This window comes from Schistosoma haematobium, chromosome 5 (genome assembly GCF_000699445.3).
Source record: "Schistosoma haematobium chromosome 5, whole genome shotgun sequence".
NCBI lineage: Eukaryota > Metazoa > Platyhelminthes > Trematoda > Strigeidida > Schistosomatidae > Schistosoma > Schistosoma haematobium.
The window spans coordinates 17,449,576-17,520,467 of record NC_067200.1 but is presented as its reverse complement, the minus strand read 5'-3'; the positions used below and the strand labels follow the sequence as shown (position 1 = coordinate 17,520,467).

The 70,892-nt window shown below is 38.2% G+C and overlaps 2 protein-coding genes across 3 annotated transcripts; both read right to left on the bottom strand.

Moving 5' to 3' along the window:
* Nucleotides 1–3,938: 3,938 nt before the first annotated feature.
* On the bottom strand, nucleotides 3,939–31,311 carry CEP85 (centrosomal protein 85kDa). Of its 2 annotated transcripts, XM_012944054.3 has the most exons (9): nucleotides 30,478–31,311; nucleotides 29,072–29,260; nucleotides 20,456–20,546; nucleotides 18,398–18,550; nucleotides 13,111–13,278; nucleotides 10,117–10,242; nucleotides 6,856–7,026; nucleotides 5,596–5,959; nucleotides 3,939–4,255 (listed from the first exon to the last, which is right to left on the bottom strand). In XM_012944054.3, the coding sequence occupies exons 2-9, from the start codon at nucleotides 29,245–29,247 to the stop codon at nucleotides 4,041–4,043; spliced, it is 1,464 nt and encodes a 487-aa protein (XP_012799508.1). In that variant the 5' UTR covers nucleotides 29,248–29,260; nucleotides 30,478–31,311; the 3' UTR covers nucleotides 3,939–4,040. The 2 variants fall into 2 exon arrangements, with proteins under 2 accessions (XP_012799508.1, XP_051065054.1); XM_051217637.1 differs by lacking the exons at nucleotides 3,939–4,255; nucleotides 5,596–5,959; nucleotides 6,856–7,026; ... (2 more) ...; nucleotides 18,398–18,550; nucleotides 20,456–20,546 and adding an exon at nucleotides 25,623–28,087.
* Nucleotides 31,312–44,358: 13,047 nt separating this feature from the next.
* On the bottom strand, nucleotides 44,359–66,819 carry MS3_00009281 (uncharacterized protein). Its single transcript, XM_051217636.1, has 14 exons — nucleotides 66,593–66,819; nucleotides 66,150–66,554; nucleotides 65,972–66,109; nucleotides 65,836–65,937; nucleotides 65,686–65,801; nucleotides 65,552–65,644; nucleotides 61,698–61,826; nucleotides 57,174–57,289; nucleotides 55,399–55,592; nucleotides 52,630–52,876; nucleotides 51,899–52,013; nucleotides 49,814–49,949; nucleotides 46,713–46,980; nucleotides 44,359–45,525 (listed from the first exon to the last, which is right to left on the bottom strand). Exons 2-12 carry the CDS (start codon nucleotides 66,282–66,284, stop codon nucleotides 49,841–49,843), a joined length of 1,494 nt encoding a protein of 497 aa, XP_051065053.1. The 5' UTR covers nucleotides 66,285–66,554; nucleotides 66,593–66,819; the 3' UTR covers nucleotides 44,359–45,525; nucleotides 46,713–46,980; nucleotides 49,814–49,840.
* Between the last annotated feature and the right edge of the window lie 4,073 nt (nucleotides 66,820–70,892).

The window sequence follows — 70,892 nt, the reverse complement described above, 5'->3', positions numbered from 1 at the left end:
TATTTTAGTACGAAGGATAAGTGCACTTAATACCGACCTAGATATCACTACCACATGTCATCATACATGTTCATAAAAAATGTCACATACTAGAAACAAAGTATCAAGCTTTAATCCAACAAAGTCGTCAGGCAAACATGTGCATATATTCACGAACTGATGTGCATAAACAATTAAAAGCTTGCAGTCATTTACTATAGTATTTACAAGACAACCAATAGGATTACATTTGTAAATTTGACAGCCAAACACTTGTCTCATGCCTTTATAACAATGCTAAAAAGAGGTTCATAGAATAACAGGAAAAGGATGAATGATTCGTATGTTCAGAAACTAGAAAAAAACGCGTTTTATCTTGGTCTCAAAGATGGCTGGTAGTCCACGAACTTCATCAATCAGTGTTCGATAAACTTCAGCTTTAGTAACTATGGCTGTTACTAAAATGTTTCCTTATCGTATCATTCGGTAACTAATTAATAATGACTGTTTATCAGCCTACGAAAAATCCAGTGTAAGCTAAAATTTATTCTGAAAGTCATATTTCAACAGTGTTGCCTCATACCACTGAAGTCTAAGGGCTATGAGTGCACGAAAGCATTTTACTGATCAAAACACCCCCAACAACGATTAATGTCTAGTTTTCGGTCCGAATTAACGACGAAACATCATCTGTACTGTAAAAGTAAAACAAGTTGTCTTTCCAAATCTCAGCGGCAGCCCATAGGCAAGTTCCATTTTTTTGTTTCTTCTCCCTGTCGTGTACTTTAACTTTTGTTCAGATCTCGTTTAATCACACCTTTTGTTCTTCAGTCTTCCCCGTCTGAGCCTTTATTATATGATTTTGATTAAAGACTTATCTTTTGGTACCTAATTTTTCATTGCATGTTGCCGGACTATTGACAGTAAGGTCGTGTTTGACTAAGCTCAAGATCACGGCGTGCTTCAGTGTGTGACTATTGACCTTCTGACTGCCTGTTTGGGAGGATTGCTGGAATCCCTGCAGATAGATACTTGATCCCATCTTGTTGGGAATATTTGTATGGATTCTCAGGTATCGAACCCTTTGGTAATAACTGTTTCTTTTATTGTTTAGCGCGCTACTTTGCGTTAGAGAAACTTCTGACTGCATAGCACAGGCTGTACCGTCTGAGGCATTTTGTATTTTTGATATAATTTGTTCTGTTTTTTAAATTAGAACCGTTTATTGTTATGGATGCGGAATAATGTGCCAATCATTATCATGTTAAGTCTAATGATGTCCTTGGATGTTAAATGGACATTCCCTATTGGCCATTATTTATTTCACTCGTCAAATATTGTACAGATGTTGTTTTCTATTTTTATGGTACGATGTGGTCTATTTGTTTGGTTTATAAATAGAGTATGTCTGAAATAAAATGATTAATAACTCAGAGGCTGTGACTTGCGTTCTAGACTCAACTGACTGGGCTAGACAGGGAAGCGGGACCAATCGGGACTCTAGGTCGTCCTTACGTGTTTTACGTGTCATTGTAATCGATCGATAAAAACGCTGCTTATCAAACCCTGCAGTCACCCGTTACAACATTTATATTGAGCACAGAGTTTGTGTTTTGATATAATATAATACGAGTGTCTCAAAAAACGCGTTGTGAGCTATACAGAGGAACGTGGTCTGGTCTAATCGAATAAATTTTGGGTTCGTCAGGCGGGTGTTCCAACCAAATATTGGTTGTTCGGCCGTTACATTCTTTGTCGATGATTCAGTAGATTTAATAAGTTTGGAGACATGAAAGGAAGGCTCCATAAAGACCAACCATCCTAAAGAAATACTGTAAGATATGGGCATTACTTGGTGTGCTTCAATTTGGCTTGATTGATCTGCTTATAATACTGGCCTCATCCGACAGGATACAGGTAATGCCATAGGTTGTTTGACTTGGATTGCTTTCGATCTCGCGTTATCCCAACGCAAACTAGTAATTGTCTTTGTTAATTACCGCTTCAGTGATGACTAATAGTTTAAAAAATTAAAGAACCTTCCATAAAAAGCACTGAATGCTAAGTGCTTGGTTTGACTGATATGAGGACAGCTAATATGTTCCTAAGTCTTCTATTCGGAAAGGTTAGTTTGAAAGGGCTGTTCCAAGTTGCTTATGGTGCTGAGGTCAGTTGACTACCAGAGAAATGTGTTTCTTGCCACCAAATCAATTAGGTCATCTTTAAGCTACTACGATGAATACCGAAGCATGTCGTTTAAGTTTTTATAAATAAACATGTGAATGATGAAGCGTGTTCATGATTTTGGAATAACCTTTTTTCTACCATTTACGGTAATGTATTAGGTCTGTGCCCCCAAAATTAGCGGAATTGTCTCAAGTGACACAGTGAGAGTCAAACAAACCGAAACCTAGATAAACTATTCTTCAGTCTGAGTATACCTGACTTAAGATTTTTGTGATTTGTAAACCACTCCGAATTGAAGCAGTTTCTTGTGATAGAAAGCTGGGGCAGACCTAAATTTTCGCTTTCTGATGGTGCGGTGACTTGACGTACTCATTATGTTGTTGGCCATTATCAGATCACCTCTTGTCCTCCTATAGTCCGGTGAAGTAATTCAAAGTTTTATACTCCATGTTTATAAAATTTGTCCCTTAGCTCCTTCACCCAATTAGTTGCCCGTCTAAGAAGTGGGTCGAGTATCGTTGGTCGGGTTCACTAACGTAGGATTCAGGCTCAGTACCGGTATTGACTAACTTGTTTGTGGTTACAGACTGGTAGTTTTAATATAAGGTGGCTGACTTACTATTATATGAATGTTCACTTTATATGACTTTACATCGGAGTCATATTATTGCTCATACTTTCCCATCCTGTCGTGACATTTAGAGATATCATCTACAAGAACACTTGCTAGTGATAGAACAGTAAATCCAATATTTAAACGTGATTTCAGTGAAGATGTTTGCATAGAAGAGCCATAAGGTTTTATATCCACTCAAGTACTGTCAAACCTTCAGGGTCAACAGTCGTAAAAATGAAGGATGAATTTCGGTACATGCAATCTCGATAATATTCTCGCACTGTCTACGACCTTCAAAATTGTTCGTCAAACATTGAATGCCTAGCTTGAATTCTCTTGCCGAGTTTATGTTCGGCTTCAAGGATGACTTGTAATGGTTCAGTGGCACTCCATTGTCACTAAAGATTTAACATCGAACGTGGAGCGGTTTACGAAATATAGTGCAGGTTAAAAAAATGCCACGACGGTAAGACCACCAAGACGGTATTATTTTGGCAGTAAGGCTATGTCAGTCCTTCAAACATCTTTAAAGATCAAGACACTCTGACCACGACAATAGAGCATTCAGGATAGTCAACCGTATGATATCAACGTAAGATTATGCGGATTAGACAGCTACATCATCACAAGCTAACTATATAAGATTAATTAATCTAGTAGCATAACTAGTAATAACGATCATAGCCCTAAACCAAACATTACCACCCACTACGTAGCCAAAATTGGGGCGAAGGCTTACATTTGCCACTCACAGTAATTGAAAAGTCTTGTTTTCTATTCACCAAAACCTAACAGTCCCTTGTCCTTCTTGACAGACTTCTTAAGGACAGTGTTCTAGTTTATTGCGGACTTTGATATACATGTCGTCACCTTCAGGTGAGTGTAGGCTGAAAACATGAGGCACTTAAACTGGTAACCCATAATGGACAACATTTTGAGACACAAATTTTCGAGCTACGAATTCAGTATGTTTCTCATAGTCATCTACTAGTTCTTGTGCTTTATCTTATTGTTGATAACGGGTGTTAAACACGAATAGCCGTGATCAAAAGATTATCAATAGAAGTTTATTCATGTCATCAAGACAGAATTCTAGTAGCTTATTAGGACAAGTAAAACCACTAGGGCTTTTGTTTTCTATAACATGAAGGCTTCGTAGATAGAAAAACCATTATATTAAATTTTATGAAGTAAATTCAAAACACAAAAAGTACAACTGAGAAATGTACAATAATGAAGTCAATTGCTGTTCCGCTTATCACTGAACAATGCAATCTATTTTCCCGCCTAAATGATCTGCATATTTATTAGCAAGTTCTTGACGTAATTTAAGCAACAATGTCCGTGTTTTAATTAACTGGTTTAATGAATTATGTAATTGTTCTTTGTTGAAATTATTTGATAATTGAGATGCAGTAGTTATGACATCATCAAATGAAGCTTCCCACGTATTTTTAGTAAAACAATTATTAGCTAAAAGAGGAGATAGAGAATTTATTTAGTTTACTTACATTTCAATAGTTAACATCAGTATTAACAGCATTATCACTTTAAACAAGTTAAGAAAGATGTTAGTAAACAGGTCTATGTATAAGATCAATGTGATAATAAGTACATTTCAAATAATCATTAACTTAATAATTGAATTCATGAGTCAATTAAAGCTAGCTCAGGTGGTTGATTTTAATGGAGTTTTGTTCTCTGAGCTAGATGGTCTAGTTTTTTAAATAGTTCATAGATGATGATACACAGTTCAAATGAATTAAACAGCTCCTCTTGTCTAAGCTTTTTCACCAGAACTCACTACGTCAAGGTTTATTCTGTCGAAGAAAAACCAAAAAAAAACAACACAAAACGACGCCACAGACCTCTGACACACAATTACTTGTTATCTTGAAATCCTTCATAACCGTAGACACCCCAAAACTTGAAGGAATCCATCACAAAAAATATCTCTCTGTAAACCACGAGAGGCAGATAATCATTTCTGACTTCTGACTTGACTAGATTAGCATACTTCAATTATAAAAGTGTTACTTGTAAAGTCAATGTCAAACTGTGAATAAGTGTGGTTTCTTTAAAATAATATATGATCAATAGTCTAAAATCTACATTATCATTACCTACAACTTGCCCTCGGATGTCCTGGTACGGCTGAGAGTAAGGAGAATCAGCTCTCCCTCTCGAAGTACTCTCACATGACCACACGCATACAGTCACTCCCAGGGAAGTCCTACACATTGCCTTCTCGCAGCATTACTGTTGTTTACGAAATTGAGAAAACGAATATCCGACGCTTTAACCGGGTTGATGGACACGGAGATTCCACCTAAAGAAGTTGGAAAACCCTGATCCCAAACCAATGGTGCATATATACTCTAGGATCTTCAGGGAACAAATGGCGTATTAACTAATTATTGGTCACCTGTCACCATGGGATTGCATCTGCTGACGTTGCTCCACTGCCTTGTGGATTAGACCTTTAGGTCAAAGTCTCGAGGAACGACCCCTTAAGAAAATCACCTGCTCCAGTTTGGGCACCCGGGCAATATCCCAACCCTCACAAAAATCAAATGACTTGTGTGGTGCATATATATATATATATATATATATATATATATATATATATATTCGGTGCCCGTTTGTACCAATATTGATGTGTTCAAATAAATAAATAATACCCTACAACTTGACAGCTTGAAAATGTACTATTCACAATGTTGATACATTTGAAAGTTAAAACATTGAACTGGAAATCATTCATAATGTCAAATAATTTGCCTAATAGATTATTGAATAATAAAATGGCTTACTTTTATTCTCAGAATTACAGATTGATTGTATTTGTAGTGATGATGAAATATCTTTTGGAGATGTACTAATTACATAATCATTATCTTTCATTTGTTTTTCACTATTCAATATAATATCATTTATGTTATTATTTGTTAAAGGTTTTGGTTGAATCAACAATTCAGTTAAATCTAATTTTTGTCCTTTAGCTAAATTATTTAATTGTTTAGTTAAACAAACAATTTCATTCACATTCTCTTGAATATATTCATATAAACATTGACATAATTGACCATTTGTTGATTTCCATAATGAAATTATATTTAATAATGTATTATAAGCTTTGAAAAGATTTTCAAGTAATGCTTGTTTTTCTGATGTTATCTAAATACGTTGTAAATAAGAAGACAGAAAAGAAGTGAAAGGAATACTATTCCAAAACAATGTCAATCATTGTACAAAACTGTCAGGTATTTATAGTTTTTTTTTATTAAAAATGAAATCATCACTAAAAAGTCATCCGATTCACATACAAGGGGTTAATAGCATTTGTTCAATCGGGAAGTTACACGTAAAAATTCTAGTATATTCTTCCGAAAAGGTGATTGGAAGGAATATCTTCGGCTGTTTCTGAGCTTTTTAGAGTTTCCTCGAGTTCACCCGTGGACTGCTCTCCCACCCCAACTCTTTAAAGTCTATTGTGTAAGACGTTTTCCTCGGATACACCTGAAACTTGGTTATCTCATTCCTTTTGTGGTTCATCACTCTTGATTGTTGTGCCGCTTTGCCCTTGCGTCTTTTATCTCTTCTACATTTGCTCTCCTTAAGGCTTTTTCGAGATGAATCCACGAGCAATTGAAACAGGAGTCGGTTTTGTGTGACCACTGTCCTGTCGTCCATTTGAATTTGATTTATGTGTCTTATACATGTTCGACATTTCTTCGGATCAGGTACAGCACATTGCCGATCTGAAGTTCTATAGCACCTACTTCCTATCATCTTGATACGATTTAACAAGTACCCTTGTACCCACCTGGAAGCTACAAGTGGATTTATTTGTCTTTCTGGGCGGCAACATACTGTTAAAGACTGTCCGGAATTTCCTTCTGAACATACACTTGGCTGGTGACTTTCCTTCTGGTACTACTGGATTGGGGGGGGGTAACTCTGTAAGACATATAGAATTTACTAATTACTTGTTTTGGAATACCTTTTCCTTCCCCTTTGACCAGAGCTCGAAAAGGAAAACAAAACAATTACACCAAAAGAAAATAACTCACGTCAGAAATATGCTTTTTTAATTGTCGAATTTCAGCACGTCTAGTTGATAAGGATGCTTTAATACCATTAATTTCTGCTTCTACACGTTCGTGAAATTCATTGAATTTACATTGTTCCATTTTTTGTTGAGTTTCTGCCGTATCTGCACGACATGTTTCTGCTTCAAGAAGCTAATACATACACAATAGAAAACATTACATTACATTAGTAAACTTTATTAATCAATAAACATGGTAATAATAATAATAATAATATCAACTTCTATGGTTTTGAATGTTTAGCTAATGACATAGTAACAGAAAATAGGTATTTGCAAAAAAACAAAAACAGTTATCAATTGTCAATGAACAGTTTGTTCAATATATAAAACAAAATGTAGCAATTTATTCAAAAGGTTGTCTGAATACAAACAGACCAGTTACAAGAAAAGAATGACAGATTATCATTAAACATTCAATTCATTGATATTTTTTCAAACAACTAGCCAATACGAATCACAATGAGATCTAATATTACTTAGTACTTTATATACTAATACATGTTAGGATCTACTTTTTGATAAATGGAAGTACAATATGTAATTTAATGTAATGTTAACGAAGAAGGAAAGGATTACAGTGAATTTTACTCAGTATTATGCATTCACCAATGATAACAGTGAAGATAATAAAGATGCTGTAATCCATCGTAAAGAAATGCACAGGTAAAGAGTTGACCTGTACATTAAGGTCGGCATGGACAACACCATGTATGAAGATTTTATGCGGCGGCATGATTTAAGAGAAAGGAGAGACTGGTAGATTCATTCGCTTTCAATATGATCATGGACGGAAGTGTTTTCCCCAACAAATAAACACATAAAGCTATGTGGATATCACTGAACCACACTACAGAAAAACAGATAGATCACGTCTGTATCAATAAACATTCAAGTCAATGAAAAACGGAAGAACAAACAGATGTAATGATGTGGACAAGCTAAAACTGAAGTTAAGGATGCATTGGACACTCGGACAATCAGGACCATAAAATTTAAATACACCCTTCCTTTGAGATGCCGATAAACTCAAAGAATTCAAGAGTTCCACGCCTTACCTACCTACTGAGAAAAGACGAAAGCACTATGGAGAACAACTGGATAAGGATTAAAGAACAAATATTTCAAACGTACCAGGAGTTACTGGGCCCCAACAAGCACTAGTATAAATGGTAGATCTCCGTAGATATTCTGAGCAAGATTCAGGAAATGAAAGACAAAAAGACGGTAGTCAACAACAATGTAATAACAGCTGAGAAATTCAAGATATAGGCCAAATATACAGAATCAAACAAACAAGTGAAGAAGAGAATTAGGATTGAGAATCAGAAATACGTAGGATACCTGGATACCTCAGCAAAAGAAGCTTTGAGAGGAGGAATTTGAGAATACCATATGATTAAACCGAGAAGCAAGTAAGGAAATGTAGTAAACCAGAGTTACCAGTCAAGAGCAAAAAGTGTAAACCAATTACGGAGGTTTAAGAACAATCGGCAGGTGGGTAGAGGGTTTTCAACGGCTGCTGAATAGATCAGTCTAACGGAACTCACCAGTCATCCAAGCAGTATACATAAACCTCCCTACAGACGGCACTTCAACAACAGTAGTAGCAATTAGTAAGGCTAACAAACAAAGTAGCACGAAAAGACAGGATAACACCTGAATTACTATAGTCAGACATAGAAGTGACTGCAAAGATATTCCATGATCCCTACAGAAAGATTTGAGAGAAAGCACAAGTATCAACGGAGCACAAAAAAATATCCGGTCAAAATGTTAAAAAAGATTTTAGCAAATGTAAGAACTGAAAAAGGATCATGCTATTATCAGTACCAGGTAAAGTTTTCAACAGAATGTTGCTAAACCGAATGAAAGATTAACCAGACACTCAACTTTGAGATAAAAAGCTGACGTTCGCAAGGATCGATGACGTACCAATTAAAGTCCAACAACATAGATCATTGTTGAAAAATCAATTGAATGGAACTCATCATTAAACATAAACTTCCTCGGTCATGAGAAAGCTTCGCAGAGTGAACGGGAGAACATTGTGGAGTCGCCTTCGACACTACAGAGCATCTAAAAAGATACCTACCAGATCAAGAACTCCTACGATAGACTGGATTACAAAGTTGCGTACTAAGAGCAGCTCACTGATGCATCTGAAGTCAAGACTGATGTCTGGTAAGGCCGCATACTGTCATCCTTTCTCTTCCTTCTAGTTGTTGACTTGATAATGATGACCTAAACATCTCAGGGGAAGCGTGAAACACATTTGACACTTTAGGCGCAACTAGGCGGTTTTCGATTTGCACATGATTCGACTCTCCTATCCTTTGCACAGTGACAAATGCAGCCGAAGACTGCCAGGGTAGCAGCAGCTGTTTCGGCACCAGGCCTTAATATTCACAGGGGAAAACAAAGATCCCGAAACACAACACAGCCAGCAACAACAAAATAATACTTGATGGACAAACTCTGAAAGGGGTGGACATTTTTACGTACGTGGGCAGCAACATCGATAAAAAGGGGGATGTGTAGCGAATGTAAAGGCACAAATTGGTAAAGCAAATACACCATTCTCAAAAATAAAGAACATCTGGAACTCAAAACAACTCTCACACAACAACAAAGTCAACATTTTCAAAATGAACATTAACACAGTTCCATTGTACCGAGCTGAAACCTCGACAACCACTACCACCATCAACAACAAGGTAACATCATTTATATACAGCTGTCTAGGCAAGATACCCCAGATCCGTTGTTCAGAGATAATCGATGATAATCTTCTCTAACAGAGAACATACCACCACCTCCCATGTTAAGGGGAAATTAGAAAAAGATGCAGAAGGTGGATAAGACACACTTTTTGGTCATCATAAAATTATATCACAGAGAAAGCCTTTACTTGGGATCGTCATTGCAAATAAGAATGAGACAGATCAGAAAACACATGGTGTCGAGTGTTTTAGCGTGACATCAAAAGCATAAATAGAGTTTTCCACAAACTGGAGAGGCGACCTCAGGTAAAGTTGTCCAGAGACTCCTGGTCAAGCACCTCTCCTAAGAGTAACAGACCTGAATATTTTGTCAGTAAAAATTACATACAAATGCTACAGAACTTATTCATGTACCAAACTTAGATGGAATTTCCATCATTATTAATTAGCTATTAGACAATCACCATATAGGTACGTTCAAATGGTCGTGAACTACTCACTTTTTTAGTTTTTTCAAATGCGATCTGATAGCGTTCTAATTCACATTTCAAATCTTCAACAAAAATCGGTATAACATTTGATGCTTTTATATTATTGGATTTTCCAGTTTCGCTTTCATTAAGACGCTATACAAAATGTGATAAAAATTAAATGTGGGTAAAAATCATTGATACACATATTTCATTTCAAATCTTTCTGGTACTTTCTTGAATGCTGTCAGTCAGTTAAACACAGTGTAGAAAATGGTAAGTGTATACACACTGTCCATAGAATAAGTCAGTTTCATGTAAGATTTACTAAATCAAATGGATTATAAAAAGTTAGATCGAATGATTTGATAATTGAATTCATGAGTCAATTGAAACTAGACCACCATGGAAAACCTGGAAGCAGTGGTCTCCAAGAGGTATTTTCTGGAGTTCTAGTGAGAAGCAGTGACCAGTGGAGTTCAACCGGGTCAGTTGTGACATAGAAACTCACTGATGACAATGGTGGATGTGTCGCTCAATTTCGTGGATTATTTGAAGTTAGACACAAACACCGCTGGATGCCGGCTCAGTGGTTTAGTGGTTAAGCGTTCGCGTGCGAGCCAGATAGGTTGTGGGTTCGAATCTCGTGAGGCAAGATCGTGGATGTGCACTGTTGAGGAGTCCCATGCTAGGACGAAACGGTCGTCAAATGTTTCCACGTTTTCCATGGTAATCTAGCTTCAGTTAACTCATGATCTTAATTATTAAAATTGACTAATCATTTATTTTCTAACAGCCTACTACATATTAAGTGAAAAGTAAAACTGAAGAGTTTAACATCAATTCAACATGTGAGTCAGTCAGTCAGTAACAACGTAGAACTTCGTACGTAAGTACATCAGTTCAAGTTGCCATACCACATTAGTACAGAGAAGCAGTTGTCGATTCAAATCCCGTAGTGGTAGAGGTAGTAAGTGTATAAGCAGTAATCGGGAAGATTAGGGTTTGAAGATGTTATGCAAGGAGTATAATCCAGTGAAATAAATTTGGGAAGAGAAAAAAAGAGACAAGGAGGAATCAGGAGATTTAAAATTTGGGAGGACACAAAGAGTGGATGCACCTGCGCCATTGCAAACGATTTTGAACCATGTTATTCAGGGTCTCTAACCATCGGTTGCTGTCGTCTCACGGATCCCAACCAGGTAGTCCAAACCTACCAACATGGCTCAGTCCATTTGTGAGTGACTTCATGGATTTGTGCCATGTTTTGGTCTGGCCGCCCCTAGCTCTCTTCCAACCTACTCCTACACCATGAAACATCGCACGTCGTGGCAGTCGGTGGTTGGGCATACGTAACACGTGTCCCAACCATCTTAACTGACGAAGTTTCATTACTTCATCAATTGATTTGCCATCCTAACCTAGTACCCGTTTCCTAACAACTGCGTTGCTTACTCGATGGTCCCAGAATATACGAGCAATGTTTCGAAGACACCTATGATCGAATACTAGTAACCTACGAATATCCTCTACTCTATAAATGACTGTTTCTAACTGTGATTTTACTTGAATCAGTAATAAATTTTAAAATAAAATAGAGTTTACACAATATTCAAAGTGTTTACCTGACAAAATAAAATCAAGTTCAAGTTAAGAGTTTGTATTCAACTATGTATAAATGTGGTGAACGAGAATACAAGCGGGGGACAATCGAATGTATTACAACACAAAATTACGGAACATCTTAGTATAATCTGTGAATCATACAGTAAATACTTCATTTGAAAATGTCCATCGATTGTCTCAAACTTGATTGTTCGCTTTGCAAATGTCAGTAAATCGTCGCAGGATTCATTGTTCCTGCATTTTCATACTAATTGCTTTCCGTTCACGTTCTTTTCTCGATCTTCTAGTGAAATACATTCTATCTTTGACTATCATAATATACTACTTATGTGGATATAAGTAGCTCACACCACATTAATCATTTCCTTTAACAGAAATATGAAAATGTGTATTTGAAATAATCTCAGTGATTGAAATTTATAATAATTACAACGTTTCATCCAGCGAACTTGCGTGGAGGTCTTCAGGATAATAATGAAAATCAAAATCATTTAAAGAAATATATGATGATCAAATAAAATTAGACGTAGTTTAATACACGATAGTCGAGTCATTTCATATGGATGATTTCATGTTTTGTGAAATTCTTATTTCATCCTGTAATCCCAAACAATAATAACTACTGTAGTGAACGATAATTTGGTGGGGACGACCAAATTATTGTTTAATGCAGAATATACATTAAATCCTTCATTTGCAAATCTTCCATCAATTGTTCTTTACATCCAATTCTCAATATCTTTATGTTTCTCTTTCTCTTTTCTTCAGTTCAACCTTCTCAACCTTTTTTTAACAGATATTCCGGTTATTATTGGTATTAAATGCGACCTTTGTCTGTCGGTATAATGTAGCATACACCGCACAAGTACATACTCTTCATTTAGTATACTAACAGTACTAACTGTTTACTGTTTTCATACTTCAGCATAAAGATAGTATTTGACAATTGTCCTAAAGGAGTTTAAACAAGTTTTCTGGACGAAACATTGGAATTATTCTTAAATTTTAATCACTGAGATTAGTTCTCTACACTTGATGCCCAATTGTTGTCATACTATTCATTTTAATTCACTTAGTGTTGTTTTATTTGTATCTTCCTATTGTTATACAGGAGTGTATTTGATTAGTCTCATGTTGGCATATGTGCATCCTGTAGGGGTTGCCTCGATACAGCCTTAAGTTATGATGGCGTTTAAAGCGAATGGTACTAGGTTCAAGTCCCGGAATGAACATCAACTCTGAGATGCAGCTACATTCAGTTGACGAGTCCCAAATGGGACGGAACGCGCGTCCTGGATTCCACTGCCTAGCTATTATCCATCTTTGCTTATTCATTTTAATCTTGATAAATATTCATATAAATTAAACATAAATTACAATAGAATGTAATAATATTACCCCATTATGAATTGTATCTAATTGGATTTGAAGTAATTGTTCACGTTCTTCATATTGTTTCATTTGATTATTGACATCAGTTAATTGTCTATCACAATTCATTAATTTAATTTTATATTCTTCAATATGATTTTCTAATAATACATTTTGATTTTTAATGAATTGAAACTAAATTGTAAAAAAGAAAAAAAAACAAAAATACATAAAACATATTGAATGGATTTATTATATCAATATATCAAGTATGTAATGTATGTATTTAATGAGATAGTCAGGTTTCACAAGGATAACTAATCCCAACATCAGTAGTATATTCCAGAGTATAAATACATGATGGTAATAGAGTGGAGAGAGTTAGCTCTCCATCTCGAAATGCTTTCATATGACTATATGCATACAATCATTCTCAAGGAAGTCTTACTCACTGTCTTCTCGCACCACGAGTGCTGTTCACGAAATTGAGAGGACGAAAAGTGAATGTCCGGCGCTTTAACCGGGTTGGTGGATATAGAGGGTCTACCTAGGGGATTTGAAAAACCCTGATCCCAAACCAATGGTGCACATGGGCTCCAGTATCCTGAAGGAACAAATGGTGTATGAACCAATCTTTGGTCACCGGCTACCATGGGACTGCATCTCCTTACGATGTTCCACTGCCTTGTGGATCAGACCTTTAGGTCGAAAGCTCCGGGTGTGACTCCCTAAGAAAACCATCTGCTTCGGTCGAGAAGTTCGCGTATCTAGGTAGCTGCATAAGTGCTGGTGGGGGTGTGAGTGATGAGATCAATGCACGTACAGTGAAAGCCAGAGTGGCTTATGCCAATCTGGGCCACCTTTGGCGCCTTCGTGATGTTAGTCTGGCCGTAAAAGGTCGGATCTACAACGCGTCGGTGAGAGCGGTTTCGCCCTATGCTTGTGAAACCTGGCCTCTCCAAGTTGAGGATGTCAGACGACTCTCTGTGTTCGATCGTCGTTGTCTCCGAAGGATTGCTGACATCCAGTGGCAACACCATGTCAGTAATGCAGAGGTTCGGCATCGTGTGTTCGGGCACAGAGACGATAATGCAATCGGTGTCACTATCTTGAAACATCGACTTCGGTGGCTTGGAAATGTTCTACGAATGTCGTCCCAGAGAATTACACGTCGTGCATTATTTGCCGACTCTGGGACTGGTTGGAAAAAGCGGAAAGGTGGTCAGTATATGACATGGTGTCGTGGTATGAAAGAAAGCTGCAAAGGGCTGGCTTCTGTTGGCTCTTCACGACTCCCTGGCTGGGGTCCGAGAGATGGTGCGACACAGTGGTTAGAGACGTTATCAGATATGCACAGAATAGAAGCCAGTGGCGATCCTGCTGTAACATTCTTTTACTTTCTTCATTTAAAAAATGGTTGTATCTTCCTTAACTGAAGGATTTCTTCTGATTGTACCTTTCCGTTTCCCCCATTATTACTATTGTTATTATTATTACACTACCTTACACTAATCTGTTTGTTATTGTTTTTTTCTCTTCGAATTCTCATTGTTTTGTGTGGCGCATATATATTTGGTGCCCTCTTGTACCAATATTTATGTGTATAAATAAATAATAACCTGCTTCGGTTTGGGCACCTGAGCAGTATCACAGCCGTCACACATATCAAATGAGATTTGTGTGGCGCATATGTATTTGGTGCCTCCTTGTACCAGTATCTGTGTTAAAATAAATAAATAAGGAAACAATAAGCGTATGAACCCATTGTTATTCACCGGCTACCATGATATTGCATCTCCTGACGTTGCCCCACTATCATGTGGATCAGATCTTAAGGTCAAAGGCTCCGGGTGTGACTCCCTAAGAAAACCACCTGCTTCGGTTTGGGTACCATGGTATTATCCCAGCCCTCGCACAAATCGAATGATTTATGTGACGCATATCTATTTGGTGCCTTCTTGTACCAATGTTTATGTGTTTAAGTAAATAAATAAATAATGTTATGCTGATTAAACACCGGTAGATTGAATAACTTAGGTGAAATTGTAACCAACAACTGCATACATTTGACAACAGAAAACATTGTTTATACTTATTTTTATTACATTTATTAAGATAATTAATTTTAGGATATTCATCTGTTAGGGACGTTAGATACCCAGAACTCACTCAAAAAAGGTCCTAATTTTGTAATTTTATTTCAAAATTTTGAACTCCTTTTTTTCGCGCCAAAAGCGCTCTTTTCAGCTTCATGTTATATTTCCCACTTGGGAGAATCTTAAACGCTATTGGTCCAGTGTATCTTTTAGTATGCTATTTTGTAACGCTTCCCAAGAACGGCTTTGTGCTGTATATATACGCTTTGATTTGTGTCTGTTGTTATCACTCGTGCTTCTGGCTTTATGCGGAATATACTTCCCCGTTCGGGCTTCGACTTCTCTCTCTAGTTAGAGGGGCTAGGACGCATCGGAATAGATGGTTTATTGGTCTTTGGTCACAAGTCTTTGTTCCGTTCGCAGACTAAGTGAACTCGTAATCGCTTCAAACCTACCATCATCTAAGATCACTCATTCATTTTACAGATTCAATCAAGTCTTTTAAGTATTAGATATTTAAATATGTTTATTCAATTTTTATATGATCCTTGGTAGGTTTAAAATTATCCAGGTCAAAAAATGTAACAACATCAGTTGTAAAATTAACGAAATGTAACTTCATGTGTAATACCTACGATCAATTAACTCTTGGACATTTTTTTGTGGGTTTTTTTTCAATATTCATAACGTCTAACTCCTTTACAAGAAGAGTTCTTTAAATAAAATCAAATGATTCAATAAGAGTAGATGATAGACATTCATCATCCTCTATTGCCAAATACAATCCAAAAGCCACCGTGTGTTTAGTGATATTCTTAACACATCTTTTGTGTTGTTGTATAATTGTCGAAAGGAGTATATTAAAGCCTTAGCCATAGGAAAATTCAACCACCCTTTATGTATTAAAAACAGTCTTTTCTCATCTTAAACCTACACTAGTAATATAATTTTGATGTTTGATTATATTTCCTTGAAAAAGCTAAAACCAGATTGCTAAGCAAGACGTTAGATTTACTACAAATCCTTTCGCTGAGATTTTACAAATACAACATTCTTCCTCTTTAATATCTCAGATTAACTCGGCACCCAAATACTGTGAAACTATTCGATCAAATTTAGACGAAAGTTGTTATCTACACTATTACTTACTTACTTACGCCTGTTACTCCTAATGGAGCATAGGCCACCGACTAGCATTCTCCAACCCACTCTGTCCTGGGCCTTCTTTTCTAGTTCCATCCAATTCTTGTTCATTTTTTCCATGTCTATCTCCATTTCGCGGCGTAATGTGTTCTTTGGTCTTCCTCCTTTCCTTTAGCCTTGGGGATTTCATGTGAGGGATTGTCTTGTGACGCAGTTGGGTGCTTTCCTCAGTATGTGTCCTATCCACTTCCAGCGCTTCTTCCTGATTCCTTCCTCCGCTGGGATTCGGTTTGTTCTCTCCGACAGTAGGTTGTTGCTAATAGTGTCCAGCCAACGGATCCAAAGTATTTTGCGTAGACAACTGTTAATAAACACCTGTATCTTCTGGATGATGGCTTTTGTAGTTCTCTAGGTTTCCGCCCCATACAGTAGAACCGTCTTGACATTTGTATTGAAAATCCTGTCCTTGGTGTTGATTGACAGTTGTTTTGAGTTCCAGATGTTCTTCAGTTGCAAATATGCTACTCTTGCCTTTCCGATTCTCGCCTTCACATCTGCATCAGATACACCGTGTTAATCAATGATGCTGCTCAAATATGTAAAGGTTTTTACATCTTCCAAATCTTCTCCGTACGAAGTTCTACGTTGTTACTGACTGACACTGGATAATAAGCTAATATTACTAGTGTAGAAAAACGCTAACCACAAAAATTATCTACACTAGTAAGATTAGCTTATTATCCAGGGTCAGTCAGTCGGTCAGTAACAACGTAGAACTTTGTACGTACGTACATCAGTTCGAGTTGCCATACCACATTAACACAGAGATTCAGTTATCGATTCAAATCCCATAGTTGTAGAGGTAGTAAAAGCATAAACAATAATCGGAAAGATTAGGGTTTGAAGATGTTATGCAAGGAGTATAATCCAGTAAAATAAATTTGGAAAGAGAAAAAAGAAAGGAACATGAAGAATTCAGAAGATTAGAATTTGGGAGAACACAAAGAGTGGACGCACCTGCGCACATTATTGCAAACGATTTTGAGCTATGTCATTCAAGGTCTCTAACCATCGGTTGCTATCCAGTGTGATATCGTTTCAAACTGTTTTTCATATTATTTTCTTAACTATCTTTGTCTATTCTTTCCCTCAATTTCCAGTCTAGTTAACCTTTTATTTTAATATATAAATGTACTTAGCAAGTATATAAAGTGTTATTAGACTGCTCGAAATATATCACATAGTTCTGATAAAATAATCATCTTCTTAGTACATTATCTAAATTTATCAAAGAGACTAATGGCTTCAAATTTCTTTTTAAATAACATTGTCATCTATTTGGACTTGTCCATTGTTTTGTTTATCTATATTGAAAGTTCCTAAAAGAAACAAAACTAAAATTTTGGATATGATAGAAAAAAATCGTATTATCAATCAACCTAATGTACTCAAAAGAAAAATCATCTTATCAAAAAATTAGTTACTAGTTATTATAACTTGTGGCCTATGTGCTCTGTTAATACATAACGTAATGATACCACCAATGAAAGTACAGTGAATTAACGATCGAACCAGTGACGCATAAAACACGTACGAGCAGTCTAGAGTTCTTATTGGTCCTGCTTCCTGCCTAACTCAGCCAGTTAAGTCCAGAACACCAATCCCAGCCTCTGCGATATAAATCATTTAATTCAAACATACTTGGTTTATTTACCAGCCAGACAGACCACATCGTACCAATAAAATAGGAAACAACATTTGTACAAGATTTAACCAAATGTGGCTGTGAATGTCGGAGGTAGTAATTAATAAACAGGGCATAATTCAAGAATGGTAAAACATAGGTCAAAATAAATCTCATAATAAGAGGGACATGAAATGAATAGTTATTTAACAATTATACGATAAAAATATGCGCATAGTATTGGTCCATAAATGGATCCCAAAAGTCACCATTCATTATTCTCATCGAGACATAACACTAATGTTGAATAAATTCAATTACATTAGTTACTATAGTAATTAAGGCTTTTTCAAATATACTCACATATATACAAAGATGGAACAATATTTACCTTATTTAAAGTTTCTTGATAATCTTCTAGTGTTGGTAATTTAGCTAAATATGCTTCCATTTGATCAATTTTATCTTGTTTAAGTTGAACAGCTTGTTTATGCTGTTCCAAATCAATTTCTAAAACTGATATCTGATTACGATATGTTTCATTCTAGAAAATTATAACCAATATAAGCGATAACATGAGGAGTATACCACCTTTTTTGAAATTGAATTATTATTACACAAATACACACATACCCATACAATCTTGAGTTGTACTAAATAGAATGTTTTTTTTTACGTGAACTACTATCAATTAAACCTCGATGTTTTCTAACAATCAGTTTAATCATAACTTCAAAAGTTGTAGAAAACGGAGAGGAATGGGTAATCAGGTAAGTTCTTTTAAAAAATACCAATTAGTTGCAAATTTAGGCATAGTAAACCATTTTCGACTCATTTTATTTCATTAATGAAAGATACAATGGACAACGTGTTAAACGATAATGTTGAAAAATTCTTATCATAACTGAATAGTACAGTGAGTAAAACTGTGGAAGCCGACTCTCCGTACAAACATCCTGGCAAAATCAATACACTGACTATATTTCTAGGCTTTAAGGAGTTGAGGGTATCTAGGGAAACCCAGTACTTATAAGCGGAGTGTTCTACGAAGCCTCCAGGGCCCTGAATCGTCAGTTACATGACGTCAAGCGAACTCGGTCACTCTTCATCGACACGTTTTAGTGGATCTTGAATCTGACTTGATTTGATATGTAACAGTAAATAAATTCTCAAAACAGATGTTTTTGCAAGAGTGTGACATTGATGCTGACGATATTAGTCCTACAGGACACATCATTAGCTGAAGGCGCCAGGTCAAACACCTTGTTTGAGGAGGCAGAGCTGCTTATTTCTTATGATAATTAGTTGGCTCAGATTGCACATACCTCAACACATTGGCCATAATCAAAGTATATATTTTCATCCCATCTTTCTTGACCTCTGGTTTAACTGACTCCAGGCATAAAAATTTTCGAGCGACGGAGTTTTCATGCATTGTATATCCGTGACATCTTCAGATATTTGATTGCAATGGAAGCTAAAGTCAATTTATTTACGTCGAATTGTTTAGTATATTAAGTTTGTTGGTCTCTAGAACACAAGACAGGTTTGAAATATATCAAATTTTGATCGGAATCTAGATAAGTATTCCACAAGGAGCGAGTAGCATGTCGGCAACGACTGTGTTTGAAGTTTGTTCTGAGAATAAACAGGCTTTTTAAAACAATTAGTCCCTTTGACAAATTTCGATAATGCAATGATAAACTACGTTTTCTCATTGCATTATCGAAATAAACAGGCTATTATCTACAAAGAACTGCCAGAAGTGACCATTGTCATCTTACCTACAAACACAAAGTTCACGTTGAACACGAAGCTACTATCTGGCATCCCTAGACCGCCCACTTGAGGATCCAAGTTACTAGTAAGCACCACAGTATTTGTTGAACAGGGTTTTCAGAGATCACTAAAATATTAATAGGACTCATTCTTGATTGCACACAGGCCAACATTTATCTGGATGTAGGGAAAGATTATGAAAAAACGTTTTTTTTACGTCATTTTTTTTCCTCCTCGATAGAACCTCCCAACCTAACATCAGGTAAACAACTGCTATTGACAATTCAGTCAATTTGTGCTACCTCCACCGACATCCGTACATGTGCCCATGAAAAACATTTTTAGTCAACGGATATGAAACGAATTTGTAATACTTCACTAGGGTCTTAAAGTACACGTCCTAAATACACAGAATAAATCGATATATTAAGGATTTCCAAAGACAGTATTTCTAAGTAGATCGGACAAGAGACATGTTCAGCTAAGGTTGGAAAAGGCAGGTTTAAATATTACTTGTTTTAGAAAAGTATCAGATTTCGTATCCGATTATCACATTCATGAAATCGACTATTTGGAGTCCTCAAATGCTGTAATGACGAATTTAGTAGTACAGTCAAGAGTATATAAAAACTGTTTAGATGAAAAAGCTACAATGAGAAAAAAACCATACCTCATGTTGCAAAGATTGAATTTTTAAATTCTGTTTGCTTAACAAATCTTCATTTGTTTTTTTACATTGTTCCAGTTCATATTCAGTCGCCCTGAAAATAAGCATATGTGGTAAAACTACTTTACTGATAACGTCACAACATTAACATGTTTAACACTACAAATGTTAATTTGATCAGTCTCAATCAAATGTTTCGCAATGGAGGATGATGTCTGTTTGGCATTTTGAACTTTTAGGCTACAATAAAATATAACTCTTATTAAAAGTAGTCTAATAAAAGTCAAGAATCATAAAACTTACAGACGTTTATTTACAAAGGCTATAGACATTATATAAATATATGTATGTTGATGATGAATTCACAGCGACGAGTTCCAAATCTATGAACTAATCAATAAACAACAACTCCACTACCTATATATGATGTAAGCTATTTCCTGTTTGAATTATCCAACGACAAATATCTACGGAGAACGTCGCAGAAAACTGTACTGATTATTTGATAATGAGATATTCAAAGGACAAATATTCTACTAGTAAGCTTTACGTATATATACCAGTGTATTCCTGTAGAAACCAAATGCAATGACTGGATTAAATCAGTTTGAAATATGATAAGTTTTGTGAATAAAGTTTATGGGCCATCAAAAGTTATCTTGGTTTTCGCACAAAATACGTAAAAGCCTTTTCTTAACCTAATGCTGAATCCACCAAATAAAAATTCCTCTCCATCAAGTTATCGATTATTAAAAAAGACAAGAGGTTGAAAGCTCAATAAATAGGAAATTAATATCTAAATTTACTTTTCTGAAGAGTTGTATATCTCCAAAATCTTAGATGAAGATATAAATTATGTTATAAATCAAGCGCGTAATATACATAAATACTTCTTGATGATCTTAAATGACTGAAAAATCGGTGTGACAGACTGGAAAGAAGGGTACCTAATCAAGATACCAAAGAAAGGAGATCTGAGCAAATGTGAGAACTATAGATGCATCACACTACTGTCAGTACCAGGAAATGTTTACAACAGTGCTGCTGAACTGGATAGAAGATTAAATAGATGCTCAACTTCGAGATCAACAGATCAGATATCGTAAGGATCGGTCGTGCACAGACCAAATCGCCACACTACGAATGATTGTTGAAAAATCAATTGAGTGGGACTAGTCACTATATATCAACTTCCTTGATTATGAAAAAGTATTTGACAAAGTGGATAAGAAGACATTATGAAAACCTCTTCGACATAATGGAGTACCTGAAAAAAAACGTCAACATCATACGGAATTCATAAGATGGACTACACTGTAAAGTCGTGCATGGAGGACAGCTGACAGACGCACTCCAATTGAAGACCGAAGTCAGACAAAGCTGTTTACTCTCACCATTTCGTTTTCTTCTGGCGCTTGACTGGATTATGAAGACCTCCACATTTGACGGGAAGCACGAATACAATGGACAGCTTGGATGCAACTAGACCGTCTGGACTTCGAAGATGACTCAAACCTCCTATACCATGCACACGAACAAATGAAGACAAAGACAACCAGTGTAGCAGAAGCCCCTGCAACACAAGGCCTCAACGGACACAAAGAAAAAAGTAAGATCCTCAAATACAACACGGAGAACACCAACCCAGTTACAGTTGTTGGTCAGTCAGTCAGTCAGCTACAACGTAGGACCAGGCACATGTATGCATCGGCCCAGGTTGCCATACCTCATTAGCACAGCAAGATGAACACCGGATTCATAGGAGTGGTTAGGTCAAAGGTGGTAATATATAGGAGAAAGATTGCAATAAGGATATAGTATAGGAAGAAAGAATTAGTTCGTAGAAAGAAAGATGTGAAGTGATCTTAGTCTCTTAGTTTAAGAGAAGACAGAGAGTGTATACACCGACGCCATTGTGATCGATTCTGAGCCATGTCACCAAGAGTCTCCAACCATCGGTTACGATAGTCACGCGGACCCCAACCAAGTAGTCTGCATCTACCAACATGGCTCAGACTAGAAGTTAGTGACTTCAGGCACTGATGCCACGTTTTGGTTTGGCCGCCCCTAACTTTCTCCCAACCATCTCCAATACAGGATAGCATTGCACGTCGTGGTAATCGGTGTTCAGGCATACGTAACACGTGGCCCAACCATCTCAGTCGATCAAGATTCACAACCTCATCAACTGATTTACCATCATTCCCTAATACCCTGCGTCTAACCTCGCTATTACTTACCCGGTGATCCCAACAGACGCCAGCAATATTTCTAAGACATCTGTGGTCAAATACTAGTAGCTTACGGGTGTCTTCTACTCTTAAAGGCCATGTTTCGCTGCCGTAAATTAAAACAGAACGAACAGCCGCGCAGTATACTCTCCCTTTTATTGATAGACGGATATCTCGCCTCCGCCAAAGGTGACGTAAGTTGGCAAAAGCCAAACGAGCTTTACGAATCCGTGCTGAGATTTCGTCCGATACCAACCCATTAGGGCTGATCAGACTTCCAAGATAAGTGAAGTTGTCAACTCGTTCGACTACTTCACTCCCTATCCTTAGTTCAGGTGTTGACGCAGACCAGTCCTGAAGCAACAACTTGCATTTAGAGGGAGAGAAGCGCATTCCAAAAATTCTAGCAATGTTGTTCAGTGCTATCAAAAGACTGCATTTTATCAGCGTCTTCACCAAACAGAACTATGTCATCTGCGTATTCTCAGTCGATACGTGGACCTCCTGGTAGGAGATCAATACCCGAGAATTCAGTCGACGAGAATGTTATTTCTATCAATAGGTCTATGATGAAGTTAAACAAAAATGGAGAAAGTGGGCAGCCTTGACGGACACCACTTGAGGTTGCAAAAGCAGATGACAGTTCGCCATAAGCTCTGACTCGACTAGTAGTGTTCGAGTAAAGGGCCTTCACAAGGTTTATGTACTTCTGAGGTACGCCTTTCAATGACAGACACTGCCACAGAATCTCGCGGTCTACGGAGTCAAATGCTGCTTTTAAGTCAAGAAAGACCACCATTGTCGGACGCCGGTAAGTATGCCTGTGTTCTAGAACCTGACGAATGGTGAATATGTGGTCGATGCAGCCACGACCAGGTCTGAAGCCAACTTGGTCCTCTCGTGTTTGCAGTTCACGAGTCTTAGTTAGGCGTTTGATAATTATCGAGGCTAGTATTTTAGATATTATATTAGTTAAACTAATCCCTCTGTGGTTGTCACAGGATGATTTTAACCCTTTCTTATATATTGGGACGATAAGTGATTGCGACCAGTTAGATGGGATAACGTCTAACTCCCAGATCTTAGCTAAAATATTAGTCAACCTAATCGCTAAAATTGGACCACCATCCTTAAAGACTTCTGGAGCCAATCCACCTGGACCAGCTGCCCTTCCTCGTTTCAGATTAACTATAGCCTTTTGAACTTCAGCAAGAGTTGGGGGACCTACTTCAATGTTCCATTCACACTGTCTGGGAATGGAGGGTTGTTGTAGAGTCGCTGAAGGCCAGCTGAACTGTTCTCTGAAATGTTCCGCCCATCGTTCTAAACGTCTGGACTGGGAGTAGATGAGAGTATCGTCTTTTTCCGAAATAATCTCACTTATACTTGACTTATTAGTTCCAGTTTCTTTTATTAGTCTGTAAAGCTGTCTTGTGTTCCCTATAGTCGCCGACTTTTCCATCTCTTTTGCTTTCGTTGCCCACCACTGCTCACGGTCGTTTCTTAGACTTCTGCTTAACCTAGATCTGATTTGTTGTCGCTCTTCATCATATTCGGAACCTGATGGGACGAGTTTGCGAGAATCCATTAGTGTGATAGACTTTAAAGAAATCCACTGGTTCTTTGTAACCCTGTGGTTTAAATCACTGATAGATGTCACTACTGTTTCCACAGCTGTTTGTATAGCTTTCCAAGCAACATCTGGGTCAACCTCGTTTTCAGAACTACCTAAGTGTGACCCCAGTTGTTCCTGGAACCTACTTTTGGTTTTCTCGCTGCTCAATTCAGTCGTAATGGGTCTTTTTAATGTGGCTTTTTTGCGTCCAGTGAGGCGCAAGCAGATGCGTGCCCGTATTAGGGCATGGTAGGAGCCCAAGCAGGTACTCCAGAATGAGCGACAATCTTCTACCGACCCTCTCCAACGACGACTGATGGCAATATGGTCTATTTGAGTCCATCGTTGGTTTGGTGTAGGGGGTCGCCATGTTAAACGATGTCTCTCCTTATGCTTAAAATTTGTGTTTGCTAAAAATAAACGATTGTCTGAGCCTAGTTGCAGCAGACGATCATCATTATCTGTCCGCTGTGCCGGTATACTAAAATACCCACCTAAATGCCTTTCTGTTTGGTTTAAACTACCTATCTGGGCATTAAAGTCACCTGCTACGAGTACTATGTCTGAACGTTTAGCTTTCTGAAGAAGTTCACATAGCTTTCTGTAAAATTCATCTTTCATTTCATCTGAGCTGCAGTCGGTGGGAGCGTAGGCAGAAACGACAAAAAGGCAACAACGTGTGTCCCTATCATTCCGAGTTCTTACGGAGCCGTTTATCCGAACAGCACATAGACGACTGTTGACGGGGATCCACTCTAACAGTGCTTGTTCCGCCCTCATGCTTAGTGCTATCCCTACTCCTGCTAGTCCACGAGAGCTGGCCATCGGGTCACCAGATACACGGAGGGTGTATCTCGTTGGCTCTCCGTTTCGCCGAGGTGAGGTCAAGTGAATGACCACACTGGGATCCTGTATGCGTGTTTCGGAGACACAGCATACATCAATGGTGCAAGATTCTAGGGTTTTAGCCAAGGAAGCCTGCTGACCGATTTGACATAGGGTGCGTACATTGAAGGCTCCAATGTGTAGTGTGGAGCGAGGTTTCAGTAGACCTGGGACAGTGTTTTGAGCACTAGAATCGTTGGCTATGGTGACACCTGAGGGGGAAGCCGAAATAAGAAGTTTAGAGTTTGAAGTCGATGTAGGAGGAATAATAGGAATTGAAGAGGGAGGTTGATTATGAATACAGTGGTCTTGAGTGCTGTTAGAGGTATGAGGGTGGTTATCACTTCCCGGTTGCCCACACCGTGGAAGGGTTCTTCAGGAGGTACCTGAAAAGGAAACCGGATTAGAAGTTGTCTTAGTGACCTGAGAGCGTGACCGCAGTGCCCAAGGGACAACTGCTTGAGGTCGGTCACACACGACCTTTTTGTGGGCAATTTTTGTGTTAGCTCCGTACTTGTTGAGACCTTACCGCCGGAGACGGATATCCGTGAGATAAGGCGAGGTGTGCATTTTTAGGGTCGACCTTTTCTAACCCCACCCCTCCTTGTGGGAAGGCAGCATCGCTGTCATGCTGGTTGTCTGAAGGAAACGCCTTACTGCTGTCACACCTCTGTACAGTCAGCAGTACGACTTCGCCTTCGGATCTTGGTTTTGTTGCTTTTAGTCTTACTGCTCATCAACCGACCTGTATGACAAGGTAGGACCTTGAGGAACGGTTGTTCCAGCCAGTATAGCTCGGTTGCTTCATCACGATAGGCAAGCCCGACCACCACATCAAGGTAGCAACAAAGGTCGGGTACAGTTGTCGGAGAAACACTGGAAGAGGTGGAAACGTTCACATTCCTGGGCAGCATCACCGATGAACAAGGATCTGATGCACACGTAAAGGCGAGGACTGGCAAAGTGAGAGCAGCTTTCCTACAGTTGAAGAACATATGGAAATCAAAACGGCTGTCTGCAAGTGAACATCAAACTGAGAATCTTCACTAAGAACGTCAAGACAGTTCTAATGCACGTAGCTGAATCTTGGAGAACTACCCCGACAATCACAAAAAAGCAAGTACATATATACAATTGTCTACGCAAGATACTCAATATCTGTTAATCAGATATCATCGGCAACAGTCTACTGTGGGTGAGAACAAACCAACCAACCAAATTAAGAAAAGACGATGAAAGTGGATAAAACAAACATTGAGGAAATCATCAAACTTCATTACAAGGCAAGCTCTAACGCAATAGATAAAAGCCAAAGAACACATTGTGCCGAGAATTGGAAGTAGACATCAAAAGGACGAATAGCAACTGAAAACAACTGCGAAGAATTTCAAAGGACAGAGTTCGATGGAAAATGCTGGTGGGCTGCCTATGCTCCTAAACGATGGGTAACAGGTGTAAGTATGTAAGAAAGTACTGGCACTCAGAAATAGTCATAAACATCTACTGGATCAATTACTGCTTCAATGGTGATACTGATAATTCGAGTTCATTGTTTCAGTTAGGAATTCGAAGTTATTAGATCTTATTACTATGGTAAAGTCAGTTTATCAATCACAACATATAGCCTGGTACGTATGTACATCGATTGGAGTTGCCGTACCCCTTAGCACAGAAAGATCAAATCGTCAGGTCAAATCCCAGAATCGTAGAGGTAGTAACAGTATCAGTGGTAATTAGAAAGATTAGGCATTAACGATGCGATTTAAAAAGAAAATATAAACTAGTGGAACAAAAACACGAAAATGTTTATGACGGATCTAGAAGTTCAGAACTTAGGGACAGACAACGAATGGATGCACCTGCGTCATTGCAGACGATTTTGGACCATAACATTCAAAGTCTGCAACCACTGGTTACAATAGTCACGCATACCCAAACCAGGTAGCCTATATTTATTACCATTGCTAAGTTTAATTACCAGTGACTTCATGGACTGATTCCATGTTTTGGTTTGGCCCCTATAGTTTTTTTCCAGCCTATTCCTGCACCAGGAAACATCACTCGTCGAGGTAGGTAGTGGTTTGGCATATGTGACAAATGTCGCAACCACCTCAATTGATCAAGATTTATTATCTCGTCCATCGATTTGACATCCTTACCTATTACCCTATTCCTAATCCAGGCATTACTTACTCTGGTCCCAAAATACACGGGCTATGCTTCGTGGACACCTATGATCGAATACCAGTAACCCACTAATATCTTCTACTCTTAATGATCATTCTTCGTATCCATGAAGAAGTACAGAGCGAGCTGCTGCATGGTAAACTCGCCGTTTGGTTGGCAGACGGATATCTCACCTACGGTAAAAGTGACACGAGTTATCGAAAGCCGATCGAGTCTTCTGAATTTTGCCTGGATTTTGTGAGACACCAGACCATCAGTACTGATGAGAATCTCAAGATAAATGGAGCGGTTGATGAGTTCAACTACTTTATTTCCTAGCACTAGTTCAGACGAACACATTGCTGAATACAAACGTAAAACTTACAGATGTTGTAGTTTGCAGATTACAGATGAAAATCCTAAATAGATAACTTTTGAGCTTCTTTACAGTGAGAGTGGATGATCCATGATTCAGCTAAAGATTTTACGGATATCTAAAGTATGACTTTCTCAACTGACTACTGAAGACAAGTCCGATAATTTACTTAAAAACTTGACCACTACATGCACAGCGTTTAAATACTTGTTCACTGGTCCTAAACATCAATATCCCAAAGTTCAAGCAAAAAATTTCGTTAGATCTTTGAAAGTACCAGTCGATTCCATTTATACCAGAGCGTTAAAAGACTGAAAAGTGGGATACGCATATTCCTTCTGCACCATAAAACGCCAAACATTCTGGAACAAAAGAAATACTGGTGAAATTGCCTGAATGAAACTCACTATTTTCGAATAAAGAGCGCCCACAACTGGCTGAGAATATACAGCACGATGGAAATGATTTTCTAGTGGTCACGAGATTTTTACTGAAGAACGTCGCCTCATATTCAGAAAATTAGTAACTTATTTACACACGACCGATAAGAACGCAGGTACTCTGTTAAGACTCCTATTATTAGTTAATAACACATAAGAGATCTATAACGTATAATCTTACATATATTTGATGAAACCTCAGAAAAGTACAGTTAACTACGGAAATCCAGATTCCTGTTCAAGTAATGAAGGATTTGGTATTTTAATAGTGAAAAATGCTTTGCACACACAATTCAATCATAAATTTCAATATAATACACTGATGTTTGTTTGGTCTTTTCTTGTCTTCAAGCCCCAATCCATCCGTAGATACTTCAGTACGACTCAACAGATCTGATAATTTCTGTACCGTTAAATACATTTAGCGCGATTACTCATTCCAGTAGACTGATGTAAATATACACTGAATGGTCACTGAGCATTGAAACATCACATGTTGATCTAGTGCATGATGCCGATTAAATTGTATCGGCCAAAATCTAATTTGGTCAATAGTTTTAGTGGCTTGACATTATGTGCACTATATTTAGTTGTTTAGTCGTTAGATATAGTCGGCAGGAATTCCTGAACCTAGGTCTCGTCCTACTTGACACTTGCCAGCGTACCTGTAATTTTGAGGGAACTAGGGAAGAGATTAGGGGTTTTCCATATCGTTAAATACCTGGGATACTACTACTCTTTTTTAGACTCATATCAATATCATAGATGGTTAGTTTTACCAATACTCATCAATGAAAAATATGCGTACAAACAGTGAATTTTATAAACAGTTGGCTACCATTTTTTCCTGCTTAGAAAAGGCGTTCCTCATTTTGGAATGGTTGGTATAAAAATTCGAGTACTTACCCTAAACGTCGATTGAAATAAATCATATTCCTCTGTAATTCTGATGAAATTTCTAATATCTTCAGCTTTAATAGTCTATTGTCACTCATATCATCATCCAAATCCTTTGGTTGACAAGTAGTTAATAACAGATTGGAGCTATTTAGTTTTGAAAAAGATACTCCTTCATTGCTCATCACAGTAAAATTCCTGAAATAAAATCAACTTTTGTTATATAGAAATGATAAAAAGTTTTATGAGCTGGAAAAATGTTATTTAATTCTGTAAGTTAAATATAATAACAGTAACTTTGAATAAACTATTTACTTAAGAGAAATTTATGTGGGCTAAGTAACTTACGATATTAGTTAATACATCCTAAACTTCTGTAGTGGTCAGTCCGTAATTGATGAGTAAGCCTGGGTCATTTAATCACTGAAGTGCAGACTATAAGCATATGGCAATACTAAAGTATGACGAAAAGCTTGGGTGGTTCTTGTACTACATGTCTCAGGAATAATCAAGTCAAAAGTTTCCGCAAACTTTGCTAATTCATAAAATTACGCAATATTCGGACTTTAAGACTTCAAAATATTTGTTCATACAATTAACATAAGTTTGTAAACATTTAATAGTGGGGAAGCATTTTATTATGGTTGGCTGTTGACGTAGTCCATGCAAAAGGTAAACGCTACGTGATTAGGGACATTGACTTGTCGAGACCAGCTAGTGAAGCAAAGACGATATGGATAGGAGTTAATACAACCATTTTTATCCTATCTTATGTAGTAGTTAGCAGTTGGATTCAGGAGGTGCATTTCATCTCCACTGCTATTCGTCAATTGGATATACTTCTGGTTAATCATGTTTACACAGATACGTGAACTTACATGACATTTCAAACGCCAAAATGCTACAAACAAGACTACTGGGCTAGTACAACTAATTCTTATCTAATATGTAGTGATCTACTACTAGCCACTAAGTAAAGTAGCACTTTATAAATATAGATATTTTAAATAATCCTGCTATGCTTTTCCCTACACAGAATTTCTTAAACACTTAACATCACTAGATTTTTTAAAAAATCAAAGTAGGAATAAGTGGAAATGAGGCATATTATAATGAACCGAAACAAAAAATGCATAACAGCGAAGACACTTGTTCATATAGTATTAACATAAGAAAGTGACTAACCGACAGTATGCTGCAGTCTCACAAATTAAATAATACGAAAATAAGTCAAAAATCACTTGGTAAGAATTTTAAAAAAACATCCATTACTGGTTATGTTAGTGTTAACACTGTATATGGTGAGAAGAATGCCACAAATTAATGAAGAAAAACAATAATAACAATTAAAAGTCCTAGGATGATCTTAGAACATATTAAACAGGCAATACATTGTCAAAACAATAAGAACCTACTGGCAACTGCTACACAAAAGTCTTCGGTAGTAAGAATAGACTTATTAGCCCGTGCTAGTTTTTGAGGTGTCTTCTAGCGATGCAGTTTTTCCTTTAAAATGTTCGACAATGGAGCTGATACAATTTGCTTGGGTAGGGAGTTCTAATCGTCGGCCACAAGATTAGAAACAAGGAACCCGAAACTGAGTTTGTTCTACTGCAGCTCCCGAACGCTTCTTGCTGTGGCCTCACAGATGATTATTCCCTGAAAGACAGAAAATACAGCATGCGTTTAAACCTAAATCATAATTTGGGATACAAAACTGTATTGACATTAAATGTCAATACAAGGTTACCTCGAACTCCATAATTAGATTAGGGGGAAAGGTTCAATCTCTTTAATAGCTCGCTGCAGCGCTTTACAAAGACTTGTCAACAACTTAGTTTTCATACGTTGAACACGCTCACGTGTCTCGGCACCCTTCATTAGACATGAGCTAGCTGCTTAAGTATCCATTTTGATCCAGTATTCTATATGAGTCTCATATAGACAAGATATAAAATCTGAAACGCATCTTTAGCGATACATTTTAAAGCTATGCGAAGAGACCGTAATACTCGGAAACCAACAGAGGATGCTGTATTGCAGTGGGCAGTTATTTTAAAATCATAACTCACGACTACCTCTAGGTCTTTTTGTTTATGCTTGGAAGACAAAACAAGTGGATTGACTACAACAAGTAATTGTACGAACATGAAATGAAAATAATGTAATGAACGAATGATAAGTTAGTAAATCCTGGGTACGAAAAGTTTAGTTGAGTAATCGCCTAATATCCTAGCGACCAATCAACTCATTCAATATCCAATATCTTTAGAGCAAGTTTATATGAATTGGTTGATTGCTTTGGGATCTCTTCGTGTAGTATCAGTAACGCTCCAGGTATTTGGTAATGTCAAATGGATGGTAGCCTAGCCATTCAACTGCACTAGTTCTAGTAAATATGCTAGTTTTTTGTCGGTTTGTGTATCTTGTAATCTGTGTGAGTGTAATGTGGAGTTTAATAAAGTGATAATTCGAGTGCAAAAGAAAGACGATTGTTTCCAGAACTAACTAAGTGAATATTGGGGTTGATTATTCGAAGAAGGAGGCATTAGGAGAAAGTTGTACTCCAAGAAGAAAAGTAAGGATGATGATGAATATAAACGAGATGGGAATAAGATAATCGCATATGTTAATGATGATGGTAAACAAGTTGCGTGACACGGACCATGTCCAGCTAGTCTAAAAGGTAGATGGTGGTTGGTGATTGAAAACTAGTTTGTCAAGTTTTCTTTTGAAACTACTTACTGACGGTGCTGTAGTAATCTCATATGGTCACTTCGTTTGTGACCATATTAAATGTGAACGTGCCACGGTCGCTAATCTCTAGTGGTGGTTTGATATGGATATATCTGACTTAAAATTAATTAGTGATTCGCAAACGATCTAATTTTGATGGTTCTCCGTCCTTACCCTATCTCATGGCATTACTCACATGCTCAGTTACCCGAACGTTTGATGGCTTTTTCAAGCACCTCGTGAAACCACTCTGTACGTGCTGTAACCTGATTATTGCGGTTAGTGCACGGAATGTTAAAGTTCCTGGTCGAACTCTAGACTAAGTAATTATTGTGGCACCTGGATTACATTATTTTTCAGAGTATTTGTAGCCATGGGTAACCGCAGGATTCCTTCAACAAATTGCATGATGCCGTTCACGTTGAAGCAACATCAGCATGCCTTTCAAATGCTCGTTAATGTATATCCCCAGTCCATTTCCTGTTTTGCGTACTTTGTCATATCAGAAATGTCAAGCAATGAGTGCTCAATCCTTCGTTAGTGACGATGTAGGAGAGACATGTTTCAGTTAGTACTATGATCTACATATCCAAGTGAAGGCACTCGTTCCTGATTTATGTTCATTTACCCCTTCAATTCCTTACATTATTGTGGAAACTTTTGATTATTTTTCTCCTTATCTATTGGTCTTTCAACTGGTTATGAGATTATGAAAAAAATGCTGTTTGGAATGCGTCGGCAATTCTACGTTAACGGGATCCTGAAGGATTTTTGCCTGTATATTGCTTCTCACTCGATGGACCGTGACCTTAATTTCCTATATCATGGGTTCTTCATCGAGATAAACTTATATTGAGGTTTATCTTTTTGGCATTTCTAGGTCGGCCGTCACAACATCATCTGCGGATCAAGAGGCCATTTTTAAAGGTTTAGCATGCCTGGAGAGCTTCATTTTAGTATTCTCGGTTTCTGAGTATTACGGCTATCAATCACACAAATTTAATGGTCGTTAGGCTTTACGGACGAAGAATTCAAGAAGCACTAATTATCTAATTAGTATGAGGGCCAATGATACGTAATAGCCAACGCCACTATTGCATATAATCTCCATAGGCTTCGTCAACAATATCACTCACCAGCTCAATCACCTCGCGAATCATTGTGAGCGTTGGTCCTTAAGGGTTCATCAGCAATCTTCTAACAACATCTCTAACAGCTCACGGCCCGTCATGTCTAACTTGTGGACGACTTTTGGCTACAATATAGAATCCACGATTTGTAGCGGTGCCAATCTGGCATCACACAATATCTGCCTCCACTCTTTCTGATCAAAGTCAGTCCTATCTTCCAGCAAGCCACACTCTGATGTTGCTGGTTTCCTTTTGAACCCCAACCGACCAGACCTACTGCTAAAAATCTCTGTGCCTAGGTTGATGTCCCCAAGATATTCGTGTGGGTTTTGGGCTGTGTTGGATGGATCGAGTACAGAGATGAGTATGTCGCTTTCCCCAGTTCGCTTCGTGTATTGTTTCTGTACCAGAACCGTGGGCAGGTGTATCTTAAGTCGGTAGTATTATTTATGTACTGCAGTTTCAGACCAACGGCAGACTCAGATACTAGAAAAAATGCATCCCGATTCTGCCTTCCTTGTTTTAAATAGAGACAAACATACAATGCAGTAAACATGGTTGTCTTTTCTCTTGAGTAAGTTGCATCACGGAATGAAGAATGTCTTCTCCTAATCTCTTCCTTAATTGTCGTTCTAGGACTGAGAATCTATGTTGTGGTGTGGTCCTCAGTGTCTAGTTGGAGACTAGGTATTGGTGATTGTGTCAAGTAGACCGAGCTGTACACAGCATATTAAAGTCGAATATCTAGTGTAGTTGTTGATTTACTCATAACGTTGCTCTTAGATAAGATTTTATGGCTCGTCACGTTTCACGAAATTACCCCCCACTAGTCATTCTTAAGGTTATTGTGTAAGTATTGACGAAAATGCCTTCACTGTGTATGCTACTGATTAAACTAAAAAGTAGTGTTGGGGACGATAGATCCCCAAACTCATATTTTTAAATTTTATCTTATCGATCATCGAATCGATTAAATGCTAGATATTTTTATTGGGGTCAATTCATGAACTATCGATTAAAGGCGCAAATAGGTCAATTGATGAACTATCGATTAAATGTACAAATAGGTCAATTGATGAACTATCGATTAAATGTTCAAATAGCAGTCAATTGTTGATTAATGTTCAAAAATCTTCCATGACAATATCGATTGTAAATATTTGTATAAATACGCTTGACTTGTATGCTTGATCTGATCTGCCTGCCTGACTTGTTATCTGCTGTTGTCTGTAGAATACACTTTCTACACCTTACCCAGACTTCTTGATCGAGTTAGCAGAGTTGGGGACAACGGACCAGAATAGGCTATCGAGTCGCTGAATCATTGATCCTTCGTTCGTTCGAGTAAGACGCATCAGTAATCGCATTCAAGCAATAATGAAACATAACAAATTGGCGACGGGGATGGGATTCGAACCCACGCGGGGAAACCTCCTGCTCCTTGCTGGCAATGTGGTGCATGGCACTACGTTCGAAACTGCCCATTTAATCAACATCGATGCAAGAAGTGTAAGGTTATTGGTCATAGGGATGGTTTTTGTCTGACGAAGAAGACTCCAAGTCAATCCAGAAATACCAAAAAGACCCTTCCTAGATCCCGCACCAATTCATTGAGCTTAGTATCTTCGTGTCAAAGCTCATCACCAAGTCAGAGAAAATTTATTACTGTTAACATTAATGGGCATTCATCTAAATTACAAATAGATACAGCATCAGATGTCACTATCCTTTCTCGTAAGACTTGGATCAAAATGGGCAGCCCAAACTTGCAGCATACAACGCAAAAGCCTCGTACTGCGTGTGGTAACTACCTTCACCTGCTAGGACAAATGGAATGTACAGTCACTTTCCGTGATTTGGCATTTGTTGGGGTATGCTACATAACGCCAGCTGACCTAAATTTACTCGGGTTAGATTGGTTCGACCACTTAAATTTAGCTGATGTCCCGTTGAATACCATATGCAACCTCGTATCACAACCCCAACTACGACAACAACCACACGACTTGGAAGTTTATACGAGGAACCTAATGACGCAGTTTTCAACTATTTTCCAACCTGGATTGGGTCGCTGCTCTGCCATGAAAGCAACACTTCGATTGAAAACTGGGGCTAAGCCTGTTTTTCGCCCAAAGAGACCTGTCCCTTATGCAACATTACAAACAGTAGATGAAGAGTTGAACCGCCTTCAACAACAAGGAGTTATCACTCCCGTTTCCTACTCTGCATGGGCAGCACCTATTGTGGTTATTAAGAAGGCCAACGGCACGATACGTATATGTGCTGACTTTTCAACAGGTCTCAATGCAGCTCTAGAACAACATCATTATCCCCTGCCTGTTCCCGCAGACCTATTTACCATGCTGAATGGGGGAAGATTTTTCGCTAAGCTGGATCTAGCTGATGCTTATTTGCAAGTGGAAGTAGATGAAGCATCAAGAGAGCTGTTAACTATCAATACTCATCGTGGTTTGTTCCAGTATAACCGTCTACCTTTCGGAGTCAAAACTGCACCATCTATTTTCCAGCAACTAATGGATACCATCCTATCAGGTATCTCGGGAGTCGCGGCTTATTTGGATGACATTTTAATTGTAGCAACGACATTAGAACAGCTACGAGAACGCACGACACTGGTACTGCAACGCATCAGTGACAACGGTTTCCGGTTACGCCTAGAGAAATGCCAGTTTTATTTGCAGTCGGTAAAATACTTGGGGTTCATTTTCGATGCCGACGGCCGCAGGCCGGATCCTGAGAATATCCGAGCTATCAAACTGATGCCAACTCCTACTAATGTCTCGTCACTACGTTCCTTCCTGGGACTTGTCAGCTATTACTCAGCGTTCGTTCCATCGATGCATGATATTCGCGCCCCACTGAATAGCTTACTGCAGAAGAACAGCTCTTGGAACTGGACTAAACAGTGTGACGCTGCCTTTTGTAAACTGAAGTCCATTATTAGTTCGGAATTGCTGTTGACACACTACGATCCAGCCATGCCGATCATCGTAGCTGCAGACGCTTCCGCCTATGGCCTAGGCGCTGTTATCTCCCATCAGTTCCCGGATGCATCGGAAAAAGCCGTTATGCATGCTGCCCGCACACTAACCCCAGCAGAAAAAAATACAGCCAGATAGAAAAGAAGCGCTTGCGCTTGTGTTTGCTGTGCGCCGTTTCCACAAGTTCCTGTACGGTCGGAGATTCACGCTTCTCACAGATCACAAGCCTTTACTCGCAATATTCGGGTCGAAATCTGGCATTCCAGCTCATTCAGCAAATCGCCTTCAGAGATGGGCTTTAGCACTCTTGGGGTATGATTTCGAGATCCAGTACCGACGCACTCAACATATCGGTCAGGCGGATGCCTTATCACGACTCATTAGTGACCAGTTGGCGGCTGAGGAAAACACGGCAATCGCATCTCTGCTAGCGGAAGACCACGCCGAATGTTATCTGACGACCGCAATACGAACTTTGCCGGTATCTGCAGTGGACATACAAAATGCTTCTAAGAGCGACCCCATCATCAGGATGACTATGAGCTATGTCACCAACGGTTGGCCGACTAAGAAGTTTGATGGTGATATAAAACAGCTGTATCAGCGGCGGGATTCTCTATGCATTGTGAACGACTGCTTGATGTTCGGAGAGAGAGTAGTTGTGCCAGAATCCCTTCGTGCAAAAGTGCTGAAACAGTTCCACCTTGGTCATCCGGGGGTTAGACGAATGAAATCCATAGCCAGGAGTCATGCGTATTGGCCGCTAATGGATCAACATATAACAGAATTGGTTGGGAAGTGTATGCGGTGTCAGCAAGCAGCAAAAATGAACGCCAAAGTTCCACCAGTTTCATGGCCACAACCTGATCATCCTTGGTCCAGAATACACGTCGACTTTGCAGGCCCGATTAACGGAACCATGTATCTAGTTGTAGTCGACGCCCTTTCGAAATGGCCTGAAATCAACCCTATCATACCGCCAACGACAACTAAAACAATACAGATCCTCACAGAAATTTTCTCCCGAAATGGTATACCAGATGCCATTGTATCTGATAACGGTTCACAGTTTACCTCAAGCCAATTCCAGTCATTCTGTCAACGACTAGCCATAAAGCACTTACGCTCGCCACCATACCACCCGCAGTCGAATGGGCAAGCAGAAAGGTTTGTGGATACGTTTAAAAGAGCCTTGGCTAAAACAAAAGGGGAGGGGACGCCAGCAGACGCGTTGCAAAATTTCTTATACGTGTATCGAACAACACCAAATGAAACGTTGCCGGAGCGAAAGTCCCCAGCAGAGATCCTAATGGGAAGAAGACTGAAGACAATCCACAGCCTGATGCATCCAAGTAATGCACCGACACCAGTACGGACAAAGTTTGAAAAGCGATCCACGTACGAAGTGGGATGTCCGATGTTTGCCCGTGATTACAGACCGACCCATAGTCCATGGACAGAAGCGCGAGTGGTCAGAAGAATTGGTCGAGTCATGTACGAAGTTGAGGTAGGCAGCGACAGGTGGCTACGCCATCGGAATCAGTTACGCAAACGGTTAGCACCAGACTGCCCATCAACAGAATCAAGTATTCCTCTTGACATCCTGCTAGACACACTCAACTTACCGGCAAACCCACCAAAAGAAAAACCTCAACAACAAGCTGAAACACGTCACAGACGGTGGCCTATCCGAGAACGGCGAGCAACAGTCAGGATGCAGGTTGACCCCAGGAAAGCCCGCTATTAAAGGGGAGGAGTGTTGGGGACGATAGATCCCCAAACTCATATTTTTAAATTTTATCTTATCGATCATCGAATCGATTAAATGCTAGATATTTTTATTGGGGTCAATTCATGAACTATCGATTAAAGGCGCAAATAGGTCAATTGATGAACTATCGATTAAATGTACAAATAGGTCAATTGATGAACTATCGATTAAATGTTCAAATAGCAGTCAATTGTTGATTAATGTTCAAAAATCTTCCATGACAATATCGATTGTAAATATTTGTATAAATACGCTTGACTTGTATGCTTGATCTGATCTGCCTGCCTGACTTGTTATCTGCTGTTGTCTGTAGAATACACTTTCTACACCTTACCCAGACTTCTTGATCGAGTTAGCAGAGTTGGGGACAACGGACCAGAATAGGCTATCGAGTCGCTGAATCATTGATCCTTCGTTCGTTCGAGTAAGACGCATCAGTAATCGCATTCAAGCAATAATGAAACATAACAAATTGGCGACGGGGATGGGATTCGAACCCACGCGGGGAAACCTCCTGCTCCTTGCTGGCAATGTGGTGCATGGCACTACGTTCGAAACTGCCCATTTAATCAACATCGATGCAAGAAGTGTAAGGTTATTGGTCATAGGGATGGTTTTTGTCTGACGAAGAAGACTCCAAGTCAATCCAGAAATACCAAAAAGACCCTTCCTAGATCCCGCACCAATTCATTGAGCTTAGTATCTTCGTGTCAAAGCTCATCACCAAGTCAGAGAAAATTTATTACTGTTAACATTAATGGGCATTCATCTAAATTACAAATAGATACAGCATCAGATGTCACTATCCTTTCTCGTAAGACTTGGATCAAAATGGGCAGCCCAAACTTGCAGCATACAACGCAAAAGCCTCGTACTGCGTGTGGTAACTACCTTCACCTGCTAGGACAAATGGAATGTACAGTCACTTTCCGTGATTTGGCATTTGTTGGGGTATGCTACATAACGCCAGCTGACCTAAATTTACTCGGGTTAGATTGGTTCGACCACTTAAATTTAGCTGATGTCCCGTTGAATACCATATGCAACCTGGTATCACAACCCCAACTACGACAACAACCACACGACTTGGAAGTTTATACGAGGAACCTAATGACGCAGTTTTCAACTATTTTCCAACCTGGATTGGGTCGCTGCTCTGCCATGAAAGCAACACTTCGATTGAAAACTGGGGCTAAGCCTGTTTTTCGCCCAAAGAGACCTGTCCCTTATGCAACATTACAAACAGTAGATGAAGAGTTGAACCGCCTTCAACAACAAGGAGTTATCACTTACGTTTCCTACTCTGCATGGGCAGCACCTATTGTGGTTATTAAGAAGGCCAACGGCACGATACGTATATGTGCTGACTTTTCAACAGGTCTCAATGCAGCTCTAGAACAACATCATTATCCCCTGCCTGTTCCCGCAGACCTATTTACCATGCTGAATGGGGGAAGATTTTTCGCTAAGCTGGATCTAGCTGATGCTTATTTGCAAGTGGAAGTAGATGAAGCATCAAGAGAGCTGTTAACTATCAATACTCATCGTGGTTTGTTCCAGTATAACCGTCTACCTTTCGGAGTCAAAACTGCACCATCTATTTTCCAGCAACTAATGGATACCATCCTATCAGGTATCTCGGGAGTCGCGGCTTATTTGGATGACATTTTAATTGTAGCAACGACATTAGAACAGCTACGAGAACGCACGACACTGGTACTGCAACGCATCAGTGACAACGGTTTCCGGTTACGCCTAGAGAAATGCCAGTTTTATTTGCAGTCGGTAAAATACTTGGGGTTCATTTTCGATGCCGACGGCCGCAGGCCGGATCCTGAGAATATCCGAGCTATCAAACTGATGCCAACTCCTACTAATGTCTCGTCACTACGTTCCTTCCTGGGACTTGTCAGCTATTACTCAGCGTTCGTTCCATCGATGCATGATATTCGCGCCCCACTGAATAGCTTACTGCAGAAGAACAGCTCTTGGAACTGGACTAAACAGTGTGACGCTGCCTTTTGTAAACTGAAGTCCATTATTAGTTCGGAATTGCTGTTGACACACTACGATCCAGCCATGCCGATCATCGTAGCTGCAGACGCTTCCGCCTATGGCCTAGGCGCTGTTATCTCCCATCAGTTCCCGGATGCATCGGAAAAAGCCGTTATGCATGCTGCCCGCACACTAACCCCAGCAGAAAAAAATACAGCCAGATAGAAAAAGAAGCGCTTGCGCTTGTGTTTGCTGTGCGCCGTTTCCACAAGTTCCTGTACGGTCGGAGATTCACGCTTCTCACAGATCACAAGCCTTTACTCGCAATATTCGGGTCGAAATCTGGCATTCCAGCTCATTCAGCAAATCGCCTTCAGAGATGGGCTTTAGCACTCTTGGGGTATGATTTCGAGATCCAGTACCGACGCACTCAACATATCGGTCAGGCGGATGCCTTATCACGACTCATTAGTGACCAGTTGGCGGCTGAGGAAAACACGGCAATCGCATCTCTGCTAGCGGAAGACCACGCCGAATGTTATCTGACGACCGCAATACGAACTTTGCCGGTATCTGCAGTGGACATACAAAATGCTTCTAAGAGCGACCCCATCATCAGGATGACTATGAGCTATGTCACCAACGGTTGGCCGACTAAGAAGTTTGATGGTGATATAAAACAGCTGTATCAGCGGCGGGATTCTCTATGCATTGTGAACGACTGCTTGATGTTCGGAGAGAGAGTGGTTGTGCCAGAATCCCTTCGTGCAAAAGTGCTGAAACAGTTCCACCTTGGTCATCCGGGGGTTAGACGAATGAAATCCATAGCCAGGAGTCATGCGTATTGGCCGCTAATGGATCAACATATAACAGAATTGGTTGGGAAGTGTATGCGGTGTCAGCAAGCAGCAAAAATGAACGCCAAAGTTCCACCAGTTTCATGGCCACAACCTGATCATCCTTGGTCCAGAATACACGTCGACTTTGCAGGCCCGATTAACGGAACCATGTATCTAGTTGTAGTCGACGCCCTTTCGAAATGGCCTGAAATCAACCCTATCATACCGCCAACGACAACTAAAACAATACAGATCCTCACAGAAATTTTCTCCCGAAATGGTATACCAGATGCCATTGTATCTGATAACGGTTCACAGTTTACCTCAAGCCAATTCCAGTCATTCTGTCAACGACTAGCCATAAAGCACTTACGCTCGCCACCATACCACCCGCAGTCGAATGGGCAAGCAGAAAGGTTTGTGGATACGTTTAAAAGAGCCTTGGCTAAAACAAAAGGGGAGGGGACGCCAGCAGACGCGTTGCAAAATTTCTTATACGTGTATCGAACAACACCAAATGAAACGTTGCCGGAGCGAAAGTCCCCAGCAGAGATCCTAATGGGAAGAAGACTGAAGACAATCCACAGCCTGATGCATCCAAGTAATGCACCGACACCAGTACGGACAAAGTTTGAAAAGCGATCCACGTACGAAGTGGGATGTCCGATGTTTGCCCGTGATTACAGACCGACCCATAGTCCATGGACAGAAGCGCGAGTGGTCAGAAGAATTGGTCGAGTCATGTACGAAGTTGAGGTAGGCAGCGACAGGTGGCTACGCCATCGGAATCAGTTACGCAAACGGTTAGCACCAGACTGCCCATCAACAGAATCAAGTATTCCTCTTGACATCCTGCTAGACACACTCAACTTACCGGCAAACCCACCAAAAGAAAAACCTCAACAACAAGCTGAAACACGTCACAGACGGTGGCCTATCCGAGAACGGCGAGCAACAGTCAGGATGCAGGTTGACCCCAGGAAAGCCCGCTATTAAAGGGGAGGAGTGTTGGGGACGATAGATCCCCAAACTCATATTTTTAAATTTTATCTTATCGATCATCGAATCGATTAAATGCTAGATATTTTTATTGGGGTCAATTCATGAACTATCGATTAAAGGCGCAAATAGGTCAATTGATGAACTATCGATTAAATGTACAAATAGGTCAATTGATGAACTATCGATTAAATGTTCAAATAGCAGTCAATTGTTGATTAATGTTCAAAAATCTTCCATGACAATATCGATTGTAAATATTTGTATAAATACGCTTGACTTGTATGCTTGATCTGATCTGCCTGCCTGACTTGTTATCTGCTGTTGTCTGTAGAATACACTTTCTACACCTTACCCAGACTTCTTGATCGAGTTAGCAGAGTTGGGGACAACGGACCAGAATAGGCTATCGAGTCGCTGAATCATTGATCCTTCGTTCGTTCGAGTAAGACGCATCAGTAATCGCATTCAAGCAATAACGAAACATAACTAGTAGGTCGTGAGAAAATTGAGGAAGAACACATGTATAAGTTTAGAATAGAGGAGGTAGTTAATACAAGTATATGTTATGCAAGGACGAGAAATGAAAGGCACCTGAAATTCCAACGGTACTTTTGACCGTCCCAGCTCGCGACTTAGCTTGGACCCAGTAACGTAATTACAAACTCAAGGTGAATGAATGCTCGCACGCCTCAGCCAAAGTTCAGTCATTTGTGATGAAAATTAAGAGTATGGCTGTTTCATTATTTTAAGTTAAAAATTTATGCTATGAGACATGTGAACTGTCTGAAGCAATTATTAGGGTGAAATTAAGATATATATGATTTTTGAAAACCGACTAAATCTGTTTATGTTATATGGATTTCAACTAATCAGATCAAAATGATGCACGATTTATAATCAGTTGAATTTGTAAATTCTTGAGTGTGTGCTGCGAAAATCGGATATATCGAGTCACAAAATATTCATAGCAATAAATGTTAAAGCAAACGCTGAATGACCGGGTGTACTGAGAGAAAAATACAAAGCACAATATCAGATGCAGCATTAAAAGAAAATGTTCACAGGTAAAACTAAGGGCAAACGAAACCAAGGCTTGGGTTGAACAAATATATAGTACAACTAGTAAAAAGATGGATATAGACAATACGGGTGAACAGAGATTTAATTACATTGAGCGTCTTTTGCAAAAATTCCGACCAAAGATCTTCTTGAACTATCAATGTGCAACATATGACGAGAAATGTAGGCGTAAAAAGCAACGAAACAACGAGTGGAAACAAAGGACATCGTGGTCTATGGAATAACGCTTAACCCTACGGTTTGCATCCTGATACATATGACTGACAGAAATACATAGAGGACTACTAATTATTCAACCATATGCTCAGACAATCAAATGATATATATTCGACGATCACCCACATCGGCAGAAAACGTTAGCTGGTATAATAGTTGGCGAAACAGGCGGACGAACATACTCAGCATGGGCTCATGACGTACAGACAAATCACTCTAAAAGTACAAGTCGCCTAAACGCGTTCAAGGTTTTCACTGTGCCTTTCCTGAGATGAGGAGACACTCATATTCTAATTGGGGGCTCACAGAAAATGAAAGGGTGACAACAGAAACTCTTGTTTACTACCAGTCTTCACTTAGTACGCATCTGTGAGCTGACCCTCAACACACGACTTCGCAACGCAGTTTTTTCGTAGTCGCTCCGTACAGCAGTGTCTATCTTCTCAGGTACTCCATCGTCTCGATGAAGCAAAGTCTCCTTAGTATATCGAACACATTCTGACGACCGAAGTTGATTTATGGGTCTGATTTCATTCGTCCAACAATAAATGCAATGTCAAGGGACCTATTTTCCTTAGTATTTTGCCGGCGTATCCTTCTTCCAACCTGTAGTACCGGAGGTGGTTTTAGGAGACCAAGAATAACCTTTCTTGAACTTAAATCATAAGCATTGGTGGCGCGTGGTGATAAAGATAAACGAGAATAGCCGACTCTGAGGATAGAATTATTAGGAGGTGAAGGATGGATTTGATTGTGATCAAGATGATCCCGGATGCTACTAGAGGTACGAAGGTGGATGCCATCCCCAGGACACGCACACTATGTAAAGACGCTTTTACTTGGAGGATCTGAAAGATAAACCGAAGTTATGAAGGTCTCAGTGACCTGATGTTGTCCACACAACCCAACGGACAACTGCTTAAGGCCAGTTGATGATGGCTTATCTACGGAAGTTTCAATGTGTTAACTCCACACTTCCAAAATCTTTACGGCCGAAAGTCTGTGGAGTAAGTCAAGATTTGACACTTTTCGCGTCGACGTTTTGTAAACCCTTCCTTCATTGTGAGAACGCAGCATCGGTGCTTGTGCTGTTGTCCGAGGGGAAAACCATACATTAACCACAAACCTCCGCAATTGACAGTACTTCCCACTCGGACAGTACCTTGCTTCTCTAAGTTTTACCGTTATTCGACCGACCTAACCGGTATGGTAGAACTTAAAGGAACATGCGTCCCAGTCAACATAGGACGTTTGAAGCATTGTGAAAGGGAAATCCGACCACCACTTCAATGCAGCATCTAAAGTTTGGACGTGAATAACAGTAAGTGTCTACACTAATGCTGCGAAACACCATTTACGAAAACATGCAGGTTTTTGAACTGCTACTCTGGCGTGGTTTACAACTAAGTGAAAAATATTAAAATGAAAACCTCGTTATTGAAAATGATGCCAATTCGGTGAATTTTTTATTGACAGGGATGGCTTGTAGCACTTATTTACCATGCCTAATAGTGATCTACATTGACAGATAATGTTTGCTGGTATGAATTGGGAAAACAGGTGGATAAACATGCTTGGCATGAGTCCATGACGTACTTAACTTTTATTGATTTGGTTTGTTGGTAGACGCACACTACCTAAAAGGGTCGAGATAACCATGACTAGTGGTTAGAGCCTATGTGTGACATAGCTAAAAACCAGCCACAATAATCCAGATGCATCTAACTCCTACCATATTTCACCGCAACAACTTGGTTGTTCCCAAACCTGTGAGATTACACACCCATTCCAGGACCGAAGTTGGTCATGACCGATTCTATTGTTATTTTAACACTATAGTTCAGACGATCTGACAATCTACAGCAATTTCCTGCACTAGAAACTATAAACCAGGTTACGCGAATTCATCTGGTATCGAACAACTAGGATATTATCGGGCGAGTAGAGTACAGTAGAAAGCAAAAACACGATCGATATATTATTGCATGGTTATAATAAGCAATTAGCCTGACTGAACGAACATACAGTGGGATATCCCAGATGTTAGTTAACACTGACACAAAAGTAAGAGATTATAGAATGTAGTAAGACAGAAAAATCAAAAGTTTTCCTGACTAAGTACCTTCAAAACATTTTACGCATACAATCGACTTCTTAAATATGATAGAACCTAACACGACCCACTTGGTTTCGACATGTGATTAGAAAACTCAACTAATAATCTAACTACCTATAGAATTTATCAGTACTGGAAGACACCGATACTTTGTGATAATGATAATCATGATAGAGCTTAAAAAAGAGTTTAGGTAGTGGTCAAATACATCATCAATAGGTTGCCAACGCACGTACATGTAGCCTAAAATAACTATCTACATGGTTCATGTACTAAGAATTGCAAAGATAATATTTTGGTGCTCAGATTAATGTGTAAGGTGGAGTTGGGTCTGAACCTATCGACCGTTTACACTAGTAAGTCATTGACTCAAGATACAAATGTTACATCATAACGGTTGAAATTACAAAGCAGACAAGCAAACTTTCAAGTTAGAAATAATCGGCTTTCTATAATCATATCAAGGATATTCAATAGTACGTACAGCAAAGTACATTTACAGACATATGCAAAATATCTTCCAAAAGTTTGCAAAAACAACAGATGCCAAAAATTAAATCACAATGGAATAAGACTCTAAAATAGAGAAAACATAAGGGAAAATTAAGACAATACAACTGATGTAAACAATAGAAGTACTTATATCTGACCAATTTACTTTCAATATAGTGAAAAATGAAAGTTTTCACAAGATATTTTATATATGGAATTGTTACCTGTTGCATCCATGTGAGACCTATTTTATTTAACATCACAGTTCAGTGAGTCGAACAACTTAACCAATTAACTGGAAGATGTAGTAACAGTGCAACCAAGGGGAATAGTCATTTAGGAATGGCGACAAGGTGTTCGGAATAAAATGTTAGCTCGAGTTACTATATATAGTTTATTGCTTAACAGAAACAAATTGTTTACTTTGTAAATTTTAGTGAACTGGAAGTAATTTCTTATTTACATTATTCGTAACAAAAGAATCCGTAAAAATTAAACTTGGATGCTTCAACAACACAGGATCAATGATGTTAGTTATGTCTATAACGAACCAATTAAGTTGCTGCTACCTACCACGTCAACCTGATCTGGTGTGCCTGTAGACTATTCCTGTTGCATATGACCTACCGATTAAAGGATATCATTGTTCTATCATATCTGTGTGACTGCGACTCATATTTTTTATTCGTTTCGATCAGACACGCAATACTCGTCGAAAGTTTTGAGCGTTTCACTTAACGACTATAATTCCTTTGATTATTGTATTAATCAAATTGTTACTTTTACGTTTAGAACAGATCAAGTTTAAAGCCAAGTTGTCTTTGTTCTGATTATAGCTTTCACATAGACTCTGGATCGTTAGTTTCACGTTTACAGTACCGGTAGAGTACTTGTAAGACTAATTAAATCCTACAAAGCTCCGACCATTATCTCATCAGAAATTCATACCTTGAATGCTGTTAAATGTCAACGGAGAAGAATCATAAGGCTGATCAGATTCCTGAACTGTCTCACCACTATCTAAAAACTCAGTGATGACTAGTTTGAAGGAGATGGCTACCGAATGGCTTCCTCGTTAGAGTTAGAATTAGCTAAAGTACGCTTAGCTCAGACAGAAAAGAAATTGAGCTGGATAGGTTACGTCAAAGAGGAAGAGAACATTATAGTCAAGCTATAGCTGACAAGGTGATGTCGTACGAGTCTACAACTGCCTCAGGTGGAGTTAATCTCCCTACTGGAAAAGACAATCATATCTAAAACTTCAGACCTACCAAAGAAAGATCATAAGGTTTGATGGTAATCCCATGGACTATTTTAGTTTCATACAGAATTTCGAAGATTGCTTCAATGAAAACGTTGGATGCCGATCTAGGTTAAACTATTTGATTCAGTATGGTGATGATGAAGCCAAGGCTACTATTGCTCATTGTGTCTTGCTTGAACCAGAAGGCTGTCCCAAGACGTTAGAGTCTCTCAAAGAATCATTCGGTCAGAAGCACATCGTAGCCCGTTAATTTATTGATAAGATGCCGAACATCCCTGCAATTAAATAGACTGTTCCATATAATTTAAGAAGACTGTCTCGTGAGATGCAGATTTGTGAACACTCACATAGATGAACTATGTATTCCACAAAGACTATCAAGAATGTTTTTGAAACTCTCACTACACTTACAAAGAAAATGGGTGAAAATGCCCTGTCAAATTTTTAAAATGGATAGAGAACCTTTACTTAAGGACCTTTGTGAGTTTGTGAAAGAGCGGTCGGATACTGCTAATACCGGATACGGATTACTTGTCCATGGAGATCACTCACCAAAGGCAGTGAGGCTGTTTCTACTAAAAGAAACCTCGACTCAAAGTATAAGGCGAGTGTAGTTCCCTAGTACGAGTAAGTCTGATATCCCCTACATGTAAGACCAAGCACTCTTGGGTTGTCATCTTTATTATGTACAGAAAACCACCCCTTAGATCAATATGGAAGGTTTGGAGATAATAATACAAATGAGGGGATGAAGTTTGTAACAAAAAAGCTGTGCAATGCCCCCAAATGCCCTAGTACGGCCGAGAGTGGGGAGTCCGCTCTCCCTCTCGAAATGCTCTCACATGGCTACGCGTATACAGCCTCTGCCGGGGAAGCCATATGCATACAGTCATTCCCAAGGAAGTCTTACTCAATGTCTTCTCGCACCACGAGTGTTGTTTACGAAATTGAGAGTATTAAAGGCGAACGTCCGGCGGTCTAACCGGGTTGGTGGACATGGAGAGTCCACCTAGGGAGTTGGGAAACCCTGGTTTCAGACCAATGGTGCATATGGGCTCCAGTATCCTGAAGAAACAAATGGTGTATGAACCAATCTTTGGTCACCGGCTACCATGGGACTGCATCTCCTTACGATGTTCCACTGCCTTGTGGATCAGACCTTTAGGTCGAAGGCTCCGGGTGTGACTCCCTAAGAAAACCACCTGCTCCAGTTTTGGCACCCTGGCAGTATCACATCCCCCACATATATCAAATGAGATTTGTGTGGTACATATGTATTTGGTGCCTCCGTGTACCAATATCTATGCGTTAAGATGAATAAATAAATAAAGTTAAGCAATGTGTCTGTAGGCCAGTCATGATTAAAACACTTAACACCAGTTGGAAGTCCACCAGTTATACCAGTACGTCACAACTTCACAAAATTATGCACTACGCATAATCTTCATACATAGTGCAAAAAGTGCTGAGGCGGTTTAAATAACCAGAAAATGCCACGTTTCCAAAACTTCCTTGTTTTGCCGCCAAATTTCATCACGTCAAGTCTTCTAATTTCGTCTCAGCTGTAGACGCTACCCTAGTTAGACTGTTACTTTTATAATGTATTTTGCTACGATTTCAAGGGTTTCGCTGATGCAGTGGCTGTTCACCGAGTCTAGTCTTCCCTGGTCATTCTAGGAAATCTCCCGGACAGAATTCACCATTACTTTGAGTTAAAAGACGACTTGTTGGTATTGGCGACCACAGTGTCCAAGCTAATAGTACTAATTAACTGGCAAAATATTAGCAAGTTTAAACTTGTGCTGAGTCAGTAACCTAAGCAACATCAAGACAAATCATTGTCAGTATTAATCTAAAAAACAACTCTATATAAGAAACTAGTGGAAGTTAAGGATTAAATTGTCATGAAATTGAGATATCTTAGATTTTACGGGTAAAATAGAGAAAAACCTGAATCACTGGATTGTAGATTTATATATTTGTTTGCCGGCCGCTAACAATTACGATAAAACGTGCCTTTAACTAAAGTAACTAGTTGAAACATGTCAATAAGCAAATATACATGAGTTTCATGACTCGATGCGATAAAATCAGTGTTTTTAGTGGGGTCGGTTTGAAGTGGTAAAAGTTAGCTAAAATATGTTCAACATACAGTGATGCATATTTGCAGAAATTATGAAGGGAATTAACGGACCACAATACGCGATTAGCACGAGAAGTAGAAAATTATTAATATAATATGAAACTGTTCTCATGCTAGTAAATCAGGTTGACAAGTTATGAGAAAAACTTATATCAATGATATTAGAGGCCATCCGGTTATGAACTTCTGGTGTCTTGATATTTCTATGAACTAAGGTTACTATTGATTATTTATTAGTACGCTTCTAATGTATGGCCAAAACATTCACTGGAGTGATGAGAAACAACAAGCAGGTTGAACATAAAAATACTGGCTACCGAAATGAACGACTTGATAATTCGTCTGTAATAAAATAAGACATGTCGAATTACATGTCTTCAAAAAACACTTGTGCACTCTTTGAGAAACGCTAAGTGCTTCAAAATGATGCGAACGTGCACTTGGTTAATATTAATGCTCATCGAAATTTTGTTTAATATTAGCTAGTAATTATCATATTATTAAATCAAGTTTCTATAGAGACGTAATAAGCTCGAAAATAGTTCGCAACATTAATCGACTTCATCACTACAGTTCATTTAAAATCTGGACATAAAGAACAGTTTCTGACCTGGTTTGGGGATTCATTGAGTAACAGTTTCCTACTTTAGTTAATTAGAGAGACGGAGTAATCACCTCCGAGTGTAAGCGGTGTACACCTGGTTTTACTCTTAACTCAGTTGACTCCACAGATTGCTGATGTTTGGATGAAATAAGTAAAGGAAAATGTGAAGTTTAGTTGTGTTTCAAACGAACTACCTAATATTATTACAAAACAATTATTTTGTGGTATTATTATAGTTAGTGATCAGTTACTTATAATTATGTTTATGAGTTGCAGACGTTTAGATATAAATCGGTAAAGGTTATTCATGACATCTTTTGAGTGGCTGAATCATTTATTAGCATTTCCACAAACAACTTACCGATATTAAATAGTATGAGAACAGGAGCTAACACTTATACATTCGACACAATGGTGCCTTGTATATCATATTAAGATCAATTTTTGGACCAATTAAATCACGAATATTTTTATAACCATATCGAATCATAGTTGGACTAAGTAACAAAAACAGAATGGTAAAAAAAACAATACAGAACCACATGAAAAGGTTTGTGAGGGTATAATGTGATATATTTTGTAACAAAACAAAATTAACGATAATGGAAGACTAAAATGAACGTAGTAAAGACGATATAAAGTAAATTAATCAGTTAATTGGAGACAGTCGGTTGAATGTCAAGTAATAGTTTATTTTTGAGTTGTGCTCATCAGCACAATATATACTCACATTTTTGACATAATCGGTGGGTTATTTTAAGTGCGATTCTCGCTCACAAATTACCTTGGCACGGTCGAAAGTGAAGTGAGTCCACCTTTCATATGTAAACTGTCTTATACAGTTATTCATTTATATTATTTTATATGGAAGTAATACTTATTATCCTCATAAAAACTAGGCGTGTCAACAAGAGTGGAATGAAAAGGTGTAAATGAACAAACTTGGAAATGCATTTCCTGATATTGCTTTACCGTAGTATTATGAACTAAATCCTCCAGATTAATCGTTCGACATATTATCAAAGAAAATTACCTACTTTACTCTAGGTATTCAGCAGTATATCATAGGCATTGCATCAACTATAAAAATACAAATGAAGAAAATGAATCATTCATCTTACAGACTGGAGCTCATAAACTTGAGTTACTTTGTTCACAGCGAATTCTATTTTATACCACTTCACATTTGTGTGCCATTTTAATAATAAGTATATATTTGTTTTTATGTCATTCATAATCTTTTTTTATTTATACTTTCAATGTTTATGTAACTCAACAACTACCTTGTATAATGGTTGAAATTTTATTCAGTTTTTTGAGAAATTTGAACTTACTCAAATTGTTGATTTTTGAAAGTCGTATCAGAATTCGACACATTGATACTTGAATTTAAGGTACAGGTGCCGTTTAAGCTTAATACTTGTACCTAGACACCTAGGTGCACACCGAACATGTTTAAGAAATATTGTTATTGTTATGAGCTGTGTCTCAGACAAACGTATACTAAATTGAATCTGCCCATCGAGAAACCACGTTTCGAATGTGGTTGAAAGGGATCTGATCTTACTGCAGTCGTCGCACTAGAAAAACAACGCTAGGACCTGAGGCCTAGTGGTTGAAATTCAGGTCACCTATTAGGATCACAGCATATTTCTGGCAAGTAAGACAAGTATCCCAATTAAATATTAAGCGTAACTGGATTTAGAACTAACTATTAATTTTCTGGAGGACAAAGGTGGTTATATTACAAGAAGTCATGTTTTAAGCCAATAAAATAGTAGGAAAGGGTTGGTCAGTCACAGAACTCCTCTTTCATTTTACCATCAACAAGATATGAAGTACAAATATGTGATGTGAATTTTTTCGATACTTAGGGAAGAACATTTTGTCGATAGGATAGATTACTTAAACAACAGTTAGGTGGCTGTCAGTGTTCGAAAGTAACGAATGTACTTTTCTTCTCCATAAAAGCGTTAAGAACTTCAATGAGACTGATAGACGTTGCTACAAATAGCTGAAACGTCGATTCATATTTGGATAGCTGTGAAAATGCTTTTAAAGATTTGTCAAATACGATCAATTTCGCACGTAGAAAGCTAGCTGCTTATAGCGATCTAACTCACCCTTACAGAAGTTTTTACGTTACTATGGTCATGGGTGGTTGAGTGTATGACTGTATTATCAGAATAATCTTTATTTGTGAATTTTAACCCTTTAGAGAGAACGTTGTTCATTTCGTCTGGACAGAATGGTTATATTAGTTACCCTCACAATAAGCGCAAGTGTGTTGTATTATTCCCTAAATTTTGTATAAACAAAGGTAACACGTCTTCACTAACAGGGTAAATAAAATTACTATTACGTCATGTCCTACGATACAGCAGTGAAATAAAAAATGATCTGGAAATAGGTGTTATCAAAAAGAGCAAATTCAAAACTAGCTCACCGTTCCAGAGACAATCCCCAAGCTATAACAGACAATCCTTCAGGTAACCCCATTGGTCTGAGCATTTCCGGACGAAATAGTCCAGAATTACCTATTTCCACCCACTTCTTGAGACCTGAAATTTAAATTCGGAGAAACAGTAGAATGTAAATATCGGTATATGAGACGTTAGACCATAAGTATTATGATGGTTTGTAGTACTAAGTAGATTATTGTAAAGTGGGGTGGAGTTCTCAACTGTGACTTACTAGTTGAATACTAAATCTCCAGATTAGTGGAAAAAAGCTCCAAAAATCTACCATAAACGAACTAGGAAATGTAGTTTGTCACAACAATGGATAGTGGTTTTTCAAGTTGAGTCATGGATCGAAACTATACTTTATTCATAATAGCTTATACAGTAGCAATGTTGGGTGCCGGTTGGACGTAAATATGAAACAAGGCTTTGGACTTGCTAGTAGTCATTAAAACATGTTCACAGTCCTGAAAAATTCGTGTTATATTTAGGTTGCAACCACTTTCTAAAAAACACTAATGATTAGGAGACCGTTAAAACAAGAATGCTACGGGCTTTCCTGTAGCCCATCCGACAAACATTGAACACTTAATCCGTAATGTACCAAAAAAGCCACACTAGACCAATGAATAGGAAACCTAGGTTAATGTAAAAAGGAACAAATAAATAAGCAAATTAATAAGAATGACGAACAAAAGCATTTTTGATTATTTACCAGGATGATAACTAAAAATTTCCATACTCGGTTCAGTATATGGATTATATGCTGGTTTAAATCTCAGTTGCGTAAGTCCTAACTTTGAAAAGAATGTTCGAATTACAGTTTTCAAATGGCCTAAGCTAAGACCAAAGTCAGCGACTAGACCTTCAACTTGATGAAATTCTGCCAAATGAGTAGCGTCCAGATTTTCATTTCGAAATACACGATCAATACTGTAATATTTAGCTGGAGTAAATGGATTCTACAAACATAACACATAGAGACAATACGATAGTAAAATAAACCATATATATCATGTTTGTTTCTCGTTATGGTTCGTTGTAAGGTTAAAAGCTCATTAACTGGGGGACAATAATTCAATCAGGTAGTCATACCAAACTAATGGTTGGAAGTTTAACGAGTGAATAATCACATTGTCAGGATAACAGTTTCCATGTTACATGAAGAATCAATTTCTCTAATAAAGAGTTGGTCAGTATTTCAAGACTTAGCGAGACTTGGAAAATACACTGGTTTCAATTGTTCAGCGTCGATAAACCACTCAACATACATGTACTGTAAAATTGGACCAAATCTTTATAATAACCCTCTAAAGAGTAACAATATGTCAGTGTCTCGAACACTGTGGTTAAAATGAGTAGTAGTCATGATCAGACAACTATCTATGCAAGATTACTGTAGACAACAAAAACGTGTTTGTTACTGAAAATAGATTTTAAAATGATCATTTATGAGGACTTGAATATTTTTTTTCAAAAATGGAACCGTAATTTACTAATCACAAAGACTAAAAAGGCACACTTGACTGTAAGGCAACACCGCACTCAGTAAAGAAGAATTTCATTGGTAGATATTGCCCCTAATAATTAACACCATACTTTACAAGTGAACTGCAGACTGATCGCAAAGTGAACTCATCAATGAACAGTAAATTGCAAAAATTTACAGTCTAATAAGAGAAGTAAGAAATACAAGTACTTCAGTATATTGTGAAACTTTAAAATAAAATACGCTGAGACAGATTGAGGAATATGGATCTTCATAAGACGTTATCAGCTTTACATGATATAGCAGTTTTAAAAAAGGAAATGATCAACTTGATGAGATTAGCTATTATACATTCATTATGAACGGACAGAAGAAAGACAGTGATTCAAATGTATGTACATAACTGATTTTTCGTTTTAGGAGTACAAGTTCTCAATACATCTAGATTATCGATACAGGGTTGTGGAAACAGCTGAATTTCATTAAAATCATGAACTGATCTCAGTTAGACTACCACTGGAAGATTGTTTCGTCTTAGTATGGAACGCACGCAAGAATCGAGTCCAAGAACTTTGGTCTCACGCGCAAGCGCTTATCCACTAGACCACTGAGTCGGCATCTAATGACGTTAATGTCTAACTTCAATCAATCCACAATATTATGTGACCATCTTCTATTGTCTTCGGTCGGCAACTCCCTCACACTCGACATAGTTTGGCTACACTGGGCACGGCTTTTCACCAGAACTCTGAAATGTTTTTTTCAAAGCTAGTCACCAGTAACCACATTATAATTTTCAGTATGGGGTAGACGAGACTTTTGAAATCCATTGAACTTGCGAACCAACGGAAGGTCCCAGGTCACTTTCCCGTATGTGGGATCGTGGCTGCACGCTCCTGAAGAGTCTCATACTAGGGTTGAACGGACATCGTAATTCCAGTTTTCCAACGGTGGTCTAACTTAGATCGGTTCATCATTCCAATACGATATCTAGGTTGTACAGACAGGTTCCTCCTAAAAATTCTACATTACCTCTTTCGTACTCTTAGAGAAGTTGAATATTTTTATATTTAAGCGTACTAATACTATTGCAACCTAACTTTTGTTTTATCACCTTTTCAATTCAACGCGACAATACTTGCTCCTTCAATTCAACACTGTTGACACAATGAATTACCTGTAGGGTCAGTGAAATTCCACTGAGCCCTAGCCAAATCATCCGGCAGTTCGGTAACTGAATATCAAACAAATCATCGATCCTCGTCAAGGTCAAGGACAACCAACACGCATCAGTTAATCGTACGCCATGGACTGGCCGATGTGGCAGTGGTCTTACTTTCTCTTGTATCTACTTTAACTAATATATTTCTGTAATAACGTCCTCTGTGTTGTACAGTCTTCAAAGCATCTATGGTACATTGATATGTCAATGGGGCAGTCCACGTAAGGTGCTGACCACGAGGTGTGATTTCGACGTTAGCTGGTTCGTCACTCCATTCCCGTCTAACTCGAATAGGCCTCTGATCACTCGACATAGATCATATACGTTGGCGATCGACATACCCTTGCTTTGATATGACAATTATTATTCTTAGTTCCTAGGTCACCAACGATACCTATAGCCAACGAAATACCAATTATTTCATATTCACTGGTGAGGTATTAAATCTCTTCGCCAGTGATTCGCCATATGAATATATCAGGCCAACTGAGGTCAGGTAATTCTTTATAGTAATCAGTATTTTGGAACTCATCCAACGTGATCCTTCTTATTAAATCAAAAGTATAAACACTCCACAAGATCCCATTAGCCTGATTGACAGGGAATATTCTGAGCAACAGTAGTTTTGTTCATGTTAAACCATGTAATGTGATATTCAACCATTAGTAAATCGCCAAAACAACAACATCAGATGCTTAATATTTGAACAGAATCTGTCGTCATTCTTCAGAAAATAAGCTTAATTATTCTCACTGTAGAAAGATCTCACCTACCTTTTTAGATAACGCATGAAGCATTCGGGCGCTCACTGCTGTTGTATGTGTACGCAACAAATTTTTCTCCGCTTCCTCTATTAGCCACGGTGACTGATAGCCTCGACTACCAAAAGCACCTTGACTATGCACAGTACAAACTTTATCAATGTAACAAGATTCAACTGTATTGTTGATATCCGAAATCTCAGGATCTACAGATGAAAATATATTAATAATGGCGCATGAAGACAATAGAAGTGAAGCTATAATCAAGTCGCAATCGATTTCAGAATTTACAATACAACAACACAAATTTTAAATAATCGCATTTTCCATATAGTATGCTAGTCATTATAAAACATAAATGACATTAGTTTGGAGCTTTAATTAGTAATCAGTCGGTTACAAGTACGGCGAGAACACCAGCAAACTAAAACCAAACAAGTAATCCATTGAACTGTCGTAGAAAAAGAAATATAAACAAAGACCAACCGTAACAGCATCTCAAATTAAGTTTCATATTCCATTCCAACTGGTGTGATTAGTTCTAATCCCAAAGTATCAGTCACTGTTGACAATAAACAACAACAATTATACTCTAGTCAATCGGTTACATATGAGCACATACTTAACTTGTTAGTGATATTCCTCGAAACACTGGCATACCAGTTGGTCAATCATCGTCTTTCGAAAAATATCGTCCATTTTAGATCAAACTTTTAATGATGTTGGTCAGTAAAATTAACAGATTAATACATAACATCAAACACATTACATAACTGAGTGAACAAATAAATGGGGGAACTGTCTACTAAGCTAAATATCTTTGTCAAGTAGATGCCCAAGATGAATATGATGCAATTATATCTCATGAGGCTTCCGACAATTTAGAAACTGTCAGGTAATGAGTTCACACACTTGAAGTCCCTTTAAATCAGAACAAGGAAGGATGAGTGTGTCGTTAAAACTTGCGTACAGATACATTTCAATTATCCTTACAATGGAAATTGCAATTTTCACGAGTTGTGAGATAGAGACGATGAATTACTACTGTATTAGTCATTATTGCAAAGAACATCCAGTTGACAAACAACTTAATGTTTTGAATGACAAATATACTAAGTACAAGTTCCAAAAGCAACAATCATAGGAAGTAACAGATTCATATGAAATATTCACGTGAAACCGGGTGCTCAATGCGAAGAACCCTCTAATTAGATAAGTAGCATGTAACAGGCATGTAACAAAAAGCTCTATACAAAATGTAAAATTTGGTCACTAATTACACCGAACAAAAACTCTCACACAAAACAACTCAAAGCATTAACATCGCTTTGCAGGTTGAAATAACTGTGAATTTACGGTTTAAGAAACTTAGATGACATATGTTAACATTTCCAGTGGTAGTATCGCTCGCCAAATTATCATTATTGTTATTACCATATTGTAAGTTCCATGTCCCAATTTCACTTGTTCCTTTTGATCTATAACTTTTCTGTATCTCTGCCACCATCATTCGAATTGTTACTTCGGCACATTTTCTCTTTATCCTCTGTGATTATGTAAACTGTGGTCAGATAGACCGACAAACATTTTGCCTAACTCGATATTGTTGGAAGATGACTAGCACTAACTGTATTCACTTTGACAATGGACTTCTGTCAATAATTAGAATATAAAAACAGTACTGCCCAACGAACAAACAAACCAACCATCCTACAGAAGATATTCACATAGACACAAAAAGACTAAATAATTCGACGCAAAAAGCCCATAGCAGGCTAATAACTTACCTGAAAGGAAAAATGTATCATGAGAATCTCGAGCAGGATGTTGTTGTGGTTGAAAAAGACTATCGAAATTCCAAAAACTGCACTCAACATAATTGTTCGTAGGCATTTCTGAAAACCTGAAATGTTTAGGATGCGGAATGAATGTGATGAACAGAAATGGAAAATCAGGTCTCTCAAAAACTAAGGTACCGTTGTAAAGTTTTCAAAACTTATGAGGGCTTTTGAGAATGCTTTTTCATTAAAAAGGCAACTCATGATGACTATGAAGTAAATAGTGGAAAATGACCTTTCAACCACATATCAACATGGAAAATATACATTTATTTTAATTAGTCTTAACGGAATACTTGATTTGCACAAACGTGGCCTACCGTAGCATAGGACTATGAGATCTCATTCTTCACTGATATTGTTTTATTTGTTTTGAGAGAACTACAACTTGAAAAAATGAGTAGTAAATGACGTCTAGTCTCTACGATCCTTTCTAGTCAGATTAGAGTGACTTGAACACTACATGCTAGACCTACCTAACTTCGAAACACTGAACATGAATACTCCATAAATATCTGCTAATAGTCTGCGCTGGCGATCAATGATACTTCTAGTTAAAGGATTTATAAGGTCCGACCGAATGGAGTTGTAGGTTAGGCGATTCCCTTTCAAATGTTCGATCAGAGCTTTTCAACCACCACTCGCATTCACCATACTTCTTACAACTGACTAGTCAGTACCTTGGACATTAGTACAAAGGGTGATTTACAAGTTGATGTGTGTGCATCCATACTTCCCAACGCGATTTATTAGCACTACAACTACGTACTTAAGACAAGTAAGCTTTCAGAAAAATGAACCCAATGAAATTAACCCAGAAGTAGTTGATAATTTTAAAATAATATTTAATAATGATTAACTAGTTCACAACTCACCACATATCGTGCGAGATAATCGCGACATATTACTACTTACAAATTGGTAGTTGAAAATCAAGTATGCACAACACTAAGACTCAGTTACAAAACTACCCTTAAATGCAACATATATACCGAAGACAGATTGTTTTTTATTCTATTGAGATCAATCATTTGCGGACAACCACAAAAAACAAACAGCTGCATTATAATGGAATATAACGTTTCATATCATTGGTTAAGTTATAATGTAAAACCGAGAAAAAGTTCCAGAACACATTGGACTGGACTGCACATTGATGAATTTTCGGTGGTCTTATTAACTATACTAGCAAATTGAAATTCTATTTCACACGACACAAAATGATGTTGGAATAGTTGACATATAGGAAGACATTTGCATTTCCTACTGAGGATTTCGGTATTTTAAAGCATGTTAATTTTATCAAATCAACGGTAAAATCACACTCATTTTGTTAAATACGTTCTTCAATGCCTAGGACAACGGGAGTGACACGCTGAAACTTAGAATGTAGATACAGCATATTGAAATATACCCAAAGGAAGTCAAACAAAAATTCCTATAATCATACAATCGTGACAATAGAAAAATAAATACGATTAGAGTACTAAATTAATAACCTTCAGTTAAAACATTCTCTATTAAGACACTACCATATATGAGTCCCTTTCAGTTGTCACAACATAGCAAGCACAAGAAGACGAAATCATCGACATAAGTATAAGGGCACTAAAACTAGTGAGAGTACTAGTGATAGTAGGAAAAGATTATCTATTACAATTATTTGAACACATAAACATCGGTACATAGGGGGTCGAAATAGATATGCGCCACACAAATTAGTTATCATTCAACTTTTGTGTGGGCTGGAATACTTTCCGGGTGTCCAAACCGAAACAGGTGATTTCCTTAGAGATCCACTCTTCGAGACTTTGGTTTAGAGATCTAATCCACGATGCAGTCGAGCAACGTCAGGAGACCGGGTTCTATGGTGGCCGATGACCAAGAATAGGTTGCCACTTCACTTGTTCCCTGGGGATCCTAAAGCCAATGCGCATCACTGGTTTGGAATCCGAGTTTTCCAACCCACCTAGGTGAATCTCCGTGCCCACCAACCCGGTTTAAGTGCCGGACATTCTCTTTTCGTCCTTCCAATTTCGTAAACAATACCCCCACTGCGAGAAGGAAGTGGTCAAATGAGAGAATTTCGAGGAGAGCGAACTCTTCACACTCACGGCCGTACCAGGGCATTTGGAGGCATAGAAAAGACTATGTATTGACAATGTGATTCGGGAGGAATTCGTGGAGTAAAAAAACACAAAATATTTTTCGACCTTAGGATCTAGGGAGAAACGAAGAGTAAGTGTATTTGCACTATTTCGATCGCTTCCGAGACATCTCGTCCAACATCTCTAGCAATTAGATAAGATAATCATGTAGACCCTAATCTAGTAGTCCGCACATACCAACACGGCTCAAACAGTCAATCACTTCATGGGCTGATATATATATATAAGTGGCTGACCCAATTCATAAGCCAAGGTGTCCTTGCTTACCAGATTCTTAACATCGCAAACACTGTACCATTCAACAACAAAATGATTGGTGAAATTATGAGAGTAATTACACCGAGATATAATCAAACGCAGCATTGTATTTGTTGAAAATGCAGATTTAATAAATAAAACTGTTGTCTCCCAACACATGCTGAATTACAAATATTACACTGAATGAAACCATCGACCACATAAGCGAATAACTAACAGAGAAGAAATAGTTATATTGATACCGGAAGGTAACATGAGCGGGCTTCTAATCAAATGCACAATGAATATCCAATCCACATATAACAATAAACTTTACAGTTAGACAGATAGATTAGGAATAGAATCTCCCGCAGGTTCGATATTTACGGATATTTTTCTAACAAAACTGGGGAACGAACCGTTTTACAAAACTTAGAATAATATTTAAAACTATCATTATTATGCATATGACACACTAAATGTATGCAACAAAATAGTTTGTCAACGAAAACTTCGAATCTCATTTAATAATGCATTGCCATCAGTACGTTTGATACGTGAGGAGAAACCTAGTAACAAAATATTTCTAGACGTATTTCCGACAATAATTTTACTACGAATAATAATGATAATAGCAATAAAAATATTGTTAGTATTATTATTAACGGGATAACAATCATTCTAATTTGTATTAACTTTTTGGATACCAATCTGATTTACTGATAAGGACTCACTAAATTTAAGTGTGTGAAAAGGTCTTCAGTAAAGTTAAGAAGTAATACAAAAAGGGTATAATGACGTGTTTTGTTAGTGTATTTAGAAAACGATCAACGTGTAATGCACCATTTCCAACTAACAGCACTAACTTTAATGATAGGGAGTGAAGTAGTTGAACTCATCAACCGCTCCATTTATCTTGAGATTCTCATCAGTACTGATGGTCTGGTGTCTCACAAAATCCAGGCAAAATTCAGAAGACTCGATCGGCTTTCGATAACTCGTGTCACTTTTACCGTAGGTGAGATATCCGTCTGCCAACCAAACGGCGAGTTTACCATGCAGCAGCTCGCTCTGTACTTCTTCATGGATACGAAGAATGATCATTAAGAGTAGAAGATATTAGTGGGTTACTGGTATTCGATCATAGGTGTCCACGAAGCATAGCCCGTGTATTTTGGGACCAGAGTAAGTAATGCCTGGATTAGGAATAGGGTAATAGGTAAGGATGTCAAATCGATGGACGAGATAATAAATCTTGATCAATTGAGGTGGTTGCGACATTTGTCACATATGCCAAACCACTACCTACCTCGACGAGTGATGTTTCCTGGTGCAGGAATAGGCTGGAAAAAAACTATAGGGGCCAAACCAAAACATGGAATCAGTCCATGAAGTCACTGGTAATTAAACTTAGCAATGGTAATAAATATAGGCTACCTGGTTTGGGTATGCGTGACTATTGTAACCAGTGGTTGCAGACTTTGAATGTTATGGTCCAAAATCGTCTGCAATGACGCAGGTGCATCCATTCGTTGTCTGTCCCTAAGTTCTGAACTTCTAGATTCGTCATAAACATTTTCGTGTTTTTATTCCACTAGTTTATATTTTCTTTTTAAATCGCGTCGTTAATGCTTAATCTTTTTAATTACCACTGATACTGTTACTACCTCTACGATTCTGGGATTTGACCTGACGATTTGATCTTTCTGTGCTAAGGGGTACGGCAACTCCAATCGATGTACATACGTACCAGGCTATATGTTGTGATTGATAAACTGACTGAACACATCAACTTACTCAACCATGACTTGTATATGCATGGTTTAATATACCGTTTAATGTAACATTATTTATGGCCTGAAGATATTAGAGACAATTATTCACTAAAATACTCCTTATCTTTTTTAGATTTAACAGTTGACAATCAACAGTAATTCCTTAATCAAATGTTCACTAAACAAGAAGTAATGAACAGATGTCAAACGAACACCAAGCACACATATTTGAGAGGTATGACTTAAACTCATGAAAAAAATATCACGATAAAACAAAAAAAAGAGCAACATACCCCATATCACAAAGTATCCTACAGAATTCTGAGCGTACACGCAGAAGAGGATGAAGATGTCCAGATGGTAAAGCGGCACCAAGAGAGTAAAAGTTATAAGCCTTAAATTGAGCTGTTTGCCACTCTCCACTACCGAAAATATATGCACAAACCACATAAAAACAGAACATTAATTTGAATAGGAGTGGTAATAACAATGGTAAAGTTAATAACACTTTGTGACAGTAGTTATTTGTACTGGGATTTCAGACACACTTATTTCAGAGCTACAGATTAAATTATGTGTAGTGGGACTTGAACTGAATATTCCTCAGGTGAGTTAATTGAATCTTTATAATTACATTTTTCGAAAAGTTAAGAGCAACATGTACATCAAACCAGTTATTTATATGATGCTAGCAATAAATGACAGTATCCTTTTGGACGAATGGATCTAATTTCACTGCTAATAGTATTTACCTTAACCGATTGCGACTGAAGAAGCAGGATGAAAACTAATTGACTTTAAGAACACATATAGTTTCTTAAGTTAGCCAAGTACATCAAACTACTACGGAGGTTGATAATTTTAACCAACCGTATTAATTTTAGTGTGATTTGGCACAGCTATTTAATTAGAGCATAATAGAAACCAAAAGTTCCACAAAGTCTAATAATACGGTAAAACCAAGTGAACATAACGCTGATAACTACTACTTACGAAAGACACCAAAGAATTCTTGAGACAATATTACTATACGCACCTGATTAGAGTTCATCAATTTGTGTGTGGGCTGTGATACTGCCCGGGTGCCCAAACCGAAGCAGGTGGTTATCTTAGGGGGCCACTCCCCGAGCCTTTGACCTAAAGGTCTAACCCACAAGGCAGTGGAGCATCGTAAGGAGATGCAGTCCCATGGTAGCCGGTGACCAACGATTGGTTCATACGCCATTCGTTCCCGCAGGATACTGGAGCCCATGTGCACCATTGATTTGGAATCCGGTTAAAGCGCCGGACCTGGCCTCTCCGAGTTGAGGACGTTAGACGACTCTCTGTGTTCGATCATCGCTGTCTCCGAAGGATTGCTGACATTCAGTGGCAACACCATGTCAGTAATGCAGAGGTTCGGCATCGTGTGTTCGGGCACAGAGATGATAACTCAATTGGTGTCACCATCTTGAAACACCGACTTCGGTGGCTTGGACATGTTCTCCGAATGTCGTCCCAGAGAATTCCACGTCGTGCATTATTTGCCGACTCTGGGACTGGTTGGAAGAGGCGGAGAGGTGGTCAGTGCATGACATGGTGTCGTGGCATGAAAGAAAGCTGCAAAGGACTGGCTTGTGTTGGTCCTTCACGACTCCCTGGTTGGGGTCCGAGAGATGGTGCTACACAGTGGCTAGAGACGTTATCAGATATGGCTCAGAATAGAAGCCAGTGGCGATCCTGCTGTAACCTTCTTTTACTTTCTTTCTAAAAAGTGGTTGTGTCTCCTTTACCTGAAAGATTTCTTCTGATTGTACCTTTTCGTTCCGTCGTTACTACCACACTACCTTACTCCAATCTCTTCGTCATTGTTCTCTTTTTCTTTTGCGTTCCCTAGTTTTTTTTTTTCTATTTCTCTTCGAATTTTCATTGTTTTGTGTGGCGCATATATATTGGCGCTCTCTTGTACCAATATTTATGTGTTCAAATAAATAAATATAATAATAATACGCACCTGATTACAGTGCTCAAAGTTGTCCGATCCTTTCTTTTCATCATCAAACTGCCAAACAGTGAATATGCTGTGCAGAAATCTGCTGTCAAACTTTACATCAGCTAAATCTAACCGCTGAAAACCCATAAATGTGTGAGTTACGAGTACTCGACTATAGATGTCTTTGGAATTTTCATTGAAAATTGTAGGACCACTAAGATGGTGATTTTGAAGTTAGCCGATTTGAGTGCCCAGGCTACTGACCATATGATTAGATTGTATTATACTAAGTGAGACACCATCTGCAGAACTATACAATGCTACTAGGAGCAGGGCTAAACTAAATATTGCAAGGACGACTAAATTAACATACACTACTGATTCCTGTGGCCATCAAATGTTTTAGTGAGAGATTAAATATATTTCAACACCACTGATGATGTTGAGAATCCTAGATAGTGTTGCCCAAAACTAATAACAGACTGTAGTTTGCATAGAGCTACAGAAAGTAGTATTTTCATCTGAATTGTGACCATCAAGCTCTACTAGAACCCAAGCAAAACATCCCTAAGCCAAAACACCCGACCTGAGGATCCAAGACTCCTGTTAGTACTACGATATTTGTCGAGTTTTTTCTTGAGACCGTTCGGAAGGGATAGAACTTTTAATATAAATGGGCCGTTGAGTGAATTGAAGTGTAAACAAAATAGGAATAAAAACATACATATGAGTGACGGTGTAAATGTAACCAAGTTGTTCCGAATATAGTATGCAGGGAAACAAAGTAGAGCATCAGTATATTCTCCGATAGTAGTCATAAAACTCGTGGGCTGAGATACAGGTTGCATGAACCACATCTAACTGGTGTGTATTTCATACTTTCAGAATGTAATATATTTCTAAAAGACACTGAACGTTTGCCAATAAAGTGCGATTTACATAGCTTGTGTATTATTGCACAATATAACAATATCATCCGCATACTCAAGAAGTCTTTCTCTAGGAAACGGATCCACACTATTACTACGTAGTTTCTTTAAGGCTGTTTTCAGAACGTCATTCAAAGAGAGGTGGTAGTATAGAAGCGTTTCGATGGAGGACAGACATTTCCTGTCCTTGGTTGTACCACAGTATTTGGAGATGGTACAACTCGACGGCCTGAGACGTTATCAGATATGGCTTAGAATAGAATCTAATGACAATCTTGTTGTATCTTTCTTTGAATCTCTCGTGACAGAAAAAGCTTCTCTCAGTTGTCTTATGAACTCAACTGTACTTTTCATTATATACTATTTGTATTTACCTTTTCTCTTCGATTTTACTCAATTGTTTTCTTCATAATGTCATCTCCGTATTTTGTGTAGCGCATTCTATCCTGTTGCACAGTTGTACCAGATTTGTGTGTACTAAATAAATAATTACCTTGATGACTCGTCGTACCGAAGTTTCTTTACGTGTTATAAGTAAATGAATAAGGATAACTAACAAACTTGTCTTCAGAGTAATTAACTAGATGAGATAATTGTTTGCTCGAACAGGATAGAAATATATACATAGTATACTTCTTAATATACATTGTTGAGATCATTGACAAAGCTTACTTAATTACGAATAATAAGAAAAATCTGTCGAACTGTGACTGTGTTCAAAGTGCACTTTTACACCTTTTAGTATCATATTTGCGAGTGGCATAAAAAATTGATTTGGCAAAAATGGATGGTGGCTAGCAGTGAAATTCAGGATGCGCATTCCGTCCTATTTGAGACTCGGCATCTAGATGTACTTGCATCTCTGAGTTGATGCTTACTTCAAGACTCGAACAGAGAACCGTTCGCTTCAAACGCCATCGCGTTATCCACTTATCCACTGAGTCTGGATAACCCTTAACTTTTGTTTATAATGCTCCCGATTTAAGGTAATCCACAAAGAATGAACATGTGTCAATAAGAGACTGGTCTATTTCAGTCCTAAACATTAATGGGAAGATTCAAACAACCAATACAAAAAATGAATTAGATTGATTTGGGTTTCAAGAAGTGAGTATCTTATTTTGTATTTGTGAAATCCCGTTAGGTATGAAATCACAAGTGTGCCAGGTCATTATAATATGGCTTGGGAAGATCCACATCTGACAAAATACAGAGGCAAAAACACTGTAATTTTACGATTTCTCACCTGGAAAGCAACTCAGATGATAAATCTGTTTCTTCAGATCTTATATTTGTTGAAAATGATGGGCCTTTTCGTACCAAGTAGGATGTGCGCTTTCTATAAAATTACGATTGTGATGAAAAATAAGATTAGCATACGATTCGGTAACTAGTTTTCGTTTTTTCAATTGGGACTTCTCGTTATCTGATAGAGGACGTTTAGACTCTTTTACATCTAACAATAAATGTTGTACATCATCCTTGACTTCTGGAATCTAATATGATATTTTTGATTAATTACACAATTACCAAACGATACAAATAAGGTACACCAGCTTCATTCTTAACTAGTGATACCCACTTCGACGAAAGGGCTTTGCTAATACCTATTTTAGCACCTGGAAACATTTTCTATCAAATTGTAAATTTGAGATCAGTAACAAACCAAAATATCACTTTGTGGTATCCCTGATTCTGGAATAGCACAGTATACTCTGTATTCATGACTACCACTGTTTAGAATCTCATCACCTTCATCTGTTAACTGTAAAATAACCTCGACCACATCTTTACAATCTATTATCTACAGACAGCGAAATATATAAGCGTTTTCAAGAACGCACCCCACTATAGTTTTCCAAACTTTTTATTCCTCCAACAACTACTTGATGATCGACTCCAAGCTTCTCAGCCAATTTATCTGATTTAAAATAACTTCCACCCGTTAACTCAAGAAGAATCAGGTTCTGAATGTCCATTGGGTTTTAATCGTTGAATTAAACAAGAAAAGGAAGGAAAGATCGTAGCTAGGTTACGTTAGCCCTGAAATTCAAGAAAAGGAAGAATTCTTTCACAGCTGGGATTAGGAATATGTTTCCTAGTTACGTAAACTTATCCCTCCTTCTTCAAATAAACAACTTTATAAGATCATAAAAAAGCCTGTAATTTACAAATAGATAGTTCCTTTAGTGTTGTTCCTCTTATGTTGTCCTAGCATTAGTTGTAGGCATCCCAGTACTTATTTGACACTAAGAATTCTGAATCAACCTGGGTACAAAAGGCTTACACTACCAAAATAGTCCCATGCTTTAGCTAAAAATGAGTATACACTAATATTTTTGAAAATTATGCTTCCTTGAATGAGTTTAGAAAAATGTGATACAAATTATTGATTTCCACGCATTAAAATTAACAACTCGACTGCTTGCAATCCTCATATACGGCTAAACCCATGCCCCACAGAACTGCAGAACGCTCTTAACAAAATGACCACGCCTGGAACTGTACAACGTTAGTTTAATTGTGTATACTTTTTTTGGTTTGACTTCTGAACAATCAATAAAGCGTGAAATAATAGAAGCATGTGACACCCTCAGAGAACTGTGGATGGTGACAGGAAACTACATCTCTTCAGAAAATATGTCATAGAATGGTTATTATCACTCCCAACCCCATAGGATAGAAGCAACTATGTGTTCCATTATGTCATTAAGAGGACAAACAGAAAGCACAGTCATACCCACAGTTATTGCAAGTCCTCTTGGCTTGTATTCACATAGAGGAAAATAAAATGAGAAGGGCATTAACGATATTTGCTTTCCTGAAGCAATAATGATAGCTGCATTATCCCTTTTTCTCGTTCTTATTCGATTTTTTCATGGACATTCTTTTATAGTTAACGCTGTCATTTATGACTTTTCAGGACCTACCAGGAGGTCCACCTATCTACTCCCAATACTCAGATGACAAAGTTCTCTGAGGGAATACAGTGTCATCTAATCACCACGAGCGGAAAACCAAGCATGTTTGGGATGTGCTTTCTCCGTCTAAATGTAAGATGTTGCTTGAGAACTGCGTTGACGTCTGAACTAATGATGTAGACTGAAGTGGTTGAGCGAGTTAAGCACCCCATTTATTTTCGAAGTCTCGCCAGACCTGTCAGGTCGGTGCCTGACGAGATTTTGACAAGGTTTCAGAAAGCTCACCTGTCTCTTGTCCAATTGCAGCATCTGCTGCACAACCGAGATGTCCGTCTATCAACTAAAGAATAAATGTATTGCGTAGCATTTCAACCTTTCCTACTCCATGTTTACAAATCATGGCCTTTAAAAGTAGGTGTCCGTAGTTTGCTAGTATCTAGTCATCGAAACCTTCGAAGCATTGCCAACGTGTTGTGACCGCCAAGTAAGGAATGCTGAGGTTGGGCTCATAGAACGAAGTAACGATGGAAAATCTGTCGGCAAGATAGTGAACGTCCACTTGCTTATGTGACCGGAATATTATTATGTATTCCCACTATCTCCTGCCGTAACAATAGACGTTTGTCGATGCAGGATTGAGCTGTGACCAATCCAGGGACCGCCAAGAACAAGATTTCGCAAGAGTCCATAAACTAATTGACTGTTTGAGCCGTGTTGGTATGTGCGGACTACTAGATTAGGGTCTACATGATTATCTTATCTAATTGCTAGAGATGTTGGACGAGATGTCTCGGAAGCGATCGAAATAGTGCAAATACACTTACTCTTCGTTTCTCCCTAGATCCTAAGGTCGAAAAATATTTTGTGTTTTTACTCCACGAATTCCTCCCGAATCACATTGTCAATACATAGTCTTTTCTATGCCTCCAAATGCCCTGGTACGGCCGTGAGTGTGAAGAGTTCGCTCTCCTCGAAATTCTCTCATTTGACCACTTCCTTCTCGCAGTGGGGGTATTGTTTACGAAATTGGAAGGACGAAAAGAGAATGTCCGGCACTTAAACCGGGTTGGTGGGCACGGAGATTCACCTAGGTGGGTTGGAAAACTCGGATTCCAAACCAGTGATGCGCATTGGCTTTAGGATCCCCAGGGAACAAGTGAAGTGGCAACCTATTCTTGGTCATCGGCCACCATAGAACCCGGTCTCCTGACGTTGCTCGACTGCATCGTGGATTAGATCTCTAAACCAAAGTCTCGAAGAGTGGATCTCTAAGGAAATCACCTGTTTCGGTTTGGACACCCGGAAAGTATTCCAGCCCACACAAAAGTTGAATGATAACTAATTTGTGTGGCGCATATCTATTTCGACCCCCTATGTACCGATGTTTATGTGTTCAAATAATTGTAATAGATAATCTTTTCCTACTATCACTAGTACTCTCACTAGTTTTAGTGCCCTTATACTTATGTCGATGATTTCGTCTTCTTGTGCTTGCTATGTTGTGACAACTGAAAGGGACTCATATATGGTAGTGTCTTAATAGAGAATGTTTTAACTGAAGGTTATTAATTTAGTACTCTAATCGTATTTATTTTTCTATTGTCACGATTGTATGATTATAGGAGTTTTTGTTTGACTTCCTTTGGGTATATTTCAATATGCTGTATCTACATTCTAAGTTTCAGCGTGTCACTCCCGTTGTCCTAGGCATTGAAGAACGTATTTAACAAAATGAGTGTGATTTTACCGTTGATTTGATAAAATTAACATGCTTTAAAATACCGAAATCCTCAGTAGGAAATGCAAATGTCTTCCTATATGTCAACTATTCCAACATCATTTTGTGTCGTGTGAAATAGAATTTCAATTTGCTAGTATAGTTAATAAGACCACCGAAAATTCATCAATGTGCAGTCCAGTCCAATGTGTTCTGGAACTTTTTCTCGGTTTTACATTATAACTTAACCAATGATATGAAACGTTATATTCCATTATAATGCAGCTGTTTGTTTTTTGTGGTTGTCCGCAAATGATTGATCTCAATAGAATAAAAAACAATCTGTCTTCGGTATATATGTTGCATTTAAGGGTAGTTTTGTAACTGAGTCTTAGTGTTGTGCATACTTGATTTTCAACTACCAATTTGTAAGTAGTAATATGTCGCGATTATCTCGCACGATATGTGGTGAGTTGTGAACTAGTTAATCATTATTAAATATTATTTTAAAATTATCAACTACTTCTGGGTTAATTTCATTGGGTTCATTTTTCTGAAAGCTTACTTGTCTTAAGTACGTAGTTGTAGTGCTAATAAATCGCGTTGGGAAGTATGGATGCACACACATCAACTTGTAAATCACCCTTTGTACTAATGTCCAAGGTACTGACTAGTCAGTTGTAAGAAGTATGGTGAATGCGAGTGGTGGTTGAAAAGCTCTGATCGAACATTTGAAAGGGAATCGCCTAACCTACAACTCCATTCGGTCGGACCTTATAAATCCTTTAACTAGAAGTATCATTGATCGCCAGCGCAGACTATTAGCAGATATTTATGGAGTATTCATGTTCAGTGTTTCGAAGTTAGGTAGGTCTAGCATGTAGTGTTCAAGTCACTCTAATCTGACTAGAAAGGATCGTAGAGACTAGACGTCATTTACTACTCATTTTTTCAAGTTGTAGTTCTCTCAAAACAAATAAAACAATATCAGTGAAGAATGAGATCTCATAGTCCTATGCTACGGTAGGCCACGTTTGTGCAAATCAAGTATTCCGTTAAGACTAATTAAAATAAATGTATATTTTCCATGTTGATATGTGGTTGAAAGGTCATTTTCCACTATTTACTTCATAGTCATCATGAGTTGCCTTTTTAATGAAAAAGCATTCTCAAAAGCCCTCATAAGTTTTGAAAACTTTACAACGGTACCTTAGTTTTTGAGAGACCTGATTTTCCATTTCTGTTCATCACATTCATTCCGCATCCTAAACATTTCAGGTTTTCAGAAATGCCTACGAACAATTATGTTGAGTGCAGTTTTGGAATTTCGATAGTCTTTTCAACCACAACAACATCCTGCTCGAGATTCTCATGATACATTTTTCCTTTCAGGTAAGTTATTAGCCTGCTATGGGCTTTTGCGTCGAATTATTTAGTCTTTTTGTGTCTATGTGAATATCTTCTGTAGGATGGTTGGTTTGTTTGTTCGTTGGGCAGTACTGTTTTTATATTCTAATTATTGACAGAAGTCCATTGTCAAAGTGAATACAGTTAGTGCTAGTCATCTTCCAACAATATCGAGTTAGGCAAAATGTTTGTCGGTCTATCTGACCACAGTTTACATAATCACAGAGGATAAAGAGAAAATGTGCCGAAGTAACAATTCGAATGATGGTGGCAGAGATACAGAAAAGTTATAGATCAAAAGGAACAAGTGAAATTGGGACATGGAACTTACAATATGGTAATAACAATAATGATAATTTGGCGAGCGATACTACCACTGGAAATGTTAACATATGTCATCTAAGTTTCTTAAACCGTAAATTCACAGTTATTTCAACCTGCAAAGCGATGTTAATGCTTTGAGTTGTTTTGTGTGAGAGTTTTTGTTCGGTGTAATTAGTGACCAAATTTTACATTTTGTATAGAGCTTTTTGTTACATGCC

Excerpts from the sequence above, each read along its gene's own strand:
- MS3_00009281 (XM_051217636.1), bottom strand. The coding sequence starts at position 66,284 with ATGGACATTCAGAACCTGATTCTTCTTGAGTTAACGGGTGGAAGTTAT. Across the intron at positions 65,938-65,971 it reads TACCACAAAGTGATATTTTG|AAAATGTTTCCAGGTGCTAA; the intron begins GTTTGTTACTGA and ends ACAATTTGATAG. Across the intron at positions 52,014-52,629 it reads AATTTTTAGTTATCATCCTG|GTCTCAAGAAGTGGGTGGAA; the intron begins GTAAATAATCAA and ends TTTAAATTTCAG.
- CEP85 (XM_012944054.3), bottom strand. The coding sequence starts at position 29,247 with ATGAGCAATGAAGGAGTATCTTTTTCAAAACTAAATAGCTCCAATCTG. Across the intron at positions 13,279-18,397 it reads ATCAAGAAACTTTAAATAAG|TTTCAATTCATTAAAAATCA; the intron begins GTAAATATTGTT and ends TTTACAATTTAG. Across the intron at positions 4,256-5,595 it reads CTGTAATTCTGAGAATAAAA|CTAATAATTGTTTTACTAAA; the intron begins GTAAGCCATTTT and ends CTCCTCTTTTAG.